The sequence below is a fragment of the Sturnira hondurensis genome, unplaced genomic scaffold (genome assembly GCF_014824575.4).
Source record: "Sturnira hondurensis isolate 20B ecotype Veracruz unplaced genomic scaffold, ASM1482457v3 Scaffold0010128, whole genome shotgun sequence".
NCBI lineage: Eukaryota > Metazoa > Chordata > Mammalia > Chiroptera > Phyllostomidae > Sturnira > Sturnira hondurensis.
In genome coordinates this window covers 25664953-25737041 of record NW_028082759.1, presented here as the reverse complement: position 1 = coordinate 25737041, position 72089 = coordinate 25664953, and the positions used below count along the sequence as shown (strand labels likewise).

The 72089-nt window shown below is 45.6% G+C and overlaps 1 protein-coding gene and 1 non-coding gene across 3 annotated transcripts; one reads left to right on the top strand and one right to left on the bottom strand.

The window, feature by feature from the left end:
- Window positions 1-29346: 29346 nt before the first annotated feature.
- ANKRD50 (ankyrin repeat domain 50) lies at window positions 29347-61712 on the bottom strand. Of its 2 annotated transcripts, none has more exons than XM_037058573.1 (5): window positions 61460-61712; window positions 59087-60041; window positions 42139-42368; window positions 33692-37242; window positions 29347-32329 (listed from the first exon to the last, which is right to left on the bottom strand). In XM_037058573.1, exons 2-4 carry the CDS (start codon window positions 59632-59634, stop codon window positions 33695-33697), a joined length of 4326 nt encoding a protein of 1441 aa, XP_036914468.1. In that variant the 5' UTR covers window positions 59635-60041; window positions 61460-61712; the 3' UTR covers window positions 29347-32329; window positions 33692-33694. The 2 variants fall into 2 exon arrangements, with proteins under 2 accessions (XP_036914468.1, XP_036914469.1); XM_037058574.1 differs by lacking the exon at window positions 61460-61712 and adding an exon at window positions 61085-61408.
- Window positions 61713-66089: 4377 nt separating this feature from the next.
- On the top strand, window positions 66090-66232 carry LOC118995632 (U4 spliceosomal RNA). Its single transcript, XR_005068327.1, has one exon. It is a non-coding gene; the product is annotated as a U4 spliceosomal RNA (small nuclear RNA).
- The last annotated feature ends 5857 nt before the right edge of the window (window positions 66233-72089 follow it).

Genomic DNA, 72089 nt, shown 5'->3' with positions numbered 1-72089 from the left:
GAAGCCAATGCTTTTCTCTGTAGCAGCAGCCTTCTCGCTGCACAGGACACTGAGAGAGATGCCTTATCGCTGCAGTTAAGGCGTCCAGGGTTGAAAGTTTGCATACACGAGCCTTGTCACTCCTTCGCTCACTTGCTGCTACCCAAACCCCACTTTGTTTGGGCACCTCAGGAGGGAGCCCTCCTACCCGGCCCACCCTCCAAAGTGTCTTTAGCCTCTCATTTCTTTACAAATGTATTGTTTCTTTGTGATTCATCATTGTAAAACCCTGGCTGATTCATCACTGCAGGGAACATGATTTATAATATTCTGCAAGCACGTATTAAATTGGTTTTTCTTTTGTCAGCCTGGTGCTAACTCAATTTTATTAGTCTAGCCATAGGAACTCAAGAAGGGGAGAAGAGGAGGATCCTCCCCCCCCCCAACACTTTCCACAGGAAACCCATTTTAAATATAAAGTATAAAGATGTTGGAATAAAAGAATATAAAAATATGTACTTAAAGAAGGCAAGAGTAGCATATAGCAGACTAATTAGGGAAAAATACAAAATTCTTTTTTTTTTTAAAGATTTTATTTATTTATTTACCTTTAGAGGGGAAGGGGAGAGGGAGAGAAACATCAATGTATGGTTGCCTTTTGTGCATCCCCTGCTGGGAGTTGGCCTGCAGGGAACCGGCCTGCAACCCAGGCATGTGCCCTGACTAGGAATCGAACCGAGATCCTCTGGTTCGCAGGCCTGTGCTCAATCCACTGAGCTACACCAGCCAGGGCCTGAAAAATACAAAATTCTTAACTTAGAAATAGTCTTTACAAAATTCAATACCCATTAATGGTAAATACTCAGAAAATAAGTATGTGTATATGTATTATATATATCATGTAATTCTCAAAACTCAATAAGAACCAATATAATAAATGGCAAGAGGTCTGGCTACATGCCCCCCAAAAGACACATGGATAAAAATAATTTCACTAGTGCCCTGGCTGGTGTAGCTCAGTGGATTGAGCACAGGCCTGCAAACCACAGGATTGAGGTTCGATTCCCAGTCAGGGCACATGCCTGGGTTGCAGGCCAGTTCCTGGTTCCCAGCAGAGGACACACGAGAGGCAACCATACATTGATGTTTCTCTCTCTCTCTCCTTCCCTTCCCCTCTAAGATAAATAAATAAAATCTTTAAAAAATAATAATTTCACTAGTTATTAGAGCAATAAAATGCTAAAATCACTAAGAGATAGCACTATAAACCTGTAGAAATGGCTAACAGTTTTTGAAGGAGGGTTAATGCCACGTGCTCACCAGCATTCAGGGCAAATGGAAGCGTCATAGGATGCTGATAGAACATGAAATGGGACAGCCACTTTAGAAAACAGGTCCACAATACCTTGTAAACACACGGACACTATGTGGGGGCTAAAAACAGAATACTACTTTCCTTCCCACCTCCTACATTCTTCTAGTTGGACTAGTAATCAAATTAACAAAGACAGATTCACAGGAGAAAATCCAATTTTAACGCACACCAATGGGGAATGCACATAAGCATGAAGACAGTGAGGCAGCATTGGGTATATATACAAGGTCTGTCCAGAGGGTACCCAGCCGTGTACTATGAAAAGTACTGACTTTTACTCAAGAAGATACAAGATGCAAGAAACATAGTACAAGGGATGATAATGCCTGAGTCCCTTCGAAGTAGGCACGTTGGGACCTCACACAGTTCTCCTATTTGCCATCAGCTGTCCAATCATATTTTCATGAATCTCATCAACAGTCTCAAATATCTTCCCCCTCAAAGGTGAATTTAGTTTGGGAAGAGCCAGAAGCTGCAGGGCATCCTGTAGAGGGGCTGAGTCACCTGGGTGACTTGATGTTTTGCCAAAAAACTCTGCATGAGACATGATGCCTGAGCAGGCACGTTGCCATGATGAAGCTGCTGATCACCAGTTGCTTATAGCTGCGGCCTTCTGAGTCCCCTGAATAGTTTTTGCAGAGGAATGTTCAAGTTTAATGCAAAATTTGATGCAGATTCATTGCTGTACTCAGTCCTTTTGAATGCAACAGCTGCACAGTACACATACCTGATAGAATATACTGTCTGCACTGACTACTACCGTGAAGTCGTCATTGTTCATGCATGTGCATGCCAGTCCACTCTCCTTGGCTGCCAGGTTACATCGATGTCACACAAACCATTCTCGTTATATCAACAGTGGTTGAACTGTTCCCAGATAGACCTGATATGTGTCATTTTGGAGAAAGGAAATAAGAGGGGAACAGTCCTCTCTTAGAGTTCAAAAGTGAGAATGGTGATTGGTAGGTAATTGAGGAAGAGTGGAATACCCATGGTAGGCAAACTTGTGCTAGGCAGCCCAGAAACAGTGGGACACCACAGCTGGTCCAGCCCCATCCCCAGCCCCCACTGAGAGCCCTCTCCTCCACTGTACTCAGTTCAGACCAGGCTAAGGTGACATCCTGATGTCCTTCCTGAAGCAGGCCTTTGCATCTGAAACTCTCAGGCAGAAAGGGGGGAGGGCCAAAGGGCCTCTTCTTTCCGAGTCCTTTGTTTCTTAATAACCCGCTTCAAATCAGTAGCCTAAAAGGCTCGGTTGTTAGAGTGGCCGGGCTTTGGTTCCCTGTACGTGACACAGCCCAGCAGTCCCATTCCTGGGAGTCAGAATTGTGTGCTCATACCAAAGGCCGTGCATACGTGTCGGTAGCATTGTTATTTGTAATGTCCCCCAATTGGAAACAACCCATGTGGGTCTCAACAGGAAAATAAACTGTAGAACATCTAAATGACTGAGTACTACTCAATAGCAGAAAAGGCTTATGGATGTAGTTAGCAATGTGAATGTGTAGTCCATGCATTTCCCTAAGTGAAAAAGTCCAGATGCAAACGGCTACATGATAAAATGCAATTGTGCCATATAGCATTCTGAAAAAGGTAAAACTGCAAGAGCGAAATCTGTATCATTTTTTGCTGAGGAATGTGTGTGCAGAGGCGGGTGCAGGCAGCAGGACAACAAAGAGGAGTAGGAGAATTTGGGGGGAGGCGGCGGGGGGTGAAAGTCTTTCAAATCATCTTGATTCTGCTGAGGGAGGTTCCATAAAGTATACATATGCCAGACTTGCACATATACACTAGGAGTGGGAAACTTTACCGTATGTAAATTATACCTTCATTTTATCATTTTAAAACTATTAGAACATGGGCATCCAAATCAGTCTATTTGCGAAGGACTATCGCAGTGCGAAGCACTCTGCTTGCATGGCTTGGCCACGAAACGCCAAGCTTTGAGGCAGCAGAGATGATGTGACATTTGTCTTGCACCCCAGCACCCAGTAGGAGGTCTGGCAAAAGCAAATTTCTCAACAAAAGTTTGTGAAGTATATAAATCAAGTGGCTTAAGGGTTTTAAAACCAAGCTAAGAGATTGACTCTATAAAATCAATATCAGAAAAAAATTAATGTTGATACCAAATATTTTTTTAAAGGCACACTACACATGGATGATAGAAGAGCCAAATTTGAGAGTCCTAGTGGTTGTTGATGTCAGATTTATTACAAATACAGAGCATTTATTTTAAGAAAATTCTGGATCCGTGACAACACTGATGCACCAACAGTGGGGGCAGGGCGGGGGGTGGGCTGCGGCTCAGGTTGGGACCCGGGAGAAGGGACCATGCACATCTTCACCTAAATCTTCGAGTCCTAGAAGGTCAAAGTAAGTCTTGTAGCTAGGAAGGAAAGAACCACCCAAACCCAGAAAGCAGAAGCTATTGTCCCGGGGAGGCGACACGACAGAGAGCTCAAGCCGACCTGGAGCCTGATGAATCGAAGGATTTGTGTGTGGATCTGCAGCAGGCCCGTGGGCCCTGTGACAGGCCTCCCGCACCGGCTGTCCCCTCCTTCACTGTGCGTGTGATGGGCAGGGCGGTGCCTGGAGCGTCAGGGCACCTGCGGTTCTCCAGCTCCTTTGCTGGCAGAGACGGGGCACGCTTCGAGTCCATTTTAGTCGGCATAAGCTCTCCACTGCCTTTCTTCAGAGCCAAAGCTGAGAATGGGGAGAAGAGGATTCTACTTGGTAGACATTCAATAAATTATCTGTTGAAAGAATACATGGATGAATGAACGAACCAATGACTGAATGGATAAATGACCAGGTCTGTAATTTGTTTGGAGTTACTGGGTGCCGAAAATAACAGAAGCTGGGAGATGCACAGTGATGCTGATTAACTAGTACAAAACAGCCATTTAGAACGCCGTTTACTAATCTCCTTCATTTACATGGATTTGCTGGTGGCAAAATTCATTAGCTTCTCTCGTTTTTAGTCTCCAAATTCTAGAGAGTTATCCCTGAGGAATTTTTCTATTATCTCATTCGCTGCATTTTAATTTTTCCAAAATGCGTTCTCCTCACACGGCTCTTTAGAAAGAAGACTCACGCCTCCTAAGAGCCCACAGGCTGTTCCAGCGTTCGAGTCTTATGACCCAGTGAAAACAATGTAATACACTTGTTTTCTTGTATTTGAGTAGAGATTGTGCCCACTGTGTACAACCAGAGTCATGCAGTACAGTTTTTAAAGTGTGGCAGTAGTTCATCCCCTTACTGATCCACCGTGAACGACTCAAACTTCTCTCCACAGGGAAGGAGATGGCGCAGCCCGCTGGGCACCTGCCCCACCGAGCGAATAAGATCTAATGAAGCAAATGAACAAATCTTTGGACTCACTAAAGTATATTATAGAAGAGGGAAGTGTAACGCATACTATTTAGGATATTTTTACCTCTAAATATGTTAAGCACTGATTAGATGTCAGTTGAATCAATTGGCATTTCTAACGGATGGCTTTTGTTACATGCAGGTATCGATATTTCTAAGTTTCAGTGTTTTGCATGATACCCCGTGCTCAAGTGCGTGTAGTGACCTGAAGAAATGAGTATTTGTGGGTTTGTACAGAGCAGGGAATCATGCTCTTTCCTCTAGGATTTGTCTCCACTGGACCTTTGACCTGTCCTCCTGAAAAGCTAGAATTTTCCAACAGTGAGAGAACCAGGGCCCATTAGTCCTTTACAAATATCTCCCACAAGACTACAAAGACTTTCATTTAGTAGTGTTTTGCAAAATTCAGGTAGTTTAGTTCCCAAAGAAAGGGAGCCTCTTTGAATCTGAGGCAAATAAACAAATTGGATCTCTGATGATCTAAAAGGCATACAGATGGCTCTCCGCTACACATCACCCTGAAATGACACGTATACTTCCACGACTTTTTCACATGTGCATCTGACACCTTGGTTAATACCATCTTCTTTTGCAAAATATGGATGGCAGCGATTTAGAAGATACACGAAGGGTTTGTGATATTTTTGTTAAATTTTCTGATGGCAAAAGATTCTGTGTCCATAATGCCTTGGGTCATGTTTTGTCACTTTCTCCTTCCTTTTATTGCCTCATATTTTCAAGTTTTTCTATTATATCAATAATCTCTTATCTTTAATGCTACAAAGATGTAAGACTTTTTTCACACTGTGTTTTGTCAGTGCTTCACTCCTAGAAAAATTAGGCATGTTCTAGCTTTACAGTGAAGTTTACATTAAAAAAGGGGAATAGGGGTATGGCCCTGGCTGCTGTGGCTCAGTGGATTGAGGGCCAGCCTGCAAACCAAAGGGTCGCTGGCTCGATTCCCAGTCAGGGCACATGCCTGGGTTTTGGGCCAGATCCCCAGTAGGGGGCACATGAGAGACAACCACACATTGATGTTTCTCTCTCCCTCTTTGTCCCTCCCTTCCCCTCACTCTAAAAATAAGTAAATAAAATCTTTATAAAATATATTTATAAAAATGAGGGCATATCCAAGGCATAGGAGACAATGGAAAAAATCCCAATGGCCAACGCGGGCACAATTTGAACAATAAAAAGTAGTATCGAATTATAATGCAGAGTATAAAGTGAACATTCATAACTGCATGTTGATATGCATACATGACTGAACAAATTAATAAATGGGGAAGAAGAGACAAATATTCAATGCAGAAAAAGTCCAAATACTCATATAGCTACTCCCCTGTAAAGGAAGTGGAACATTTCACTCCTCGAACGTGAGCTTGTGTCCCCAAACTGCCACCCAGAGCGTATGGTGTCAAGGCAGAGTGGAAAGAATGACCTCACAGTGAAAAATCCCGATAAACCTTCCTTCAACCATGTGATCGAGATCGACATTCGCAGTTAAAAACCAGGCTGATCCTGTGTCCTCGCGATCCACCACGAAGTAAACGGCCCTCCGCGGGCTTCCTCCCGAAACCCGTTATCCCGTCTAATGATGAGACGCATGCCCGGCGCATCCCAGCTGAGGAGCGCCCACCGCGTCCCTGGTCGGCACTCTTCACAGCTGCGAGGGTCCTCAAGGACCAGGGAAGCCACACATCTTACGGGGGAAACCACCGCAGCAAAAACACATCCCGGGGAGAGATGATAATTAAACATAATGTGGTGTCTTGAATGGGATCCTGGAATACGAAATTACATCAGGTAAAAACTAAGGAAATCAAAATAAACCATAGACATTTGTTAATAATAATGTATCAGTGTTGGTTCATTCATTGTAACATATACTAATATAAATGACTAATAATAAGCAAAACTGCATATGCAGAATTCTCATTTAATTCTAAACACAACTTTATGAAGCAGATAATGGGATTACACCAACTTTATGAGACTCAAGTTTAAAAAAGTTAAATTCTCAAGATTCTACAGTCAGTCGATATAAAGGCTAAAAATTGATCCAGGTGTTTTTGACAAATCTGTGCTCTTAGCTACCATGTGATCTAAGCCATTAAGCAGCTAAAGGTCTTCACAGGGACCTTGTGATCCTAAAGAATCAGAGAAGCCCCAGTGTGTACTTTCTGCCTTCAAATCTGCAGTTGATCATGAATAATAGCATCTTAATATTACACCTTTAAATGTTGTGGGGAGGAGACAAAGCACCCTTCTCCCTTCAAAATTCTTCCACCTGTCTTCTGCTGGGTATGAATTTTAAATGTGTTTATTTATATATTTATAATACACTTTATACATACATGCATACATATGTAAGTAACACACATGTAGAGAGGAAAAATTCTTATTTTGACATTCTAATTTTTCTCAAAATATTTCTCAAGGCTTATTCTTTCATTATTACAGCCTATGTTTCCAGATTATTCCACATCTTTTCATGACATACAGATACGTTATAGATATGCTTTGCTAATAGCAAACTTAATTTCCAGAAAAATATAATATTCTCTATGTGCTAGAGATGGCTAAAGATACAACCTTGCACTCTCTTTTTTAAAGCATTTTCAGGGACTTCATTAGTTAGGAGGTGGCAGACTTCCTGGTTTCTGTTTCCTTAAAAAATACTGACACTACGCAGCTCCCTTGAGTGGTCTGAAATAGTGGGACAACGGGTATCTGTTAGCACTCGCGCTGGGCCAGTGGGTTCCCTGGGAAGCAGTCAGCAGGGGCTCCACAAACCGCAGGCTAGTGCCTCCCCTTGGGTCAGGAACAGACCCTGAAAGGTCCTCCACGCCCTGCCCCCTGACTCCTGCATCTCCCATCACACTGTGTCCCTCTCCCTCTCTCAGTCTCTCATCCCTTCCCTTGTCTGCACTGGAATCTGCTTCAGTCCCCGCACGCTCAGTCTGCTCCAGGACTCCTGTCTGGGAAGTCCCCTGCGTTGTCTGCCTCACCCCACCTCACCCTCCCCTGCAGAGGTGCAGTCCGTGCGAGACCCAGGCTGTCGTAAAGTGTGCCCTATGGCGACACACCTGTGGTGTGAACGATGGATGCCATTTTGTCATTTTGGACACATTACACTGTGCTCTTGTTTTCTCTGTTACTTTCTTAGGCATAATCTCTAAGGAAGGAGGAGTCACTCTTATGCTTTTTCTGTTATGTCTTTCTTTTCTCATCATCCCAAAACACACACGCATGTACACACAGGCACACACATTTTATCTAGTAATTTTATTCGAGGAGAATGAATAAGTATGCAGGATTATCACTGTTTCCCCTACTCTACGACTGAGACTGTGTTCACCTTAATATAGAATTACATTAAGGGACTGTGGCTCATTAGGAACTGTGAGTCCCTACATTAGGTACTGTGGCTTATTTTTCTTATATTGGAAAAATAAGAGCTACTACTTTGTTGAGTTCCCAGGAAACCGGATGCTCTTGGTAAGAGTCTGCAAGACCGTAGATCTCACGTAGACGCAAACAAAGCATTTGGTTTCCTCCCTGTGGCCCCTGGTGAGAACCCTCGCCCCCTTGGTCAGGTGCTATCACCTGTTTGTGGGTTAGAGACTCCAGCCATTACGGGAGCCCAGTGCAATAAATGCCACGGAAAGTGGGTGGGGCAAGTAAGTTGTCTCTACATTCAGTGTCTAAAGTGAAAAAATTTAAAATAGCTTAAGGAGCCTTTCTGAGTCCTGGGCATTTTCAGGTGGCTAACTTCCTCAGCAACCCTCCAAGCTTTCTTCTCCGAAGGACAGAATGAGCTCTGCGGTAAACTGGGAAAGGGCCCCAAGTTCGAATAGACGGTCACAACAGGAACCGAGCTTGAATCTGTCTGCAGTCCAGGCTCGCCCCTCTGTGATCACCAGCTCCCCCAAACGGAAACAGGGAGAGATGTTCATGACTCCACTTAGATTCCGTTGCTTAAACAAGGCTGTGGCAAGATGATGAGATAAGAGTCACATACAGGTAGGCTGGCATTAAAGAAATGAATCCACAAATGTAGGGAAAAGGAAAAACAAAAAACATGCATGTCAGAAAGACCCAAACTTAGAAAAGAAGGTAAAATGGTTTTTCACATCATATCAAAAGGTGATATCATCTGTCCCTCCTTAGAAAATAAGAAAAAGAGTAAAAACAAAGAGGCTTCATTTTTTTAAAAATAAAATAAGGACAAATACTGTTTTCATCCAGATGGAAATTTGTGTGCACTCATTATAAAACAATAAATCCTATCCCAATTAATCTGACATTTGGGTCACACTCTGAATTATCAATATCTTTGGATCTAAGTCTGAATTTTCTATTTGCTTCTACCCATGTACACATATTTTACTTTTCTTTAAAAAAACCCACTGCAACGGGCTCCCCTTGTTACCACCCCCTTTCTCTAGTTTCTTCTTCGTGATATAGCCCCTCTGAGAGTTCCTTCTCCTTCTCTCTAGAATATCTTTGCCCCCTTCTTCTAAACCTCATTCTGATTGGGCCTCATTTGCTGCCCCATCCCGTGGACAGGGTTCTTTCCGGGTTCACTGGTGACCTGCGTGTCACCAAGTCCAGTGGCCAGTTCTTTGCCTTGCCTCCTCATCAGGATTTGACATGACCAATCACACTTTACACTTTCTTCACTGGCCTTCCCCACCGCATGCGCAGGCGAATTTCCTCCTTGGCATCTGTAAGTCATCTCTGTAACCTCTGAGATAAAGGGGGCTCGGTCCTCGAGTCCCTTCTCCTACCCAGCTCCCACTTCCTTCATGATCTTGTGTTTGAGGTGGCAACCGGAAATGCAACCTCTGTTATGAAGATTCACAAATGTGTCCCCCTCCCCCACGGACCCACCCCCAGTTTGTGTATCCATCACCTCATGGCCTGCCTCATAACACCTTGTATTAGGCAACCTTAGTAACTCTCCTGGTAACGTAACTCTGACCGTGAGCTCCCCTGGCTCTCAGACTTTCTATCTCCTGGATGGCACTCAACCTTGCCAAGCTCGGCCTTCTGAAGTTCCAGTCTCAGCCATCGCCCACGGCACTCAGACCTTTCCCGCATGAGTTCCAACTGCCCTGGGCTGTCTTCCTCCAGCCTCTCTCCCCAAAGGGCATCTCCTCCTTCACCATTCCCACATGTTGGCTTCAACTCTATCTCCTCTGAATAATCTCTCCCGTCTCAAATTCTAATATCACTCATTTTGTATTCTGGTTAATTTTATTGTGTATTTTACTGCCTCAGGAATAGATTATAAATAAAACAGACTTTTTATTCAGAATTTTACATAGTTTGGTATCAATATTTAGGGCATGTATACGATAATCATTATATAATATAGAGAATAGTGGATTAGAAACATTTTTGTAGGTAGGTACTTTATCAAAATACGGTCTGGAAGAAGTTTTTAGTGGAAGTTTTTAAAGTCAAATTTTGAGATAAGCATATTTTTTGTGTGTGCCACCTCATTTTTTTCAGCTTTTTAAGAAAAACAAAAAAGATAATGAAGGGTTCCAGTTAGATGGGTTAAAGTTAATCAAGATCGACGGTGGTGGAACCAAAATTCTTACAATGACACATATAAACTTGGCTAACTCCTGTCCTTTGAGGCCACATCTGCCTTCGAGTCAGTGGTTCAACAACCAGTCCATGAGAAAAATGACAGTTTTCTTTTGCCAAGCTTATTTCCATTGTAAGTTCTGATTCCTTCAGCATCTTGTCGTTTGCTGACACGTGTTTGCTGACACGTGTTTGCTGACACGTGTTTGCTGATACGTGGACCCACTCTCGTTGCACCTTGGTTTGCTGCTCCGGGTGAAGGGCTGTTTTCCCCTCTCACCCACAGAGCAGCTCCAGTAAACACAGCCCCTAACCTACAGCCTCTGACTAGCAGTGAGGTATATGAGGTTTTTTGTTTTCATTAGTTATTTTTCTGTATTGAAAAATTTTTATCATAAAATGTGGGGCTGGCAATCCATTTCTTTCAAGTCTAATTTATCCGATGGCATGTGTAATGTTAAACTCAAATTCTTTTATCAGTAGTTATGTTTTCCACTTTGTGGCATATAAGTAATTTCATCTTTACAAACAGAAATTCCAATCCTAGCTTTATTTTACATAAATACAACATACAGTTTTCCGTTTTCCTTGTCTTTCGTCGCTTTTTCCTAAATATATACATCCTTGTTATTTAAACAAATACTGGCTAAGGAAACAGTCTTGAGTTTCTCTGTACTTGATTCTGCTGTGTATTTCTTTGGTACAAAATATGCTTTACTAAGGAAGAAAAGTTTCTCTTGTTTGCATGTGAAATGAGTCTCTCCTCGAACGAATGCATAAAAATACAGATGGGGGTTTGGTTAGTGTGTGTGACAAAGTGACCTAAGCCCATGTGGCCGAGGCCAGTGGAGAGGGTGGCTCCCTGAGGGGGAGCTACTGTCTCACCTGCTGCTGCTCAGGCTGATGGTCGACCTGGATGTTCCCCAAAGCGAAACTCCCTGAGGGGGGTGGGATGTGCACGGAGCGCCAGCCTGCGGGCCTGCTGGCTTCGTGCACGGATCTGCAGACCTCAGCTTAGAGCTTCTGGTCAGGAACTCAGCGGGCGGTGCAGCCAGACCACTTTAATATCGGGGACACGCCCACCGCCTCTGCCCCGTGTCCCTCTGAAGCAGACGGCGGTCCAGGGCCCAGACCCTGAGAAAAAGAGCCCTGGACGCCAGGCTTCCTTCTGCTATTCCGGTCACCAGCAGCAATTCCATACGGCTTTCACGACTATTCTCCTCCTACTCATTACATTAAAGCATAAAATTCTGTTGCCAGTGGGGTGGGGAGTTCACCGGTGTCATGGAATACTACTTTGAAGTATTAAAAATGTGGACCCTTCATATTTTGTGCGACCCTGGGAGCCTTTGGCATTAGGGCCGCTCAGGCATGTGGCATCTATTGAACCCGCAGAGAAATATCCCCACAGAATCAAGGAGCAGCCCATCGCGGATCAAATGCTGATCTTTTTTACAAGCAGAGTCTGGCCAAAAAGACAGCTCAAGGCACAAAGATGCTAGATGACTCCAGTGAACCATTGCCGCTTGGTCCCCCTCTCTCCTCCTCCCCACCCCGAGGTGCAAGGGGACTCCAGAAGTGGGGACAAGGGACCAGAAGGCAATGCAGAAGCGAGCAGACAGTGGGGTCTGGGGTCAGCTATCTGAGCTCTTCTGAGGAAAGTCCTGGGGGGAACTTCTGTCCCCAGGGGCAGAGGGCTCCGGATATTTTGTGGGGAATGGATGAAGAGGAAAGTTTTGCCTCGTTTTTCCAGGTACAGCTGAAGAAAGGGAGGCTCCTCAGAGTAGGAGGGACTTTGGCGACCTCCAGGGAGACACCTGCACTTGCTCACTGGAGGGGTAGAGGCCTCTGTTCTCCCCAGTGGTTGAGAAGGGGCGAGGACGCACGGGAGGCCTCACCGAGTTTGTGGGTCTCAGTGCAGGCGAGACCAGCAGAGCAATCCTGTGCACCCACAAGTCCTAGCGGGACCCGGGGGGCCTCCGGATGAGATTCAAGGGTATCACAGCAGCGGGCCACATGACAAGACATGGAGACTAGACTCAGCCTGGTCACTGCAGGAGATGCCGGGGCGGAGAAAGGCAGCTACAGAACAGGTGCCGCCCTTCACTGCCGGGCGCAGTGCGAGCTCCTGGAGATGAGACACAGCCCGGGAAGGAAGCCAGTGGGTGATGTCAGGGCAGGTGAAGGGAGGCCTATGGAGTGTATTAGAGTTTATGGTAGATGCATCGGTTGGAGAAAAATTTCTTCCCTTTTCGTTAAGGATTTTATTTATTTATTTTTAGAGACGAGCAGGGAGGGAGAAAGACAGGGAGAGAGACATCAGTGTGAGAGAGAAACATTGATTAGTTGCCTCCTGTATGCACCCCAAACCAGGGACTGAACCTGCAACCCAGTCATGTGCCCTGACTGGGAATCAAACCAATGACTTTTTGTTTTGTGGGACGACAACTGGACAACCGAGCCACACTGGTGAGGGCCGGAGAAATTTTTTAAAAATCTGTTTCTGGGGCTAAAAATGAAGACTTACTATAAGAATCCAACCTCATACAGACTTGCGATCCATGTCACACGGAGACAGATGGTCAAGGCCTCCAAGTGTCCCTTTCGGGCCTGGACTGGCAGTGCTTCTAGTTCCTACGCCATTCTAGGTCTTTCTGTGAGGAAGGGTTTTGCTCCGTCATCCTTACAGTCCTTCCTCCAGCCCAGGACTGGTGTCTTCGCCACGCTGGGAGCTAGCAAACTAGGCTGTCTCCCTGGCTTCGGGGGCCACGCGGGTGCCTTCAGTAGTGCCATCCGCGCCGCTAATGCTCAAGGGCTGGGCTCCAGGATGCCGCTGTAGAGCCCTTATTTCCTAGTCTTATTTTCAGGTCTCTCTCAGGGACACTTTTCTTAGCCCTTACTCATGCCCCACTCTCTTTGGTCTGACTTCTTGTTCCGTGATAAGCAGATGGTAAATGCCACTTGGCCCTCACTTTGTCACCAGGGCTCCCTCCCATCTTTTGTCACCCTCTGCTCTCCATGCGGCATGTTGGTACAGGCTGCACCTTAATCTTCTGTCTATGTGGCTGGGGGTTCTACTTCGACTGTGTGGCGTTGCAAAGGTGACTGTAATGATAATTCTCGCCGTATACACTTTCCTGTCATGCGATTCTCCCTGTACCCATTGGGAGGTAGGGCACATCTCTGCAACACTTACATCCTGGGCCTGCTTGGCCTAGTAGAGGGTCACAGAAGTGACCCTGTTGCTCTTGTGGGGGCAGCCTTTAGCTGGCCCGGGGACATCTGTGTCTTTCCTTTCGGAGGCCAGCTGCTGCTGTGAGGAAGACTATTGCTCTGTGACTGTCCCAGCTGCCTGGAGAGGTGGCCCTGGAGGACTGAGTCTCCAAACGTGGGAGGGAGGAGACCTTGGATGTCTCCCCGTCGAACCTCCAGACGGTATGAGGGGCCCCCAGAGAGGGGCCCCCAGAGAGAACGGCCCCCACTGAGCCCAGGCAACCTGTACAACCATGAAGAGATGGAAGCTGGACTTTGACCCACTTTGTCAAAACTCGGTGTCTTTACCAATCTACATGGGCGGTGGGAGCTATATTGCCTGCTTGTCGTAGAGACATATAGAAAGCAAAGAAAGTATCCAAAAGTTCAAGCAGGTAAATCATGTTTCTCACATGAAACTATTTTTTGCATGTCTTCATAGGCATATAATTATCCTTCCTTTTACTTAAATATTCGTATCGCGTGCAGCCCGGGAACACGTAAGCACTCGCATATCTGAATTAGAGCACAGGTGTAGTAACCAGACACCCGCAGGGAGAGAGGGGTTGCATTTTCAACATCCTCAGCTTTCTACTTGTATGGCCCAACTTGGCTGATGTATCTGGAAACACAAGTAATTATGATTGATTTAAATACTCTTTAAAAATGAATTACTCCTCAGTTCTTAAAAGCTGAATTACAGAAGGAGAAATTCAGTTGTATAATCAGCAGTGTTCATAGACACCTGATTATCATTTTTGAAAGGTGAATACAATAATTATGCAATTATCAGCAATTTGACCAATTAATTTTAAAAAGAAAACATCACACAATATAATGAAGTATAAATTATAAGGAAAAAAGTTTCTATCAAATCAACTCATGCTAGAAATATTCTTATTTAGCTAAATCACCCATATATTTTTACATCAACAGATCCTAACGATAATAGACATCTGTATTGTGGGGAAAGGCACATAACATACAATTTCCTGACTTGACCGTTTCTGAGTGTGCAGCACAGTGGTGCGAGGCACGCTCACGTAGTCGTGCGGCCACTCTCCGGAAGACTTTCCTCTCAGAAAACCCACCCTCTGCACCCTCCAAACAGCAGCTCTGGCTTCTGTCCCTCCCCTCCACCCTGCCCCAGTTTTGCTGAAACCGACTGGAGCAAATATCCCTTTTGTGCTGTGTAAATGTCTCCAAGGAAGTCGGTTTTCAAAGACATGTCGTGACTTTTCCTTTCAGGAGATGTTTGTAACTAAAACTGGCTCCTTGTCATTCACCTTAGAAAGCCTTGTATCTCTCCGCACTCACACTTTCTGATGAAGGTCTGTGCACCTCATCTCGTCCTCCGTCCTCGGGGCCCAAGAGAAAGTTCAGTGGGTCTGTCTCTCATCTTCTTCCAGGCCCTGCAGAGCCGATCAGAATTTGGATTCTGATCAGAGAGGACGTACTCCAATCAGCTGGAGGTGTTGCGGGTAAAGGTGGGAGAGCATTCTCAGTTCCACGGCTTCAGGGGCTGGGGCCGCAGGGTCGGGGTGGGTTTGGGCACAGGACGCGGTTTGGTTTCATTATTGTTATTTTCAGAGTAAACAAACACGCATCTGTGAGTGGGAGGACAGGCACTGCACTGTTCCACGAGCCTGTTCTGTAAAAGTAAATCCTGTGCTGAGGCTACAACCTGGGACTTTTTGCAGCTCATTTGCGGAGCTTCAGCCTCCCTGCCCAGCCCCTGCCCTGAGTCTCAGGAGGTAAAGAGGCATTTCAGGTATTCCAGGAGAAATGTAGCTGCGCATGCTCAGAGAGTCTTTTGTGCAACTTGTTCCCACTGAGGGTAACCCCAAACTGGCCAAAAACCCTGGGACACACCTCCAGTCAGTGTTCATGCCTGCTTCCAGCAAATGTCCATGCGGATTCTAAGTGTTTGATTGCTCGATATCCACAGACAAAAGGCAAGGGCCTGAGCAGCCTTAGCAGGCCTCCCTCCCCAAGTGTGAATTCCCCAAACCCGCTCATTTGCCAGCAGCTGCAATGCTCTCATCTCCAAAGTTACACTTGCTCGGAGCCCAGCCTTTGTTTACATCAATCAAAGCACCCTGGGCAAAATGCCTGTCTCTCCCTTTAATATACTCTTCTCTCTGAGTCGACTGTGATGTGTTTGCTAGAGAGAGAGAACCTTACCAATATGAGAAAACTTATTTGGGGATTAAAACAAGGTTGTGTGATTCCAGAAATTCAGCTCTCCTCTGATCTTTTTACTCATGAGTTGAAAATGTCATTGGAACCTTCTTTGGGGGAATATGTTCTTGCATCCTGTGTTCGGTTGTGAATTGAAATGTATTATTATTTCATGGTAAGGAATACATGAGCATGTTTGGGAAAAAAGAGTGTGTTTCAACATCCCAACCATTCCTATTTTGACTGAGCTTCTTCGGGGAACTCACGCCTTTTCCTGAGGTTTTGAAACTGTTGGTGCCTAAATCTGTGTGAAGGGCAGGCCCTTCAGCTTAAGTAAGAGTAAAGAGAAGTGACAGGTAAACTGTAGGACCCCAAATAATAATGCCGTCTTTCAAAGGGCCAATAAAAGACGGAGTTAACAGAATGGAAAACACAAAGCAATGTGGCCAGTCGGGGGGCCGCAGGGAGGCTGACCTGAACAAAATGCAGACAGATTATCAGCTGCTCTCGCAACCACACAGAAAACGGGTTCAGCTGCCTGTCGCCACAGAAGCCAGACACCTGCAGCAGACAGATGCATTGCAAGAGGAAAGAGGATTTTTATTCAGGCACTGCACAGTCCGGGAGAGCGGTGGACTCCTGTCTCAAAGCCCTTCTTCTCTTTCCGCCGTGAAAACCCCCAGCCGTCCTCAGCAGGACCAAAACAAACGCCAGTGTCCAGCGTCCCTGTGCCTCGGCTGAGTGGTCTTACTCCCCTCCAGGTAGCTCGGCTTTCCTGGCTGCTGTCCATTTCAGGCTCCCTAGAGCCCGTGTGTGGAGCCTGCGTGGCTGTGAGCCATGTGACTGCCAGGGCCACAAAGTCACAGACTCTCGGGGACATGCCCTCGCACCTGTGAGTGCATTACTAGACTCCCTCCTGGGGGTCATGGGCCAGGTGGCTACTGAGGCCACAGCAGCCCTCGGAAAGAACAGGCAAGAGCACTGTGTGAGCGCAGGAGATGCGCCAGAGAGTGCGCCTTTGTTCCCCAGGATTATATTAGCTTGGGTGTGGGGTGGACCAGGGGCTTTCTCAGAATGAACCAATCAGCTCCCCAGATTTTCCTGTATTTCTGGTTGGGTCCACCCCCAACCAATCCCCTTTTCCCCCAGGTTAGACTGACAGGCCTTTTTGATCTAGAACCACCCCCTGCACCATGTTGGCCAATGGGGGAGACTCCCCGGCACTCAGACCGTTCGTTTTACAGTAACGCTAGCATTGAATTGAATTATCTTTAAGTATTTGAATGTGTTTTTTACATTTTCCCTCTTTATTGTAGCCTACTTGTTTTCTTCTTTCTAAGTGTTTGACGTTTCGTGTCCCCTGGTTATTGGCAATATACTAGAATTTATGACTACTCAACTTTGATTCTGACATTTTAATTTCCTTAAAATTTTGAAAAATTTTAAATTGAGTCTTTAGTTTTAACAATCGCCAAGGTTTAAAATGTAGATCTACACCTCATCTTATGCTTTGGAAAATATTTTTATATAATATTACGAAGAGCTAGGAGAACAGGAACAGTTATTTCTGTTTTATAAGCGATAGAGCAAGCGGCTGGGGAAGCGGCGTGACACCGAGACCAGCGCAGCGCAGGCGACATTTCCGGTCTCCCGGAAACCCAGCTCTTTTCCCAGTGCGTCTGTGGCACTCAGAACCAACTGCCAAAACCAACCTGCCGAGAGCACGCTCCCTGCAGAAACCCACGAGATGAAGTTTCTGTTTTTTCACGTGTCCTGCATGCAGTGATGTTGATACTAAAGATAATTGTGCCGGGAGAGAAGCATCCCACGTGTAGGTGGGAAACATTTCCCCATTTGGCACGTGGATCCTCAGGGGAGGGGATTTATGTTCAGGACAGCAAAGCACCATCAAACAAAAAGTTTCACAGCCAAAAGCTTTTCTAAAAGAGAGGACTTATGAAGTCAAGTCCTAGTCAGAAAAGCACACGGCCTTGGGACACGAAGTCGAAACCAGCAACGGGAGGCTGGATGGAGAAAACAAACACACCTGCCCTCTGCGTTCCAGGGGCACCTTCATGCGCCGCCTACCTCAGGGAAGCAGGGCAGGTTCTCTGGAAAGAATCTACATCAGCTGCAGACCAGGAGGTGGGGCCGTTCTAGGATAGGGGCGCAGTGTGTAAGGGAGAAACAGACTTTCGACTGGGGGGGGTGGGCGGCAGTCCTGAGTGTTCCTGCGGATGCGGGATGGTGGGGACCCCGGCTGCTTGAAGGCTCCCACATTCATTGAGAAAGGTGAGCTGTCTCTTGTTAGCTGGCCCAGCTATCAACTGGTTGCCTACTCAGAGCTGGTTAGCTTACTTACAACGTAATATGATTTCATTTAGGGCTTCTCAGAGTTTTTCTGAGGTTTTTCTTGTGACCACGTTGCCAGTAACCCTCAGGTTTCCCTAAAAAGCACTAATGATATCTTACTCTTATCTACTGATGGATTTCTGTGGAAGGATGGGAACACACGTTTTGTTGTTTTGATGAATGAAAATGTATTCCGTTGTGGATTTTTCTGGTGTTACAGTGGGTGTTTTGTTCTGTTTGTTTTGCTTTCTCTTGTTCAGTTTCGGTAAGGCCACTGAGTTCGGCTCAAGGGCCTGTTCCAAAACCAGGTTATATGTAATCGTTTACCGTGTCTTCATCTTAGCGCTTTCCTCAGCTCAAAGCTGACCAAATGCCCTTGGCAACTGTCCCTCCCGCGATGCACCTAAAGCACCTGAAGTCACGTGGACAAGCAGGTTCTCAGTTTCCCACCCTTGCCAGCAGCCTCCTGGTGGTGCTCCCGACATGGGAGTCCCCTGCATCTGAATTTCAGAAAACAGGAAGGAACCGAAGCAGCCATCATCTGGCCATTGTTTTACTTCCGCTCCTGCGTCGCCAGGTTTGAGAACCTGTTACCGTCTCCTAACTGAGAGAGAATGATTAAGAAATCATTTATGCCCAAGTCCTCCCTATGTGCAGGTTGTTTCCATTAAAATCATATAAGGTTTTTTTAAAGGATTTTCTAGGGATTGTCACCCTTAAATTCTTCCTATCATAAAGAAAACATTAATTCATGTCAGGCATTGTTTTAAATAGACGTTGTGCTTATGTTCCTTCTATAAGCTACAGAGTGACTGTTCAGCATTTTCTTTATAGATTTTGTGAATTTGGAGGTAGTATGAGTCACTCTTCACCTGTTATTTTTTACATTTTACAATCTTGGTCTGCTTGACTCTTGTCCACAGACCCTAACTTACGACCTGTTTCTCCAGCCTTCCCTCAGGTTAATATTCCATAATGACAAAACCAGAATCTGGGCTCCCTGTGGTTCCTGCCTTTGTTGACAGCGAACGGGTTGCTTACCTTCTCTAACACAATTTTCTCAGTTCATTAAATGTGGGTGGTAAAAGTTCCTACTTTCTAAGAACTAAACATGGAGCATGGTACACAGGGCACAGGGCCCGGTGTGCACTCCACGGCCCCAGGCTGGGCAGGAGGAGAGCACCCCAGCATCTGTGATTTACAAGATATTTCTCTTTTTTAAAAAAGAAAGAAACAAAGGAGGACAATCACTAAATTAACCTTTTACCAGAATTCATAGATTCCCCAGGAAAGGGTTTTCCTCCCGCTCTGGCCAGTTCACAAGCAAGGGCTGCCTGCCCTCTCTCTTCCCACCGCGCCGGTGGGCGGCTCAGCAGGGGCAGCGTGGAGCCTGGTGTTGCCCTTGGTCTGTGCTCCTGAGGCTATCGCTTTGCAAATGCTCTGATTGCCCTATGCCCATGAGTTCTCCTTTTCCTGCTGTTCTCATTTCCCAGCTCCTGAGCCGACGCTGCTGGCCCTCACATGGAGGGCCCCCCTGAGGATGGAAGCCTGCAGGGCAGCAGAGTGGATTTAATCCCATTGTTAATTTCTTCTCTAAACTCTCAGCAAGCAGAGAGCAACTCCCTATGGAAGGTGTTGCTCCTGAGGCTGAAAGAGTGGTGGAGGGTAAAACCTGGAGACTGCTGCCCCAGAGCCGTGGCTGGGTCCCATTCCTAGAACCTGGGACAGTGAGAATGCCTTCTCAGGATTCTCTCCTCAGGGTCCCCAGAATATGAATCTGTGTCTTGAGTGAAGTCTCCTTTTATTGGGAAAAATATGAAAATTTAAGATGAGCAAGAAAAAAAAATTCTCAATTCCTCATTGTAGAAAACTGATAGGTATGTTTTCGTTTTCCTCCCAGGATTCCAAAGAGTTGGAACTCTCACCAACCAGTCGATGCTTCTCTTGCACGTCAATGTTTCTCTCCCTCTGTTGCTCCTTCCCTTCCTCTCTCTTAAATAAATAAATAAATAAAGTCTTTAAAAATCACTTTTTCTCCCACCTTCTAAGTTCTTTTAGCCGGGCTAGTAATTCAAACAATATATAGCAGGATAGCAGGAGAAAATCAAATTTTAATACATGCATACAGAGAACTCCCACAAGCATGAACATTCCCGAGACAGTGAGGTAACCTTGTGTACGTACATCCTTTGGTCCAAAGGAGAAGGGGGAGGGGAGTAGGAGCCTGGGATTTCCAAGGAACTAGGCGATTTCCAAGTAGCCGAGGAAGAGCCGGACGTACCTGACAGGCACATTGCTACTAGGCAGCCCCCAAACAATGGGACACAGGGCAGTTCCAGTCACCGGGTCTCTGCTTGGAGCCTTTTTTCCCACCACACTTCATTCACGGGAGATGAAAGTGAATAAGCTACGCTTTATTTCCTCCCTGGAACAGGTCTTTCCCTGTGAGTCTCACGGGCAGGAGAGGGAGCGGGTCTCATGCTCTGAGCCTTCGGACTCTTCATAAATGGCGTAAAATCTGTATCCGAAAGGCAGTTTTAGGGTGGTAGCACTCGGTCTTCTTCAGACTGAAGAGTTAAATCAGAGCCATTCACACTGAGTTGGACCACCAGTGACTACAAAAGTTATTAATGAATGAATATAAGATATTTATTTGATTCAAGTCAATTACTTTAGAATACCATGGGCTAAATTTAGCAAGGCATGTGGAGAAAAAAGAAAAACTCAGCTAAATCTGTGCCTCCAGAGGTGTTTTACAGGTGAACCCCTCAACCTTCCCAACCTGGTAGTGAAGGTGTTAGTATCTTCAATTTGCAAAAAAAGGAAACTGAGCTTAAGAGGATGAGGTATTTGCCAAAGCGCACCATGCTAGGAAGTGGTAGAGGCTACATCTGAATTTCAGCCTGACTGCGGAAGTCCGCACCTTCCTCTTGGCCCACTGCCCAGGCGAGAAGCAGTCTCTCGTCCTTAACCAATTCGGGGGGTCATATCCAGGGCACCCAGAATGATGCTGTGATGAGTCATCTTGGCATGGTTCCAGGTAGGTTGCAGATTGGCAGGTGGGGCCTACCTACATCCAAGACAAAGATTCAATGAGCCCCCAGTGAAGAAATATTTTAAAATATTGAGCTGGGAAGTAAGTTAAAAAAAAATCAAATTACTGTGTTTTATTGGGTTTTATTTTTGGTGTGGGAACACATTCGCTTGGTAAATAAATAAGAGGTATCCAGTGGAAAAACCCACGTCCGCCCTGAACCCGGGGGCTCAGTCCCCGGCTCCTCCTCGCAGATGTAAACCGCAGTTTCATGCAGGCCCGGCGGTCAGCCTCCTTGTGCAGAAGTAACAGGGGGCACGGGTTGTTCTTCACTGGGCCTTTTTCTCACGTGGCAGAATACCCCGGAGAGCCCCTACTGTTAGTTTGTTTCATCAGTCTCCCACCCAAGGACCTGTCTTTCAGATTTCTTGCTATTTCAGGTTTTGTTTCTTTGTCCTGCTTTCATGTCTTAGTTGGGTGTCTCTCTCTCTCGGTGAGTAAACGTGTGCCTTCATCCTTGCAGGTGTGTGTAGGCTGATCTGTAAGTAACCGTGGAAGAGGGAATTCTGGGTCAAGGAGTGTGTGAGTGTGCGACGTTCTTACATAGGGAATTGCCGTTCTCAGGGGGTTGGAGCTGCTGATGCTGCCTCCTGCAGCAGGAGCGTGCTGAATTTCTCCGGACTCCCCAAAAAGAGGTGTTCAAAAAATAAAGTTTGGCGATGCTTGCCATTCTGATAGACCACGGAAGTGCCTGACCGTGCATTGCTTCCATTACCTGCTGTGGTTGGTTCCCGTTTGTGTCTGTGGAAGCTACTGTAAATACCTACCGGTTGTGTGCCTCACGGTTTTACTGAAGTCTCTACTTTCTTACTGCGGTTTTCCAGTCGGTTCACTGGGACCTTTCCAAGTACCGTGGCGGTGACAGTTCCAGCACAAGGTGATGACTTTGCCTTCTTTACAAACTCAGTCTTTTCCTTGTGTCCAACTGTTAACTCGGGAGCAAGAAGAACTAGGAATGGTGAGCGCGAATTGTCTTATTCTTGGCCAGAGTGGGATGCGCCTCAGTCTTCATTGAGCACAAAGCTGACTGTTACACCGAGAAATGGCTATTTCCTCCTATTTCCATGGTGGTTTTTTTTTATCAAGAACTATTGTAGTTCCCCAAATGTTTCTCAGCATCCATGAAGTATGTATGTTTTTCTTTTTAGGTATGTAATTTAAAAAACTACTATATTACTAGCTTTCCCAATAGCAACCCAGGCTTGAATTCCTGGAATTAACCTCATTGGAGAAGATAAAACAATTTTTAATGTGGTGCTGGGTTTTGGTCCCTGGTATTCACTGAAGACTTTTTGCATCAAAAATCCTAAGTGAGATTAATTGGTCTGATTTTTTTTATGTGACCTTTGCCACGATTCGGTATCGGTTTACACAGGCAGTCCTCACTGGGCACCGGAATGTGAAACCAGGACGACGACGACGTCCTGACACCTGGGGAGGGACGTTAGCTGGTCTAAACGTCACAGCGGCATCTTATTGTGCTAATAGTCTCACTAGATGGGGATGTGAGTCAGTTCGTGCCAGCGTCTGAGACAGTGAAACCAACCTTTACTGGCAACCAAAGGTTTCCCTTTGGTTTCCTCGTAATCCCTGTATATGATTTTAAACATAGTGGGTCCTGGCCCTTAGTACATTGTACACTAAATGCTATTGAAGGAGCTTTAGCTTGTTTCTTACATTCATCAGACTTTTTCAACATGGTTTCTACCTAACTTCACGCAAGCCCAGAGCTCATCCTGTCTTTCTTCGCTGTTGCCGTTTTCAAATCGAATCCTGCCCAGTTTTACTACAGCATCATCAGTTTGCATGTCTTTGCTACCCTGGACTCTTTGTTGGCCAAGTTCCGCTTTCAGTCATCCGTGTAAAACATCACAGGGGTTGTCCCTGGGAGCCAGGGACCCAACACAGCGGCGTGTTCGGCTGTCTGTGGGTGAAATGGGTCCCAGATACTCAGGCTGTGAAGAGACGCCGTGAGGGTCCNTAAACATGGTTTCTACCTAACTTCACGCAAGCCCAGAGCTCATCCTGTCTTTCTTCGCTGTTGCCATTTTCAAATCGAATCCTGCCCAGTTTTACTACAGCATCATCAGTTTGCATGTCTTTGCTACCCTGGACTCTTTGTTGGCCAAGTTCCGCTTTCAGTCATCCGTGTAAAACATCACAGGGGTTGTCCCTGGGAGCGAGGGACCCAACACAGCGGCGTGTTCAGCTGTCTGTGGGTGAAATGGGTCCCAGATACTCAGGCTGTGAAGAGACACCGTGAGGGTCCCTGCTCCTCGGGCACACTCTTCCGTGCACGGTGCCAGGTGGCCTGAGGGCTGGGAGTGAAGCTTTTACTTCCTGAGGTCCTCGCCATTGACCCGTCCAGTGACTGTGACTGGGCTCCCGAGGTGAGGGTCTGTCTTATGTAATCGAACTGTAATAATGAAATGCAGGCACATCAAATCCAGGTAATACGAGGACTGCATACAAAGGGTTTCCCAGTGTTTTTGCAACCTTTTTGAAGTTTCAAAAACTTTAGAATGTTCTGCTCCATGTCATGTAGTATTCCCTTATGAAACCACCTCCTCTTCCTTCTTTTTGTTTTGACATGATAGCTGTACATCCTGGATAGAAATACGATCGTTAGAATCGTAGAATGCCAAACACACTTGGAATCAAAAGTCACGCTGCGCACACACAGGCTGCCGCAGGGATGAGTCTCAAAACCGCCCCGCCGAGGACATGAGTCCGGCACAGGGGCGCCTGTGTGCTTTTATTTATCAGACNTACAAAGGGTTTCCCAGTGTTTTTGCAACCTTTTTGAAGTTTCAAAAACTTTAGAATGTTCTGCTCCATGTCATGTAGTATTCCCTTATGAAACCACCTCCTCTTCCTTCTTTTTGTTTTGACATGATAGCTGTACATCCTGGATAGAAATACGATTGTTAGATTTTAAAAAATCTTTACAGAGTCAGTAATGAAAAGTTATATTCTTCTAAGGAAATTACTCATGTCATCCAGGTTTTCCAATTTATTTGAGTACCATTAAACAGCTCTTGAGGTGTATATCAGACATAGGTTGGTTCCTTCAGGATGGCCCTTATTTTTAAAAAAGTACATTTTTGCTGCTGTCTCCCCTTGTTTTTCGTGGCCCGAGGTCTGCGGCCAGTGGGCCGCCTTCCTGGCCACACCGTGACCCCACTCCTGGCTGCTCCCCAAAGGAAAATGGAGTCCGGCGCTGACACACATAACTGAATGCACACACTCATAACAGCGTCGCGCGGGACAGTCAGCAACAGAGAACAGCTCACATGCCTCTCAGCGTGTGAGCGGACAGACCCACTGCTGGTGTTGCATGAGGGTGGGATGCCAAACACACTTAGAATCAAAAGTCACGCTGCGCACACACAGGCTGCCACAGGGATGAGTCTCAAAACCACCCCGCCGAGGACATGAGTCCGGCACAGGGGCGCCTGTGTGCTTTTATTTATCAGACATTTCTAAAAGGCAAAATGGTTCCTGTCGACAGCCAGCTGGTGGTTAATAGGAAAGGGCAGCAGAGGAAATTAGACACTGAGCTGCATGGACTGGGGAGCAGGAGCCCATCTGCTTCCCCAGAAACCTGCAGCTTCCCACCCCAGGGGCCTAACCCTCCTCCTTCCCCCTCTGGGACTGGGGCTGGGGGCACCACCGGGGTGGGGCTGGACCACAGAGGCCCATCATTCTAACTAGGGGGCGTAAACCTATCAAAAGTCCTGAAACCTTGGGAAGCTGATTGGTTCCTTTGGGAAGGCATCTGGCCCACCTCAAACCCAAACTAAGAATAATTCCAGGGGAACAAAGAAGAGCTCGCATGCTCGCTTCCTCTTCCTCTTCCTCATGACTTGCACTTGCCGAATTTGTTGCAAGGCTCTCACCTGGGAGCTCGCGACCACGTGGGGCCAGCAGCTACCAGGCCCGCAGCAGATGCCGTGGGCTGCAGAATGGCTCAGCTTCAATGTGAAGCAGAAACTCCGGACACTGGCCCTTGCTCTGGCCTTGCTGCCTGGGGGCATGATGGGACTTTTTCCAGGATGGGATGCAGGGAGGTGAGACATTGGCAGCTGGGGGCAACCTTCCACACAAATAAACAGTTTTGTCACACCAGTCTCCTGTGTGTGGTCCTTGGAAATCCGTCCTCGCAATCCCGGGCAAGAGCTTGGTTTCCACCAACAAAACTACTAAGAAATCCAGACTAGTAGTTGCCAGAGGTTGTGGTGAGAGGAGGGAATTGATTCTAAGGGGCGTGCACGGGAAACTTTGTGAGGTGACGCGGACATTGTGTATCTCAGCTGTAGTGCTGTTTATGTTTTACATACCTGTCAAAACTCATTAAACTATCCTTTAAAAATGTGAATTCTATTGTGTAAAAGTCATACCTTACTTAAAAAAAATTAGCAACACTTCTGAATAAATGATCAATATGCTGAGAAAACTATGTCTCTATTCAGCAACACCTAGAAAATGAAATAAAAATACCATTTACAACAGCATCAATAAGAAACAAATTACCTAGGAATACATTTAATGGGTGCGCCCACCTCTACACAGAAATGAGAAACATTACTGAAAATAAATTAGATCTGAACAAAGGAGAGGTACAGCAAGTTCATTGATTGGAAGACTAAATGTACGAACAAATCTTCTCTCCCAACTCCAAACTGATCTGTAGATCCAATGTAATGTCAAACCATACACCAGCAAGTTTCTCCTTTTAATGAAATTGAGAAGCCAATGTTTGAAGCTCTGCAGCGACTCAGAATGCGGAGAGGAGCGTGGGTGCCCGGAGGGGCAAGGCAGAGGCTCCGATTCCCAGACGCTGACGTCTGTGACAAAGCCACGGCGATTTAATGGGTCCGACGTTGGCTCCGTGGACAAAAACACTCACCCGCATAACAGTGCCTGGTTTATGACAAAGGCGATGCTGAAAGATGCCGATAAATAGATAATGCTGGCTGATTTGACAAGGTAAAACCACAGAAACTGGAAGAAACCAAAGGCACTGCCATCATGACCTTGGGATAGGCAAGTATTTATACAACAGGGCATAAAACAGCAGAACTACAATAAAAGATTAGATTTCACTAAATGAGAACCACTGTGAAAACGTGAAAACACACCATCGTGAGTGAGAAGATAAAGCACAGAGTCTGAGAAGCTATTTGCATGGTATCTGTTATGAAAAGGACCTGTAATACTGATTCTTTTTTCAAAAGAATTTTTTTAAAAAAACAAGAAACCGAAGGGGGGACAGGACAAATTTCTCCACAAGACAGGACATAAAAATAGACAAAAGTCTTATGTAAAAGTGTCTAATCTCATTAGTCATGTCAAAAATGCACATTCAAACCTCAGTACAAGTGTACAACCCAACAGAATTACGAAAAGAAAGAACCGAATGATATGAGGTGATGAAATGTTCCCATCTGCCTGGTGTGGATAAAGTGGATGCAGCCACCTGGGAAAACCGACGTTCCTTAGTAAAGCTAATCATGATCCCATCCTAAGACCCAGTCATTTCACGCATATTATTGAAAATAAATGTATACTATGGGCACCAAAAATATGTCCAAAAATGTTGCCTGTAAGATAAAGAGCTGAAAACTGGAAACAATCCCAATGTTCACTAATAGCAACATAGGCTTTTTAATGTATTCACACTGTGGAATTCTGTACAATTTTGAAAGAACAATACTATACAGTAATGGAAAAGGGCAAATCACTGTTACACAGTGTGGGTGAATTTCATCAACTGAAGGTAAAGAAGCCAGCACAAAAGCGACATATTGCTTGATTCCATTCATACGAAGTTTAAAATAGCCAGTGTTAACCTGTGGTGATCAAAGCCAGCACAGGGGGTTTCGATGTTGGGGGTGGTATCTGGGAGGGGCAAGGGAGGTTTCTGACTGTGGTTATGGCCTGCATCCAGAGTGCATCTGGAGCAGGGTGGGGGGTAAACGGGTATGGTCAATTTATAAAAACTTACTGGACAGCAGCTTAGGATTTCTGTGCTTTCCTGTGCGTGTTCTAGTTCACCATACGGTTACAAGCAAAGCAGGAATAGCGGATGCTCGTTAAAAGTGCGGCATCAGTTCTTTGGGGACAAACCATTGTATCAGTTTTCACACATGGAGATCAAGAATAGGTGAAAGCTGTGAATACATAGGGGGCTTCTAAAGGTTACAAATATTTCTTTTTTGTAGCTAATTTTTGCCAGTGTGGTAAATAAAGACAATGTGTATTTAAGAGCAGAAACCTATCCTGGCTATTGCAAACAATACTGCAGTGAATTACTGGCTTGCATTTCCTTGGATATATGGCCAGAAGTGAAATCGCTAGGCCGTAAAACAGTTCCATTTTAATTTTTTGAGGAGCCTCCATACTGTTTTCCACAGTGGCTGCACCAGTCTGCACTCCCACTAACAGTGCACCAGGGTCCCTGTCTCCACATCCTCTCCACCACTTATTGACGATGGCCATTCCAACAGGTGAGCGTCATTGTGCGTTAACTCGTATTTCTCTGATGATTGGTGACCCCGAGCGTGTTTTCATGTCTACGGGCTCTCTGTACATCCTCTGCCTATTTTTTACTTGTTTTTTTTTGGGGGGGGGCTGTTTTTGGGGGTTTTTTGGTGTTGAGTTGTACAAGTGTCCATCAATAGACAAGTGGATAGAAGTTGTGGTCCATGTATACAATGGAATACTACTTGGCTATGAGAAAAATGAAATCTTACCCTTTGGGACCTGAAGGTTATTATGCTGAGTGAAATAAGTCAGAGAAAGACAAATGCCACATGATTCCACTTATATGTGGAATCTGAAGAACAAAATAAAGTAGCAAACAAAATGGAAATGGATTCGTAGACACAGAGAACAGAGAAGGGGGAGGGGCTGCAGGGCTGGGCGAAAAAGATGAAGGGACTGAGAAGTACAAAGCTACCAATTTAGTCACAAAAAGTCACAGGAATGTCAAGTGCAGCAGGGGAGATGCAGTCGATAATACCGTAATAACTGTGAATGGTGTCTGCTGTGTACCTGAAATGCCAGGCAAATCACTTCCTAAAACATGAGTGTCTAACCACTGTGCTGTCCACCTGCAACTAATTCAAAAGAATACTGAATGCAAATTGTAACTGAAAATAAAACTGAAAAAAAAGGGTAGAAACCTGAACACACAGTAAATTCCAAATGACTCCATTTCAATTTCGATAAACTTTTCTTATAGTAAGATAGGCCAAGCAAAGGCCATCTTTTAAAAATAAGATTAGTGCATGTATTTGCATAATGACTGAAATTTTCCCAGAAATTCAGGAATCCAAGCCTTCAGTGTGTATCTCACTGTTATTAGTTGGCAGCCTCCCAACTTCTAGGGCAAAGGAGCGAAAACATGAATCACTGCCAAGTTCTCGTAGCGTCTTCCTTTGGACCACCAGCTAGAAAATCCCGTGTTTATTTAGTCAAACAGCCTGTTTTGAAATTCTTCTATGTAAATAATCCATTTGTGTTTAAACATCATTAAAAACTTTTAGAATAAGGTTTCTATTCATGCAATAGATTTATAAAAAATATAAGGTCATTATTGCAGAACTCTGTAATGATAAAATCACCTCACAGAAAATACTGTGATGGCCTTTATTGAAACCTCTCTTTAGAGGAACAGAAAACACACACACACACGAAGAAGTGACTCACGTTTACTGAGTGAACAGTACACAGAAAGTTACTTGAAAAATGAATGACCCCGTTGCAATAAAGCTCCAAAGTCAGAAATGCTCGATGGACTCAGCATTCTGACGCCAGGGAGCACCGTGCACACTGCGTACGAGGGCCCCGCAGTGTCAAAGGCACGGCACCCACACGGCGAGACGCAGTGTGCTGTGTGAGTCAGGAAAAGCACACACGCTCAGGAAGGGGCTTTCAGAAGGTTTACAGGCCAGATCTTTTTTCCTCCCTTCCTTTGGAAAGTTTTCTCTCTTTTTTTTTTTGTAAAATGGTTCCAAATTCATGTGCTCAGTACTTATTTAAAATAAGTTAATATGGAACACCATTAGTTGTTTTACTCTAAGCATGGCATGCATGTTCTGTTGGTTCAAGAACAAAATTAAAACAAGATATCCTCTGTAAAGCAAATATATTTATTATGCACTTTCATATACATAGGGATTTTTGCTTAATATAATACAAGGAATAAAATAAAACTTTTACAATGTGAAGTTCAATGTACATTTTAGTCTATTTACATACCCCAGACCAGTGGAAAAGTAAAACAGAAGCACTTGTTGACATCTACCTTTGCTGAGATATGTAAATGAATGGGGGACACGAAGCAGAACAAACATCTGCATAGCCAGACAATGCTGAGAAGTGTGCACTCCTGCGTTTTCAGGAGGAGTTCTTCCAGGTGAAGGTTCTCGTAGGCGTGGGACGAGGGTGAGAGACAGGCCGCCGCTGCACGGTGCAGACCGCACTGAGCTCTGGGCGGACTTCCCTACGGGCACTGAGACTTTTATTCTTCACCACTGTACTTCCCATCGCTCCCGGTTTGTCAGCTCACGACTTTGAGGGACAGACAGAGACGGAAGATGACAAACACGTTAAAAGCACCTGGCATCACAGGCATGTAGTGGCGTCAGGTGATTTACAAAATTTAACCAGGTGAATCTTTAAAACAGCTTTTTAGGAGTTACATTTGGAGGACTACTTTTACTCTCCTTAATGGATTAAAAGCCATTTTCAATCATGGTATTAAATCCCCCACAGAAAGAAATCAGCAAAGTAGGGCATCTTGCTTCCCTACCAGTCTTAGCCTAACTAAAAGCCACTTTTGGTTCTATTCCAACACATGATATAAAAACACTCAGAGGAATACTTACTTTTGAAAGTCTCATTTTTCCAGCAGGTTCTCTTCCTACCAACTGTTTCAAGTCTTTATCATGTGAGTATGAAAACATGTAGCTATTTGAAAACCAGAAATCCCTTCTGTAATGAGGCATTTCTTTGCCCTTTGGCCACAAGGTGCATTTTTGTAAAAACAAACAATAAAATTAAATAAATACAATTCCAATAACTCAAGGTTAGTAGAAAAACTGGCAGCTCTCGGGGCTCTCTAACAAAACTACACCTGGTAAGAAATCAGAGGGTCGCCTTCTGCAGCAATGGGAACGGACTGTAGCTGAGGCGTGAGCAAGGGGGGCTCTCCTAACAGTATGTGTTCCTATGTATGAAAAGAATCACGAACACTTTTAAGGCTACTTTGCAAGAGTCCTATTAAGTGTATTAGTATATGTCCCATAGGGACAAAAATTCAATACTTGAAACATTCACATTCGAGTTCTCCGTATCGCCATGTCACCTTAATAACAACTGAACTTATTACTGCACCTCCTACTCCTGACTCTGATTTGGTGACATAAACAAGATGAGTTTGGCCGACTTTAAACAACAAAAGCAAAACAAAAAGCCTTACGGAAGATCCAAGTGAGACAATGACCACAACCAAGGTCAGGCTTCTGCTTCTGTGACCAGCGCGTCTCGTGCAGAGCCTTCATGCAGGATGACGTTGCTGACCTCAGTTACCTACGACATTTTCTAAAGGTTCTCTTCGCCTAGTAGCAATGGTTTTGTGCTGAATCTCCACATTCTCTTTCCTCATTCCTCCTTCCAACCAACACTATACGGGAAGAATAGAATTTCTGGATTTTGTAACATTTTCAGGACTCCTAAAAAGATCAAACATACGCCCCTGGCTTTTAAATACATTTGGGCCTTTCCAGACACATGCGCGCCCACTGAAACTGGCTCACACGCTCCTCGGAGCCAATCGGCTTGGTTTTCTGTGGTCACGGACCTCACCCTTGACCCTGGCAGTCATCCCAGAGGCAGTTGTCCGAGGAAGGAAACAGGAAAGAGTATGTGGACAAAGCTTAGTGTTTATCAAATACCCCTAAACCCCACGGATGTGCTATGACCCACAGGTTAGTGGTGTCACCTGTGAAGGACAGTGCTTACCGCACTCATCGAGAACGTCCATCCCACTAACCACTGGGATCCACTCAACTGATTTTCAGTGGGGACTTCTTTTCAACATGCAGTGATTTGCAAAATAGAAGCAACTAAGAGAGAAGCCAGCATTAAAACGCACACTGGTAAATCAGAGCGTATTCAATTCGACGGAAGAGATGAGGCCGCCGATGAATTGTTCGCGGATCAATAATCCACCCTCTGAGACCTCTGGACCGCCCTCTCCACACGCACCCCCGAGGCCTGGCTCAGTCCCCGGGGAGTTCCCGGCCTCGGGGGCGACTGACCGACTGACCGTCTGTCTCCTCGGAGGTGGAATGACGAGTGAGTGGAGGGCGAGCTTGCACCCTGGTGAGTGAAACAACTTCGCTCTGCCCTGTCTTTTTTCCTTTTTCCTGTCTGACACTGTCCGAGATCAGGAGGATTGTACTGGGAAATCCAAATTCCAACTACTTAGTGCGGCTCCCTAAAAGACTAGAAATTGTTTTTAAATCTGTGAAGAAACCATTTTCTTCACCTCAATGTGGCATTAAACAGAAACTCATTTTGACCGATGCTGAAGGTGTAGCAAGTATAAATAGTTGCAGGCTTTATTTTATTGAGTGACATTTTTAAAGATACAAGAAACAAGCCATACACTACAGCAATGCGGATGTGACGGAAACAGTAGGCTTAAGACTTGTTGGCCACAAAAAGAAAAAATAAATACAAGGAACACTGCCTTTCCATATATATTTGATCATGGCACATGCACATTTATCAAATCTTAACTTAAAATACTTAAAGTTTTTTCAGCTTTCATCAGGGAACCGCAGTATACGTCTGCATTTTAAAAAGTGCTTATTCTTGCGGAGTGAATGAATACAAAGCACACGAAACGGAGTTTCTGAGCACGAGAGGGTCACACTGAGAGCGCGGCCCACTCGTCAGGCACAGGCAGCACTGGAGGGGCCGGGCCACGCCCCGCGGGCCGCACACTCCCCGCTTCCTTCCCGCAGGCAGCAGGCGCAGGGTTCTCATCCGGGCGCCGAGGAGCCGCCCCAATCAGCATGTCTTCCGGTTCAGTTTCACAGGATGGGGAGCTAATGAAGGAGTTAAAGATATATACATATATGTGTATATATATATGAATTTCCTCATTGCACTCACTGTGTAACTACTACAGTTTTAAGGCCACACATAAGAACATACATACTTACTGTGTAAAGCACGAAGTCGACATCAGAGATTCATTCTTTAACTTAAAAGGCACTTTTAAAGGGTCCACAAAATGCTAGCCTAACTCACGTGTTCTGCTATTTAGTACAGTTTTACTCGCCTTTACGAAAGATGCCATGAGTCGGGAGTGACAGCATAGAACAAAATGTTTTTAAAGTAAATCACATTGGAGAGTGAGCTAACAACTACACACATAGTATTTTTGAATGGGAGTTGGCCACACTGAGGGCATCTGTTAGCAAAAGGTACAAGAAATAATTTATGCTAACACGCTGCCTAAAATAGGTCTCCAAAGACAGAAAAAGCGTTAAGAAAGAGCTTTCCGTTTGCCAGAAGAGTACAATTTTATTACAGGATAAAAATGATTCAGAAAAGTGGGATAAACACACTTGAAGTCAAGAAAGATTCGTAATGAAATATTTATCGCCAATATCAGAAATGTGCTTCTAAAAAGAGTATAGATAATATAAAATTCTGTATCTATTTTCTCACTAACTTCCCCTATATAATTAGTGAAACATCCACTGAGGTGTTATTTAATAAATATGACTTTATCTTTGAGGTTTTAACATTTAATTCTTATGTCTAAATATAATGGCCCCTAAAAACTCTCTTGCCAATATGTACATTCATCACCTTTCCATACTTATGCTTGGTGGGGCAAAGTTTACTTAGAAGACCCTTAAGAATCTGTCTTACAAAAATTACCTTTTTCTGATTAAGTCTTTGACTTCTAGGGTGAAAAGTTAGGAAATTAACATGTACTATCATCTACTCAGCACCACATACACTATTTTATTCAAACCAATAAGTATTACAGAAATAGCTCCTCCCTCTGTTATCATCAAAGAACTTTTAAGAGGGAAATGACTATATAGAAGGAATTCTTACTCTGAGACCCATAAATAGGATATTCGTTCATTCATTCATTCACTCAACACATTTTTACTGAGAAACTACTATAGGACCAAGCAGTATCCCAAGTACGTGGAGCGAACAAAACAGATAAAAATCCCTACCCTCATGAAGATTCCATTTAAGTTGGATGGGGGCAAATAATAAACACAATAAATAAAACATATAAAGTATGTGAAATAATCAGTACTCTGGACAACAAAAGCAGAATAGGGGAACAGGGAAAAGGGCGTGCTCCAGGTGGGAGAGGTCAAATTCCTAAGAAGCAACCGGCCTTCTGGCGCTTACTCTTTGTGTTGACCAAACGTTACCTGTTATAATGGTGTTTCCTTTTTATAGTTGAAGCTAGGGTCAGAACCATCGATCTGAAGCTTCAGGGCTTGTTTAAGGCTTAATTCCGTCTCTGAGGAAGGGTACCCTTCCAACACTTCCTGATGCCCTCTGTCTGGTATGGTTCGTGGGACCGAAACCCTGCCAAGAAACACCTGGTTGCTCTGGAGGTGGTAATTTGGGTTTGTCATTATTCCATTTCTCTTCTTCTGTTCCCCGCTGTGCTGGTGGATGAGAAATGGCTGCGGGGATCGCCCAATGTCCTGCTGAGCGGATGGCATCGCGATCTTGCACGGAGGTTCTGCCGGCGTCTGCTTGGGGGGCGCACTGGGCCCGGACTTGGCTGCAGGCCCTCTTGCATCCAACTGAGTCATTTCATATTCTAAGACCTTTGGCTGTGAAGAACTAGTGTGTTTAGCTTTTTTCCCAGCTGACCCAGACTTGCTGGAGTTTTCTGATTTCCCCCCCTTACTGGCTTTAGTCGACTTCGAACTGGGTTTTACTTGACTCCATTCAAATTCACTACTTGGGGAGCGGTGGCCCTGCCCCAGGGACTGTGTCGTGGAAGACGGGGACACGACCGACTGTCGACTTCTACTGCGGGGGAGAGAGTGCTGCTGGATCTGCTCGGTGAACGACAGGCTGTGGAAGCTGTCGATCGGCACAGTCTGAGCCGTCGCCGTGGACGAGGTCGTTCTCAGAGAGGAGTTTTTTGAACTTTTCAGGGAATTATTGGACAGCGAGGACTTCTGCCGATCAACCGTAGAGTCTGGGGATTCCGAAGGAGAACTGAACGCATGCGCTGGCCCATTCGGTAAACCTCGCAGTGGAGGCTGCACGTCCCCCCCGCCAGTACTGCCAGAGCTGTTTGATTTGATCGTTAGCGACTGCGTTTTTGAAGACACTGACTGTAGAGGCTTTTGCTCCATCGTGTGAACAGGAGATGGGGAACAGCCGTTCAAACTAGATGCACCGTATTTTTCTAATAATTTAATGATCTGAGAGTGTCCATTTTTGGCTGCAACACGCATAGCAGTGCGTCCAAACTGATCCGCGTGGTTTGGGTCAGCGCCGTGCTCTAGGAGAACCTGCACGACGTCAATGTGCCCTTCCTGGGCCGCGATGCAGAGTGCGGTCGCGCCCTGGTTACAGGTGTGGTCCACCGCGGCCCCGCGCTCTATCAGCAGCTGCACCACTTTCACGTGGCCCTGCCAGGCCGCGGACTGCAGAGCAGACCGCTGCTCGTTGTCCGCAGCGTTGACGTCGGCGTGGTAGGTGAGCAGCACCTGCACCATCTCCAGGTGGCCCTGCCAGCAGGAAACGTGCAGGGCCGTCCTTCCTTCGGCATCGCTGGTTTCTACATTCGCACCATTTTCTAAAAAATACTCAGCCATTGTCAGCTGGTTTTCTAAGGCCAAAATATAAAGGGTAGGCCTACCATCAGCATCTTTGTAGTTAACGTCAGCCCCGTGGCTAAAGAGCAACTCGACAATGTCCCTGTGTCCTTCTAGGGCGGCCACCCGCAGTGCATTTCTGCCGTCATAGCCTCTCTGATCGACGTTGGACTTGTTCTCCAGCAACATCTGAACGCAGTCATAGTGACCCTCTTGCGCTGCTAATATGAAAGGTATTCGCCCATCATTATCAATCTCATTCGTTCTAGCACCTTGTTCGATAAGTGCTTCACATATTAATCTGTGCCCTTCAAACGCTGCCATGTGCAAAGGTGTCCACCCAGCGTCATCTCTGTGGTTTTCATCCAGCCCTCTGTCCAGCAGAGTGCGCACCACCTCCACGTTCCCTTGGGCTGAGGCTATGCTCAGGACCGTCCTACCCTCGCTATCGATGCTGTCCACGGCCGCACCCCAAAACAAGAGTGTGTTCACCACCGAGGCGTGGCCCATGGAAGCTGCAGCCAAGAGGGGCGTACGGCCGTTGTTGTCGGTGTGGTCCACATCTGCGCCCCCCTCCAGAAGCAAGTCAACCACGTCGACGTGTCCTTCGTAGGCGGCCACCAGCAGGGGAGTCATGCCATCCTTGTCACAGTGATCCACTTCGGCACCTCGATCGATCAGAAGGCTGACGACTGAAGCGTGCCCCTTGCTGGCAGGCACGCAGAGTGCAGCCACGGAGAGTGCAGTCCTGCCGTCCACGTCCTCGTGGTTCACCTCCGCCCCGTGGTCCAGAAGGTGCTCCACGATCTCTCTGTGTCCCATGTACGCCGCTGCGATCAGGGCGGTCCTGCCCTCGTTGTCAGCCTTGTTGACCTCAGCGCCGTGCTGCAGCAGGTTCAGCACAATGTCCTCGTGTCCGCCCCAGGCGGCCGCCCTCAAGGCCGTCCGGCTGTCGGCGTCTGCACAGTCCACCTTGACGCCGGCGTAAAGTAGCGCGGAGACCACCTCAGTGTGACCGCCCCAGGCGGCGGACCTCAACGCCGTCCAGCCGTCCTGATCGGTGTGGTTGATGTTCGCGCCACAGCCGATCAGACAATTCACCACCTTGGTGTGTCCTTGCCTCGCTGCGAGGGTGAGCGGTGTGTGTCCGTGAGCATCTTCGATCTCTAAGTCTGCTCCCCTGGAGACCAGCAGGTTCACCACGTCGAGGTTGCCACTGTACGCAGCATTAGCCAGCAACGTCCTTCCGCTGGAGTCGCACTGGTTAACCGAGGCGCCGTTGTCGAGCAGGGTCCGGATGGAGTCCTCCCGTTCCAGGGCCTGACGGACTATGCACGAGGCGCGGTCGTCCTCGCTGTTCACGTGCGCGCCCGCTTTCACCAGCAGCTGCAGCACTTCCGGCTCCTTGGGCACCGAGGTGGACAGGGAGTCTCTGACCGGTGCGCCGTTCCATACCATCCACAGCGCTAGCTCGGCCGGCTCCAGCTGCAGGTTTGAATTAATCAAGTGCAATGCAAACTCCTGGGCCTCCAGTGGCGTTAAGTCCTTGGCTTGGCAGGTGTAGCTCATAGCCAACATCCTGTGTCCTTCTGCCGCGTTACACAAATACTTCTGAGTGCAGTGCTTCACGTCCAGAAGCCACTCTGCAAAGCTATAGTGAAACAGTATTTTAGTGTTTCCCAGTCCGTCAACCAGGAGTTTGGAGAGGACGTCTAACTTGCGTTGGAAGTCTTCCAGGGTTAGGGACATGTTTTTGGTCCACACGGCGTGGTATAATTCCGTTATGGTCAAAGGCCGGCAGGCGGCCAGGATCACGTTCAGAACGGGCTGCACCTTTGCAAACTGCTTCCTCACAAAGAGCCTCTGACACAGCCAGAGGTACAGCCCGTTGAGAGTGCCCGGGATGTCGCGGATCTCTCGCAACATGATGAAGTTTTCCACGACCCCGTCCAGAACTCGCTCCAGGTAGAGAAAGCACCCACTGCTTTTGATGTGCAGCTGGTTCAGCATCTCCGCGGTCTCCTTGGTGAGGTGCTGCCGCAGAGCTTCCTCTTGGTCCAGACGGTGAAGAATGTACTGCTGGACATCCTTAACAATGTAGGCCTTCCGAAGGTCGTCCAGGCTGATTTTTCGGAAACCTGAGGAGACAAAGAGGAGATGTCATCATCCTTTGAAAACGATGCTAGAAGTTGCCGTACACTCAGAGAGAACGCCTTTAATGTGCCATCCACTAATAAGCAAAAAAGTCAGTAATACATCAACCAGCACTAACAAATCGATACCTGTTAGTATATGAATCAGTTTTACTTTCCTTTTATTAAAACACAAGGACGGCAGATAAACAATATCGTTCTCCAGCCCAAAACGGAGCTCACTTCGGTGGCTCTGTGCTGCTCTCCGCTTCGGGGGCAAGCACTCGACAGTTTTACACACAGGTCCAAACAAACACGTTAACATTTTCGGAGCTCTCAACTGATTAGGAGAAAAAGTTTCAAGAAACACAACAAATAAGATTTGTTTGTTTTTACAGCTGATAGTTTTCATATGAAAAATTTATGTATTTCCATCTCCATAACCAAATGTATACTAGCTTTAATGAGGGGACCGAATATTCAGATCCAATTAGAATATTAATATCCTATTAGAATATTACCTGTCACAGCCTTTGAATAACATTATTTTACATGCTATCAAATTAAAATAACTAAATGTCAGACTGTCAAAAAATAGCCCGAACCTTAAGATGCGAATTAGTTAGATTATGCTGACAAAACTTGTAAAAATAAAGCAATTTAATATAATCCAAACATGAAAACATACTAGTTAAAGCTATTTGAAACTCACTTTTAAGTTCTTCAAAGTGAACTGTAATTTCACTTTCTAAAGGGAAGAGGTGTCCTGATTTATAGGGATACATTTATTAGGCAGGTGTGTTTTCATCTTACAGAAGAAAAAACTATTGAGTGAATGAACTCCCTTAAGAGACATTATTAAAGAAAGTCAGCAAAGATTAGTGATGGTCAATTAATACTGAGTGAAATACTCTTACCCAACTCAGTCAAACAAATACACATGTACCCAGGGTCCAGCACAAAAATGCCCCCTTTTTATTACAAAATCATAAGCATGAAATTCTGTAACACGACAATATCATACTCTCGCACACCATATGACACTTCAGGTGAAATGTTCAAATTAAGACTATAAATGATCACACCCACATTGTTACCCTACCAGCCACACTCACTTCTGCCGGATCCGGTACATCAGCCACTGTGTGCCGGGTACTCTGGGATGATGAGACCTCCACCTGGTGAGGACCCACTGGTGGGGAGTATGTGACCAGACACGCACTACGGAGGCCAGGCTCAACACCACTATAGAGCTGGGGTCAAACTGGGGGCAAGGCTTCTCTGAAGGGCCTGTGAGCCAGTCGGGGCCAGAGCCGCCAAGGGCCTGGACCACCGCAGCAGCACTGAGAAGTACAACACGGGTTTGGGGGTTGTTAGCGAGAGCTGGAGGGCACAGAGCGCCAAGCTGGAGAAGGAGGGAGGGACAGGGGCGGCCGAAGCTGACAGTAACCTCTGGCTTCATGGAACGGGATGGAGAAGGACCCCTGAAGAATGGGGGGCCTGGGGAGGAAGCTGACACATTCAGTTTTGTGATGCTAAGCTTGGAGCACTTACATGAAATGGGTAAATTTACTGAAGATACAACCTACCAGAATGATAGATAAAGAAATAACGAATTCGCACAGCTCTGAATCTATACAAAAGTGGAATCTGTAACTATACATACACATGCATGCAACTGATTATTAATTAATTATACAGATAACAGATGATTTTCAACAGAATTAATTCCAAAAGATAAGTTTGGAAATCATTCAAATCATCAAATTAATGATTTGGAATGATTAAAAGACATTCTTGACCTAAGGGAAGTTTAAAACATTCATAAAAATTTATATCACTCTACATTTACCAATGACATAAGGTACAATAACTTGCCTCAAAACCTTTTTCTGTGTGTTCATCTGCTCTTGGATTTATGAAATCATTAAAACAATTTAAGTTGGGAAACACCTGGAATGTTGTTAATAAAAAACATTTTTTAAAAAAATAACTATCTTACATATTATTACAGTGTTTCAAAGTTTCCAAAATGATCTTGTAGATACTGACTGATATATTTACATGAAAGGTTATAGTACCTATTATGAATAAATATCTATTCATTTAAACCTACTTAACTAAGATATCGTGACTGAAACGTGAGATAATTAAGACAGAATCAAGGCTAAACCTCTGTAGCAACAGGTTCAGTTCCCAAGAAACAAGAGATCAATTTTTCAGTCAATAGTGTTAAGGCAGCACTTCAAGCACTTATTGCACTGGACTCCTTTTTATGTCAGGCCTGCAAGGTAAGTTTCTGCACTTTAAAAATGAAGAAGCTAAAGCTCAAAAAAGTCAGTATAATCGCCCAAAGTAGCAGGGCTGGCAAACCACTGACCAAGGATTCTGACTGTTTTGACTTAGAAGTTTGCTCTTTTCATTAAGATAGGAATGGGTGGGGGAAGTTGTGGGGGATGAGGGCTGGCGGGCTGGGCCACAAGACTGATTCTAAATGAAAGGAGAGAAAATTTCAGAAAGTACAGACACGAAATGCTTGCAATTAAAAGAACAAAAAGCTTCCAAATCTAAATATGCTTAGTTACATGAATTTAGATAGACTCAGTGTTCATCATTCATGATAGTTATCTGTTCCTTAATATGGAACTAAGAATATTTATTAATCAACAGTTTGAATATCTTGAGTTAAAGTTGCTAAAAATAATTGCTTTTTTTGGAGTGCAAGTTCTGCCCATTCTACATGTAATCCCTTTCTCATGAACAGGCACCATTTAATATACTGCTTTCAGAGCACTTTAAAATGTTTTTATAAGGCTGAAAAATGTTCAAAAGTTTTAGGGGAAGATAGGTGATTCACTAAAATGTTCGACCACTTTTGTATTCTTCCTGAAAACACTTATCAGGACGCGTGACCCCTCCATGCCGGACGGAGACAGCAGAGGCAGAGTGCCAGACCCCGGGCCAGTCTGTACAAACCGATGCTCACTGCGTTCCCTCCTGCCCTGAAGACTCCGTGGGGCGAGAGTGCGGGAAAACTTAGGGGCACAAGAGTAGGAAAGTCGAGTGAATTCTGGTGAACTGACGGACTAACGAGTTACGTATCCACTGAAACAGACACTAAGAACAACACCGCGGCACTGAAAGATCTACAAATGTTAAATTGACAACACAGAAGTGAATGACATCGAGCGTGATCTCAACTGGGGGATAACACACACAGAACTCAATCCAGAGTGTCTGAGAGTGATTATTACTGTATCTCTGAATGATGTGCTATTTGAGTATGCTGTCGTTTAAAACACTGTCCATATATACAGCATGCATTACTTTTGAATCAGGTAAAAATATGTATAAAAATCTTCACAAATCTTTGAGGTGTAATTTTTTATACATAAAATGCTTTCAAATGGGCTCCTGTCCTTTCAGTCCCCAAACAAGTGTCGGCAGCTGGCAGCCTATGACAGAGCCTTCATGTGTGGTCAGAATCCTGCTCAGCACCGAAGGGGTTGTTTGTGAGACTGATCTGACGCCGTTGACAAGAACACTGTTTGTTGGTGTATACAGTCTGTACCTGAGGATGGGCAGGCTCTTTACAAATGTTAAATGCTCTTTACAAATGTTACATATCTGTTAGATGCAGATATGAGTAGATGAAACTGACTTAGACACAGTAAAAACCTTAATGTCACTGCCCTATGGCTTACGCACCTGACAACTTTAAGTTTGAATGCATAGATTGCAACTCAAAACCTACATATTTAAACTTAAAACATTAGCAAAAAGCAGGAAGAGATGTGCAGGGCATATATAAGAACAACTGAAAAAATCTAAGACAAAAGCTGAATAAATGGAAAAATAAGCCATGTTCATAGATGGAACAAAAGCATATATTTTTTTTTATCGCCACCCAAGGACATTTTTTTCAGTGCTTTGAGAAAGAGAAGGGACAGAGGAAGATCGACAGACAAACATCGAATGGTTCTACATACGCCCCAACCAGGGCTTGAACCCGCAACCCACGTACATGCCTGACTGAGAATTGAACCCTGGACCCTTTGGTCCACAGGACGACACTCCAACTAACTGAGCCACATTGGCCAGACCTAACATACTAGTATGTTTATGTTCAATTTTATGAAGAAAAAGTGTACAAATTAATTAGGTTTTGCCACACTGCAAAGTGCACAGACCTACTTAAAACTGACATGGCTACTTAGCGAATGACTTAATTGTATTTCCTCCAGTTACACTGTAAATCCTATGAGTGGTCCTTGTTTATACTCCTTTTATTTTATGAAGCACAGAGAATGCGTTACATAATCGAACAGGAGTAATCACAGCTCTGCTGTGTTAGTAACAAAAGTAAAACAGTTCAGTCAAAAAAAAACCCCGATCATGTACTTTTACACACTATTTACATACGTTGTTCTTTCACACATCAGGAAAGGGTTTTAGAAAGGACCTATCTCAAGAGGTGTCCCGAGAGGCTGCACACTGGCCCTCCTGCCCCGCCCGGAAAGCCACCTCGCCGACTGCCCCTGGTCATTTAAAAAGCGTACTCACACTCTCGGGATGCTCCGCCGTCTAGAGCAAACACCAGAGGCCGGTGGTGATGTAACTGCACAGTAAACGCACGCCCCCAGATACACTGCGGCTACCGGGCATGAAACACCCCCGACATTTACGAAGGAAGGTAGGAAAACAATCTTGGAAAGGGTGATGTTGAAGGATCTGAAAACATTTCCTGGCTTATTTTCAATACAACTTTTAAAAAGTACTGTTGAGAACAGCTGACGAAGCAACCCCCGATTTTCCACCGCACACTCCCCTCTAAGAAAGAACCACGCAGACCAGTTCAGCGACGAGCGCCACTCGAGGATGGCAATAAGGGGTCGTGCTTACCGGTAAACATTTTAGTAACAGCCTTACTCTGCTTTCGGGCGGAGCAGAGAAGCAACAGCCACGGCGGGAAGAACTCGTGGTGACCAGCTAAGAGCTCCGCCACGGTCCCAGACAGGCTGGCGGACGTCTGCTCCCCTTCGGTGACTTTACAGCCTTCGTCAACAGAGTCCACGAGCAGATAGAGGCTTTGCTGGGGCGGCTTCATCCCTAGCAGAGGGAGCAGGACACACCTGGAAGGCACATCCGCACAAGCAGTGTGAGTGGCGTGGGCTCTGATGCAGACCTTTATTACTCAAACAGGAGTCTTACCTGTTATGAACATGCTTTAAAGGCGAATTCGGGTTTTAGCATAACAGCACTGTATAGATTCCGATTCCTTACTTTAAGGAGAAAGCCCCCACTTTACTTTTATCTGAAACAGTGCGTGCTGCCAATAACATTTTCCACAATCAAGCGTGTGAGTGTGTGTGTGTGTTCAGTAATTCAGCACGCGTAAGGAAGAGCAGTGGAAATGTGAGGAAATAGTACTTCAATTTTCTCTAACCTTCTGAATTGACCCAGAGCTTGACTGTTTATAGCAAAGCCAGAATGTGTTGCAAAGGTGGGGAGCAAATTTGGGGACCACTTTAATAATAAGGAAAATAGCAAAGATTCTAGAGAAGTCAGAAGCGTTTTATCACGGTCTCTCTTACCAAACGACTGCACTGTATGCGGCTTGTCACACAGATTTTATTTGGACAGACTCTGCAAAGCGAAGCTGCAGGCTAGGTCCCATTAGATGTATTTTCACATTCCGGTGCGGAGAATAAATTACTGGGTATCATCCCACTGAGTCTCTTTCCTATTCATATAATTTATATTGCAGCTGAACACAACATTTCCATAACTCAAGTGGTGCTCATGCATTTTCAACACTTACTCCTCACGTGCCACCTGCGGAGCAAGGCGCTGAAATAGAACGATGGCACTGAGGAGGACGCCACCCACTGGTTGGGACCATGTCCGGGCAACCCGGCCACCACCCTGCTCTTCACACTCAGTCCCACGGCTCCCAGAGCCGCTCCAGCAGCGTGTCCGGTCAACACTTCTTCATAAAAGTCCCTCAGACCCATCCCACCTGCGACATGATCACCCCAGGCCCGCGACTTCAGATCTCTTTCATCTCGCGGCACATGTGCACCAATGACCACAATTCTGCAGCACACCAAAAAGCCTTTTTTTGCCAAGGTGACAAAGTAATGGGTGTAATTTTGACTCGCTCACACTGGACAGCTGCTGTTGTGCTGGCTGCTGTCATTTTCTATCTGACAGTCTGAGGGAAGAGGTCAGCACCCCGACCAAACAGTCGGGAGTTGCATGTCTTCAACATTCCTGCCACCCGCTGGGTGTACTTCGCTGCCTGAGTCCAAACTACCATCACCTCTGTCACCTGGGCCCCAGTAAGAGGCACATGCCTCCCCTCGCTCCCCAGCCCCGGAGTGCCCACTGCAGCCAGACAACCTTCTCAAAATGTCCCTCCAGCCACAGCGGCCTTCTTTCAATGACTCTAATTAGACACAATTATACAAGGGCCTTTTCATTTAGTTTCCTCTGCCTGGTATCGCTTCCCTTCTCTAGTAATTAACTCATTAGGGAAATGCAAATGAAAACCACAGGGAGACAGCACCAGACACCTCACAGAACTGCTGAAATAAACGAAAGCCCTGAAAACACCAAGGGCTGTCACTGACGTGGCACAGTGACACAGCCACGCCCAAACAGCCAGTTGGGAAGTTTGGCGGTTCCTTAAAAAGTTGAACGCACACCTACCCCAGGGCCCAGCGACCCTTTCGAGGCAACGACCTAAGCGAGGTGAGACTTCCGGCAACACAACAGCCCGAAGGGGAAGGTGTACAGGAACTTCATTCATTACCTGCAATACACCGGCAGTCAAAACCACTGATCCCATCTACTGGGCGGCGCTATATTCGTTCAAGCTGCTCCGTTTCTAGAAGTTGGTCGCAAACCAAAATTCTCAAGTACTGAACACTCCAAATCGGACACCGAGATACTGATCTGAAAATGACCGAACTGCCTCAGTTATGTTAGAGCAGCTTGGCTCTCTGGTGCTAGGGGATTAGTGAGCAGGATGCAGTGCCTCTGTATTCTGTGTCAAATATGTATACAATGTGTATTACCTTATTTTCCTTTGGAAACCAAATATTTAAAATATAAAAGTGGGAAATACACAGTCACCCTCACGTTCCCTGAGGGCTTACAAGGATGAGGCCCGAGGCTGAGGAGTCCCTGTGGACTGACTCCCCTGCCTGTTCCTCACAACAGCCCTGCACCGCAGACGCTCAGCATCTCCCTGCGGCGGATGAAGGAACCAAACAAAGGACAGCAGCCTGACAGTGAAACGAGCCCTAAGTGGCAGAGGTGGGGACAGAGTTTGGTGTTTCCAAGTTCCTCTTCTTTTTTATGCTAAACTGCTTCTGAAAATATCAGAAAGTTATGTGAAACCCTGAGGTCCAATTTAAACAAGAAAGTTCTTAGAACAACCTAACTAAATTAGCAAGTGGCTAACTTTTTAGCATTTAATTACCTGAAAATGTTTTCATGGAAAAAAAACAAAAGTAGCACATTTTCGGACTATAAGATGCACCCCCTAAATTTGGGAGGAAAATGGGGGTGCATCTTATAGTCTGAATGTACCTTTACATTTACATTGGTGAAATATTATGTTATTTATGTTACTAAATATTTTACTTTTTTTGCTTCAAAAATTTTTTTCCTATTTTCCTCTAAACCCTAGGTGTGTCTTATGGTCCGAAAAATAGGGTATGTATTTTAAGATCTTCTAACTGAATCTTCTACTCTTCAAATTTGACTTTCCTGAGAGTATTAAACATTCGTGTTTGTTTGGTAAAATTCTAAAACTCACTTGCCTTGCCCTGGCCGGTGGCTCGGTTAGTTGGAGCATTGTCCTGTGTACCCAAAAGGATGAGGGTTTGATTCCCGGTCAGGACACATAGCTAGATGGTGGGTTTGATCCTGGGTTAGGGTGCATACAGGATTCTCTTTCTCCCCCTTTCCCTTCCCCCTACCCCTCCCTCTTTCTCCCTCTCCCCTCCTCTAAAATCAATAAACATATCCTCAGGTGAGGATTAAAAAAAAGTCACTTGTCTCAATACCAAAATCCCAGAAAATTAGTAGATGGTAGGTGTACCTAATAGTTTTGCTATAGTGATTGCATGATTACCGCCAAGGGTCACTGACGGCTCCTGACTCCGCTCTGCTGGGACCTGTAGCTGGTTCTCTCCGGCACACCACCCCACCTTCTCAGGACGTGAGGACTGCTCCCACGGGTGTTCCGCTTTCCTCCCTCCCCCCACTGCACCATGCCAGACACAGCAGAAGTGCGAGTGCTCGTTGACCAGAAAAGTTCTGACCAAAAAGTTAATGCTTTTCAGTGTAAGTATCTGTTTTTCTCTTCACTATCGCCTCCCTGGATATTTAAGGAACTTTGAGAATTAAATTGTATGTAATATTACCAGATTACCCATGTTGAAATTCTGGAGCCTGAAATCTCACTACTATCTGGTGAAATTTAACAACAAAACAACCACAATCTAACTGCTATGTGAGTTTGTCTTGGATTCCACATCTAAGTGAGATAATAATGGTATTTTTCTTTCTCTGTATCACTTACTTCACTTGTCTAAATACTCTCTAAGCTCACACACGTCACAAATGGCCAGGTTACCGCCCACCCCCCCCTTTTAAAAGATTTTATTTCTTTTTAAACAGAGGGGAAGGGAGGGAGAAAGGAAGGGAGAGAAGCATCACTGTGTGGTTGCCTCTCACACGCCCCCTACTGGGAACCTGGCCTGCAACCCAGGCATGTGCCCTGACTAGGAATTGAACCAGCAACCCTTTGGTTTGCAGGTTGGCACTCAGTCCACTGAGCCACACCAGCCAGGACTGGATTACCTTCTTTTTATGGCTGAATAGTATTCCATTTCTATATATACCACGATTTCTTTATCCATCCACCTGCCATGGACATAGGTTGTTTCCCTACTTTCCTTTCTTAGGAACAAAATTATCCATCCACTAAATTAAGGCACACAGTACAGAGGGTAAAAAAATGCAAGTGTAATTACTATCTCCAATCAGTTCAAAATTGAATAATATGTATTTGTTCATTTTTTAAAATTTAGTAAGTAAAACATAATTAAAAACAGGTTAGAAGTTTGGCCAATATGCAGGGTAAAATTTCTCTCTGAACTTTTGACCAACATGTTGTAGTGACTTCATGCCTTTATGAACTATTTCCTCTTGTTAAAATACAGCTGGGAAATATGGAATAAGAAAACAAAAAGAAAAATATAACCAGTCAAAAATAGAATAAACATTTCAAAGTATAAGAAACAGGAAAGTAGCAGAATGCTAAAAATGAATCTAAACTCTCGTTTGCCGAGAAAGCACACAGCAGGAGCAGCCTGGGGACCCGCCTGTGGAAGAGAAGGGGCCAGCCCCAGCCCTCGAACGGCAGAACTCACACTCTGGGTGTGAGAGGAGGGCCCGGAGGGGCTGGAGCGCTGGCCGTCACCTAGTGAACGGAGCAGAGAAAAAGCAGCCCTGGCTCCCAGAGGATCAGGGCCTGTGGGGAGCAGCGGGGTGGACCCCAAGCCAGCCCCAGTGGAGAAAGGGCCGTGCTGGACAGATCATAGCTTAGGGACCAAATTTACAAAATCGCCACGACCCCCTTGGAGTGGGGCCTCACACCTTCACCATCAGCCCTCACTGAGACCACAAGGAGGGGGAGCGGAGAAGGGGTTGGAATGGTGGTGGGAGGGGACCGAAGGGGAGAGTGAGACAATACTGCAGGCTCCTCGCGCCCGGAGCCAGGCAGCAAACCCGCTGTCAGAATGTGCTCACGTCCGACCGTGATTCGACAGTGATTCATAAAACTGCCAAAGGATTGGAAGGAAGCGTATTTGTGTGGCACAGGCAAAAATGAAATTCATTCAAAAATTATTTAACAAGCAAATAAAACAGCAAAGAACTAGGAAAATCTTCCTCACTGGGACTCCCACTGGCAGGCAAAATGGAGTGGGTGGCAGCAGCTGGGGAACTAGGCCAAGGGAGACCGGCCAGCATGGAGTCTCCCACAGTCTACGTGTTAGAGACAAAATTCTGCCAATGGGAGAGTGCTTGCCTTAAACACAAAGCCCACCTCCCTCAAGAAGATCTGTTAGAATGTGAAGCTATCAAGGACCGGGAATAAAGAGTTAAATATAACTGTCTGTGGCGGAAGAAACGAATCATCAACAGTCTTCAGAACTCTCAGTCAGAAGCTTGGAAGAACCCACCAAAACACGGGTGATAAGCCAGTGGTCTCAGCCCGACTGCAAAGGAGCCACTGGCCCAGCTGAGCCCGGCCCGCCCCAACCGGGGGGCAGGGAGGGGGGGACCTTGTCTGGTGAAAGACCAGACCGCATCTGGAACGCCACAATCGGTGACACCATCTGACACGTGGTCAAAAGTTACTGGACAGAAAAACGGGGGAAATATAGCTACAACACTTCTCGCTGCCTGCACCTCCTCACCCAAGTTCAAGCACAAGCCTCTCCCCTCACTGCTGCACCACCAGCTCCTGACCTCCTGGCTTCTACCCTCAGCACCATGGGCCTCCACACGGTACACGCTCAGGCCGAATGATGTCACTTGTGTTTCAAAGACCTAATGGCTTCCACTCTTCTCAAAGTAAAAATGAAGACGAGTGTCCTGACCACAGCTGCCAAGTCTACGCACTGCATGGCCCCACACTACTTCTCCTCTGTCTCCTGCTGTGCGCCCCCCGGGGCCCACCGTTCCAGCCACCAGGCTCCCCTGGCTTCCTGGGACAGTGCTAATCCAGCCCCCCAATCAGGGCTGGAATGCAGTTGTTGGAAATGCCCTGCGAAGACCCCAACCTCCACTGTACAGATGGCAGCCCCGGTCCCCAGCCACCTAGCAGCTCACTCCCATCCTCTGTACTGGGTGCATTTGCACACTCACTGCCTGGCAAGTGATGGGCTGCACACTGTCTTCCTGATTTCCCCTTTTTCTACCAACCGCCCACATCAGCCCTCAAATTTGAACACACACGGATATTTGCCATTTTTATTTCCTAACATACCCCACTATTAAGAATGGCATCTGGTACATTCCTGGTACCCAGTGTTTATTTGGTAAATCAGTGAATGGACGGATGAACCAAAGTAGAATACACAACTCAGAAATACATACATACGTGTGTGTGTGTGTGTCTTCCTGTGTTGGCGTTACAGATTAACAGTGGAAGGTGAGCCTGCCACTCAACACATGTTGCTGGATCAGGCAGAAGACACGTTTTAAAATACTAAGACCCAAAAGGCCACCCATAAAGGATATCATACAGAAAAGGACGGATACATTTGACTGTGTTCATTTTTACACTTCAAAAATTTCCACAAAATGGCATGCCACAGGATCAAAGACATTTAAAATAATAAGATGCCATTTCACATTGACCTCACAAAACAAGCACCCTGACAAGAGAGCATGCGCGGGGGACCCAAGCAGGTCACGAACACCCGAGGCAAAAGGCTGCAACAAGACAAGGCGCCGCGGTTGGGGGGGGTGGCTGGCGCCGCGCGGAGTTGAAGACGGATGTCCACCCTGCCACCCACGTCGCATCCGTGAGTGGGAACTTGGAATCGGTTTTCACGGCTCCTGGAGCGAAACCCTGGGGGCGCCCAAGCATGCTCTCAGCAGCGCGGCTGCCAGGTCGGGCAGCTGACGTCGTGAACGGTGTCTACACGGCAGCAGCGAAGGGAGCACAGCGCAAAGGGCGGATTATTACACTCTCTCCAGTGGTCGACGGGAGCCGTGCAGACCCGCGGGGAACAGCGCAGGGAAACTCGGGAACAGCGCCCGCCACGCCCCCTCCTGCGGACCGCGCTGTGCAGAGGGCGCTGTGCAGAGTGCGCTGTGCAGAGCGCATGGGGGTGCCCCCTCCGCACCCCTGCAGGGCCATTAAAAAGCCAGGTGGTACTTGCTTTTCACCCTCCTTCTCTCTCACGAATACAGTGGAGTTCCCCAGAGGCCGCGTGCAGAACAGGTTGAGAATCCAGCTGTCCTTTATTAAGCCTAACAGAAAGATTTGCCAGAAAAAAAAGTAAAATAATGCCGCTCCATTTTTTTTGGGGGGGGGGGTCTTGGACAACATATTTATTCTTTGATTAAAGTTTTATGTTAATATATAATAATACGTATTATTGTTAAGTTTATTAATACGTATTTTTAAATTTACCTGCTAAAATTTCACATAAGCCAACACCCATAGATATAACCCACATCAACAAAAGGTCTTTGCGGCTGAATGGGACCGAGAGCAAAGCGGCTGGAGAAGGGCTGTACAGACTCACCAGCATGCACAGCTGGAGCGGGTCACAGAGGGTGTGAGAATCACACGTCTGCCCAGGCGGGCGAACCGCGCGGACTTGCAAACCACACAGACAGGACTTCGCCAGAGGGTCTCCCATGGGGTGTGAGGAGATCAGACTTAGGAAGAGAGACCCAGTAGGCTTCCAGCATAGATTACTTTTCCTTAAAACAAAATAGAAAATCCAGCCTGAAAGCAAACGTGGCAAAATGGGTACATGCGCGCTTTTTACTCTCCTGTATAACTGAAGCGCGCTGGGGGAAGGAACAGCTCCTACGACCAGGTCTCCCCTTTTGGTGCTGTCAGAGTTTCCCTTTTGATTCCTGTGAAGCCCATGGGTTTGCAAGCTGCTTCTCTCTGTAAAGAAGCAATTTCACTGAGACTTAAGCTACAAAAGTTTTTTCTCCTTTCTAAGTGAATGTGAATTTTAAATGATAAAATGCCAATTATCAACGTGACAAATCATAACATTTTTAAGTTAAAATATAGTTCATTAACTCAAGAAATAGTTATCTGCTCTCCACTGGATTCTAAACTCCAGAGATACACAAGACAGGGAAGTCCCCTGCTCATTCCAGTAGGCGAGCAGGAAGTCAAATCAAACAAATACAGAAAATAATTCCAGATCCTGAAAGACAGTGAAAATTAAGGAACAGAAAAAGTGTGGTGCTATGATTTAAGAAAGTGACCAGCTGGGACGCCTTCTAAAGACTCAGTGGGCAGAAGCAGCCCTCTGAGGAGGTGACAGTAAAGCTGGTACGCACACCTAAGTGATACCGGAGTGAGTGGCTGGCCAGAACCTGACCCATTTCAGGATCCAGTAAGGGAAGTGTGGAGACCCTGAGCAGGGGCAGAGCAGGGGGAGTAACAGGGTAACAGGGTCTGGTACTCTACCAGCTCTTGGAGGAGGACAACAGCAACACGCCGGTCCAGAGGCCACCGCAGGAGTCTGGGTGGAGACCATGCAAGTAGCAGCCAAAGGCTGGAGGAAAGTGGAGGCGTCAGTTTTATCTTGGGTCAGAGCAAAAAGAGCTGATGGGTGAGGGGGGGGATGAAATCGAGGGATCAGTGAGGCACCTAGACTTTTGTGATGGAAATTAATGAGTTCCTATTAAAACATCATATCCTTAGCTTTTGTATTGTTAACCATCTTCACATTATTGGTATATCACAAACCACCCCCAACCCAGTGGCTTAGCTTAAAATAACAATCACTGCTGCTTCTCATGTGTCTGTTTGCTGATCCACTCCAGGCGTGGACAAGGAGGCGGGCTAGGACTGGTCCGCTCGGTTCCGGCCCCTCCTCCTACAGCCGGCAAGCCAGCCAGAGCACGTCCTCCTCGAAGGGATGGCCACACCAGGAGGCCAGGCCCGCCTCCGTTTAGACCTCATCTGCTAACATCCGGCTGGTCCAAGAAAAGCTTCCGGCTGAGCCAAAAGCAGAGGCGGAGCAGTGCCACACCCGACACCCGCCAGCCGAAGGACCCCAAACGCCAAAAGGCGAAGAGCAACAACTCGAGGAGGGAGGAGCAAAAGCGCGTGGGTCCACGCACTGCAGTTTCTTGTATTCAAATCATGAGTCGGAGCTGTAAAAGGCCGCGGTCTCTGGAAGGATCCAAATTGCTTCTCAAGGTAAGCACAGGTAAGATAATTAGTTCTCTTAATTAGTGTTATTTTATTAAGCAATTACATGAACTTTATTTCGCTATACACATGTATAGTAGAGAAAAATGACAGGAAGATCTCTGGGACTGGACAAGGTGAAGGAGAAGCTGGTGTGCAGTGTGACACAGTTAGACACGGTGTGGTCACAGGGTAGAGATGGGCCACCCATCAGAACACACGTCAAGGTATTTACTTATTTTACTCCATGAAATCAAATTAATTAAAATTTTTAGAAAGCAAAATTGCTAAAAACAAAGGGCTAAAAACCAAAAATAAAAAATCTGCAATATATACAACAAATAAAAGGCTAAATCCTTATTATGTATATGAAGTTCTTACTAAACAGTAAGGAAATAAGAATATTCTTATTAGTCACATCTCCTATCAACTTTAACACTTTCTCATATGCTTAAAAATATTTCTTGAAAGAATAAATGAGCTTAATGTGCTCAGATGAAGTTTGGAAACATGATACATACATTAGCTGGAGCAGAATCAAATTATCAAGAGCTTTTAAAGCCAGGCAGAGAGAAACTTGAACTTGCGTAGATTATCGCAGGCTCAGAAGAACGACCTAAAGAAAGCACCGTTCTACTCCAGTTAACTGGCCAACTGTGACCAAAGCGAATGAGAATAAAGAGGGGCTACAATTAAGTAGGCCAACTAGGAGTAGATGACTAAAAATGCTAGATTAGAGTAAAAGAATTCAAGAAGCATTCCAAGAAAAAGATTAAACATCTCAGAACAGGAAACGGAGAGAATCTAGCCTAGGACAATGCCCCTCAAACTTCAGCGGGCACAGGATACACGCGGGGATCTCAGGTGCAGACTGAGAGCCAGTAAATCTGAGATTCTGCATTTCTAATGACCTCCCAGGTGTTCTTAAGATCACACCTTTAAGTAGAAAGGGTCTAAGAAAGTGGAATAATTATGGAACAACTTAATTATTTTCTCAGACTTCCAGGTAATGACCAAGCTTCCTATTACAGCTTTTTGAGCGCCCAGTGTCCCTGCTTCTTAGAGTTTCTCAAAGCTGCACTTTTCCATTTATTTTTGTATTATCTGTCTGATGCACTCCCCTCCCGCTTGGTTCAGCGCACTGTCTGGCTAACCCCTTTAGCCCCATCACTCAGCACACCTACCTGGCACAGAGCAGGCACTGAACGCTTATCTGAGCAATGAGTGAGTCCGTGGACAGAAATGCTGCAAGAGATGCTGGTTTGAGCACTGGGAGGTACATGAGGAAAAAGACATATATTGATCAGAGTGAAGATAGAGGCTGTTGATGCCAATTTGGTTGCTATGGTATCCATATAAATAAACATAATGTTTTCGAGTAAGTATTGACAGAAGAGCTATGTAAGCTTGGTTAGACAAATACCCAGGCACAATCTAGAGGAACAGCTACCAAGAAATACAGTTGGGTAGGGCATTCTGAAAGTGCAAATGATGAAAAATAGTTCTGAAATGTATCACTTAAGGGTAAGACACATTGAGCAGTGAGTTCAGAGGATGCCACACCTCATCAGCTTTCAGTGACTGTGTAGAGAGAGAAGTGAGACCTTAATAAGGGAGGAAGGAGAAAGGTAACAGGGAAGAAGCACTCACACACACAAACTCCAGATAATACGAAGCACACTGAGGGGGAGGTACAGGCTTGCTATAAAAGTACAGGCTTGCTTTTTTCAGAGGAATAGGAAACATGTTCATGTTATTTTTAATTTTAAAAAATTAAAAAAACATTTATTGATGTGAGAGAGAAGGAGAAGAGAGACAGAGATGCGGACTTGTTCCCCCTGCTTATGTATCATTGGCTGATTCATGAATGTGCTCTGAGCTGGGATCAAACCTGCAACCTTGGTGTATCAAGATGACGCTGTAACCAACTGAGCTACCAGGCCACGGCACATGTTCACGTTTGAATTACCTGTGGGAGCCATGGTGATACAGAGGTCTGTCCAGAAAGTATCCAGCCACAGCGATGGAAAAGACACGCATTTATTGAAGAAGATACAAGAAACATTGCACACAGGACAATGACACCTCAGTTCCCTTCAAAGTAAACAACTTGGGACCCAACACAGCTCTCCCAGCATCTCTTCCACAGCTCAAAACACTGCAAAATCCTTTGCTGGAATCGGCATCAGCCATCCCCTTGTCTTTTCCTGAATCTCCTGGATGGTCTGAAATCTCTTCCCTTTCAAAGGTGATTTTAGTTTGGGGAAAAGCCAGAAGTTGCAGGATACTATATCTGGGCTGTAGTGGTGCTGGGTCACCTGGGTGATTTGATGTTTTGCCAAAAAACTCTGCCCAAGACAGGATGCATCAGCGGACACATTGTCGTGATGAAGCTGCTGGTCACCAGTGTGGCCATTTTTGTCCCATTGCATCTTTCAAGCAATAAAGAACATTAAGGTAGTACTTACTCCTCGTTGTTTGGCCTGGAGGGGCGTACTCACGATGGGCAGTGTCTTCCCAGCCAAAAACCACAGTTAACACGGTCTTGACCTTCCTGCATTGTCTTCAGGCATGGAGAACCAGGCCCCCTCTACTGGGACGACTGGGCCTTCACTTCTGGGTCCTAGGCGTAGACCCGAGATACATCTCTAGTCATGACCTTCTTGAGGAAATCTGGCTCATGGGTAGCAGTTTGGATCAAGTCATCAGCAACTGCAGCACAATGTGCCTTCTGCTCCGGCAGCAGAAGCTGCAGAACATATTTTGTCACGACATGTTTCATGCCAAGGTCCTGCATCAGAAATCTCAGACACAGCAGTTTTGGGAATCCCCAGGTCAGCTTCTGGTTCTCACACTGTCCATCGCTGACCTTTGCTGACTGCAGCCCGGACACGTTCAACATTCTCAGGTGCTCTGCTTATTGTAGGCCTTTCAGAACGTGGATCACTTTCAACAGATTCTCCACCCTCTTTGAAGCATTTACACTTTTACTTGTGCTGCACTCATTGTATTGTCCCCCAAAGCCTTTTGAATCACCTGAATAGTTTCCGCAGAAGAACGTTCAAGCTTAACGCAAAACCTGCTGCAGGTTCTTTGCTCTATTTACTCACTCATTTTGAATGTAACAACCACACAGTACACGTGCTCACTCAACAGCATCTACCACCCCACGGACTAGTACAGTGACGTCATCACTGTTCACACATGCACATTCCAGTCCACCCTCCTTGGCTGCCAGGTTATACCTATTCTCGTTTATATTAACGATGGCTGGACTTTTCCTGGACAGACCAGGAAACAAATGAAATGGTCTCGGGACAGAACAGAGTGTGTGTGGGGTGGGGAGGGGCTGGGTCAAATCAGGAGCATCGGTCTGTCTAAAGATAGCAGCTGACTCAGCGCAACCGGTGTACTGCCTCAAAGGAATGAGAATCAAACACTGTCACAAGTTTTTTTCCCCAACAAAAAACCCAGTAATTTGGGTGTGTGTGTACAATGTCCTGAACTGGGTAGAAAACATATTGAACCTGTGGGGCACCACTTTACTCTCTCGGACTAAAAAAAAAGTCCGAGTTATCGGGAAGTACGTGAATGGAAGCGCAGCCAGGCCGCACTAAGAATGCGGCTAACATCAGGCAGTGTACACGCGGACCCGCGCATGGTGCTGTCACTGCGCTGAAGGCGTTCAAGGTTAAGGCCAGTTCCGCAAAGACAAGTACTACCAGGCACCAAAGGAAGCAGCAGTCAGACACGAAGTGTAACAGAGAGAGCCCATCTGGAGTAGAAAGAAGAGACTCCCTTTCACTTCAGGAAGTGAAAGTAGGAGAGGCTGAATGAATGGAAAGCCTTTAATGGCTAAAAGTTGGAAGCAACAGACATTTTAGTGAAAAGTAACTATCTCAGACTAAAGGCAATGTAGAAGTTTGATTATAAAAATAATATTATTTTATTTTATTCAAAACCTGACCAGTAAAGACACATTTATAAAATCTTTTCATCTGAAAATATTTAGGAATGGACAGTAGTCAGTAACAGTTATCTTACGTAGTATTAGTTATACAAGGCAGATAATGGAAAGGGAACAGTTTGCCTTGAAATTACCCACAACTGTGGGTAAGAAGGAAGCACACGTCCCGGTCCCATTCTGCTCTTGGTCCCTTTGCTGAGTTTGCCAAAGACACGTGGAGCCAGCTGAGACAGAAGACGGACGTCTGGCCACTTATAACTGTCTGGTCCTGCACCATATACATACGTGCTGAAGAGCAGACAGTGGGCTGATTAACTAATAATCACTGCACCAGTGTGGTCTGCATCTGAAACTGACCTAAGTGATCTAACATTTCTATTTCCTTTCATATGCAAGAGCTTCTGCTGTCCTTCAATTGGATTCAAACATCTTCTAGAGAGTTAAGTAGCATTATTCAGTCTTTCAGTTGAGAATCATTCAGCAATTACTATCCTATATGAGAAGTGCTGTTCAAAGCACAATTGTGAATATAAAAAATTAATCACTCATGAATAATGTCATGAAGAAGCATATGCCTAGCGGAGAAGAAAACAGAAGACATGTGCATAAATAACTATAAAAGAAGCTAAAATCTATCGAGATACATGTGAGGAGCAATAAATGTTCAAGAAGAAGATCAGTAGGAGATTCCATTATTTAAGGGTTCCCATTGGACATCAAAAACAAATGTCAGAGTCCAGACTTCCAGTTTCCAACCCCAATGAGCCACTGTGGCCTTCACCATGTGCACATTTCTGCTAACTCTCAAAGTTTAGAACCATGTGTCCTTAATTCTTCTCCATTTTATCCCATTTACACTTCATTTGTGGTAACCCTGAAGCTGTTTAATGAACTCCTATAAACATCACACAGAACACAATCTTTTTAGTCAACATGGGAAAACTGGCATCATGCATAGAAAACTCACACCTGGTCTTGCAGATTGTCAAACAGAGAAGTTAGGGACGACCGGCTCCAGAAACAAAGGTTTTTATTGGCATCAATCTACATCTCCTCTGGGTTCAAGGACCATGACAGTGGGGACAGTAGGTCGGAAAGGAGTTTCTGGCTGGATGACATACCCATCTTCAGTTGTGCTTCTAAACCTGGCACAGGACCCCAAACCACCACCGCACCCCCAATTCCCTAACTCAGCTGCCTTGATCTTATCATTATAATCACCTACTTTGATCTCCATCTCCCCCAAAATATTAACTCCTGGAAAACAATGATCTTCTGCCCACTGCCCACCTGTTGAGCTCCTCCAACTCTGGCTGAATAAAATACATTCCAATTAAAACTCTCAAAAGGACCTACTTAACAAATCAGTCACGGTCACTAATAGGACCTACAATGAAACCTTGACTATCTGTCCGAAAATGCCGTAGACTATGCAAAAAATGTTTCTTTTTCACTTTGAATTGAGTTCTCACCTGTACACTTGGATGTGGTTAGACCATAGCTTCAGAGTCACAGAGGAAGTAAATATCTAATGAATTATCAGAAACAGCAGTTCCAATACCAAGATTACCTCATTTACTTGATGATTAATTACTTTAATGATAAAAAATAAGTGACCCAGGCTTCGGCGGGCGGTCAGGTAGAGCGCCCAGTGGCCCAAGGAGCAGCAGTGGGTTCTCTCTACCAAAACGCAGCAGCAGTTTCCCACTGGGGCAGACGCCCTGCGTCCGTCAGGTAACTGGTAACGGCGTGACCTTCACACACGCCTCCAGCTGCTGTTTATTTCGCTCATTAGTTAATAACTGAAATTCACACGGGAACAAAAAAGAGGGGACTGACTAAGTAAGGGCTCTTACTGTAGAGAAAGATCTGCTCAGGATGAGAGCATATCAAAAATACAGTTATCAGACATGATGTCGAATATTTAAAAGTAGTAGAATTTTAATATGAATTCCAGTAAAATTAAGTGCATAGTTAGTTATACTTTTTGAAACTGGTTTTCTAAGGTGTCAATAAATACAAATAGCTTATGAAATGATTTATAAGAAATGAAAACTCAGCTCTTCAACTAGTAACAGTACCTTCAGAAAAAGCATCAAGTCCACAAAACCGAGGTGTTTGTTTGTGTACAGAGACTTGACGCCTCTTTGAAAGTAAAGTTTTGGGCTGGGGGCAACACCTGATTCCATACAGTGACTGCACGTTCAACACTGTCCACCACACCTGGCCTCTCAAATCTGTGGCGCGGGCATCAGCTAGCAGATTTCCTCACTGAGTTAAGAATGATGTAATAGTTTCAACCCAGATTTTCTTGCTAACAGCAAAAGATAACAGATTTGCCCTGTGTTTTATCAGCTGGCACTTACACATTTTGAAGGTCTACGGGATTATCACATCTCTCAAAGACACTACCTTTTGCTGACTTTAATAAACCTTGCACCTGTCTGAATTCTCTACCACTAGTCACAGCGACCATTCCAGACTGCCACTCCTCACAGGTAATCTGAAAACCACACTCGGGCCACAGCTCTGACACACCCCAGGTCTCCACAAACTTCAAAGCCCCCCCTCTTCTGCTCAAGTCCTCCAAAGAAGGTCTGTGATTACACACCTGTGTACATACATGTGTCTTTCAAACCTCAGCTCTAGCCTGAGGACAAGCTAGATTTACTAGCCTGTAATCTTGGACAAGTTACTTCACCTCGTGTGATTCGGTTTCCTCGTCTATAAAATGGGGCCAACAATACCTGCGTCACAGGGTTATTATGAAGATCTGATGATGTAATATTAGCATAGCTCTTAGAACAGTGGTTCACACACTGTGTGCTACTGTTACTGGTAGTTTCAACATCCCACCAAAATTCATAGATTTCATACCAGTAGATCTGAGGACATCCAAAGAACAAAATCACTTTCCCGGTGATTCACATCCTGCTCAGATGACTCCTAGAGACCCTCACACAGACATACACCCACAGTCGCCTTCACTGCGGATGCCCCTGTGTCTTTGGGGAACCACGCTAAGAACTACTTACCTTGTGGGGGACAAAAGTGCATGACTAAGTGACTAAAGCAGCAGCGAGGCAACAGCAATTACGAAACAATTTGCTTCCTTCTTTTACAATGAGCAGAGGGGTAACATACAAAAAATTATTTTCAAGGACTCAGTTTTTAAGAACACATTTTGATTCTGGAATCACTCTGAAAAAAACTCATGTCACTTCTTAGAGCACTCCTTTTACTATGGAAAAATGCGTAATTGAGATCAGGAAAAAAATCTGTATCACTTGGTAAAAGTACTAAAATGACGCCTAATTTTCACTATTTTGTAAATACACACACATCAACATATCACTGAAATATCCATTTACTTGAAAGGTGAATAAATAGCAAAGCACATTAGCAAACTTTTTTCAGATTCTCAATGGCCAGTGGTCTCTTTCAAAGAGACTTTCCTTATTTAAAGGAGTAACTCTACAAACAGAAATAGCAGATTCTATGATGAGAGTTCCTCCAAATTCAGGACCAGTAAATCTGTCCTTCTTAAAAATGTAGCCTACACTCCGGGCAGCTAAATGTTCTTCTCTACCACAGAACAGGTATCCCGTACCAATCACAGGTAATACCTGTGGCATAACTGGCATAAATTTGAAAATAATTTGTTTCTCACAGTGCTTTAAATGCTATTATAAAAGACACACTTTTAATCCATAACCTGTGCAAACTGAGCTCAAATTTTGTTTGTTCAATATTCAAATAGACTGGTTTATTCACAACCACACGTTATCCCCCAAATTTACATCAGTAGTGCAAGTACCCCACAACATTTTAAAAAACTAAAAAAATCTAAAAACCATTTTCACTTTTGCATAGAAACTAGAATGCCACGACATTCTTACTGTTACCTTTTAAATGCTTCAGCAGGGTTCCTCTCACATTCCCCTGGCTGCAAGAGGCTTTGGACGGCAGGGTCCCTCAGCTTGTCCTCATATCCTGGGAGGAGTCCACTGTGGCAGATCTGGGCGACTAGGCCTCTAACAAACCCTCCAACACACAGTGTGTCCGAGTCCTGGGCTTTGCAGAAATGAAAGGCCAGGGCCTGGCGATGCAAGCCTCTCTGCAAGCTTGTAGGTGAACTTGGCCACAGGAGCTCAGTGCACAGGGCAGTCTTGCCGCTGCCAGGCCCTCCCACCAACAGCACCCCCCAGGCAGCTCCTTTCCCAGAGACAACGCCGCCGGTGTTACTCCCAGAATTCGCTGAGAGGGGCGGCGTGCTGACGGCACTGTTGCAGCCGTTAGTCTTCTCCTGGAGGCAGTGCTGAAGCTTGTGGAAAACCCACTCCCTACAGTAAAACTGCTTCCCCTGCAGTAAACTCGTCTGAGCCATTTTGCAGACTTTCTCTTCCCAAGGATTAGTCATAACAGGCTTCGTATCTTCAACCTTTGCTAACATCGGGACACATCAACACAGGTCCTTGCATCCGCTAGGACGTAACCTGCACACGAAGAAGTTCACTTGGAAGGACAGAGGAGCCAGTTACAAGTAAAATTCAACAGCCACAGGGTCCATTTGTTGATAGGATGTCCATGACTTTATCTGGTTCTTTATTCTTGACTATCAGCAGAGAATGTACCAGTTTAATTGTTGAAGTGGTAGAAAATCGGCTGGTTCCCAAGCTCAGCAGCAGTTTTTCTCTATCTTGATGGGTCACGCAGCTCCATGGCTAACAACCAGAGTTTACGTGATTGTGGGTCTTTCAAGTACGCAGATGAGACGATACATCTGGAAAACTAAAGAGAAAACCCACTCTTTCACTTCATACAAAATGCTTCTCCAGATTCCAAGTGTTAATTCTGTATCTGAAAATCAGATCAGAGAAAGTGTCCATTATAGTCAATGTCTCCAGAGAGATCCCCTGTGTACAGTCAGTAGGTAGCTCTGTATTTCTTGGGGGAAAGACAACCACGAACACTACCAGACCTGCCACTTTCAGGCATATGGACCACAGCCAGGGAGACAACTGTGTGGCAACAACGACAGCCCAGTGTTAGCACCTCTGCATGCAGAGCATTCATAAAATGCATTTTTCAAGACAGATTCTTAATGAACCTTTTCACAGTTTCCTCTTTATAAGACATCCTGGTAATCAACAATCTCCACCAGTAACTGAAATAAAATATCTTAGTGCAAAAATATACATTTAAAGTTCACTTATCAAAGGATACAACTTACCAGTTAATCTCAAAAGTCATTTTTTGCACTTTCAAAAATTTGAACAATTACCCTGAAATCCTGATCACGTTTTCCTTTCTGTATTTTTCTTCTTCCATGGTTGTAATTCCCATACATCTACATTTCCACCAAGTTACCCTAGATATTCCAAACCTCACTGTTGAAGAGGGAAAAAAGGCGATGTGCACACACAGTAACATCCTTAAGCCTAGCCAAAGAGATCTTTCCACTAGCTTGGTAGAAGGGCGCCAGCTAAGGAAGCTCTGTTAACCCGCCCAGTCCAGCCAGTCAAGGACTCTGTTTACTTGACTAGCCACACTTCTTTGTTGATAGTTTGCAACATCTAGGAGGTGACTGCCATGGCGGAGGCTGGATGGCAACGGGTTAAAAAAAAAGAGGGGAGGAGGGGGATGATCTCACACGAATGATAAATCCAAACACAGAACAACGTGAATCCTTCCTTGCTCTGCGCTAGAGGTGAAGGTTTCGGATGGGGGTGAGGAGTGCAACCTCCTGCGCCGGGAGGAACGGCTGCCGGGGAGAATTCCCTCCGAGGCAGGAGGGGCCAGGAGCCAACGGCCCCGGCGCTGGGGGTGTCTGCCTACAGTTCCGGCCGCTGGTTTCAGCTGACAGACAAAAGGAATTCCGGGATCCCCAACGACAGAACCACCTTCGTTTAACCGGCCGCGAAGAGCCACAGGGGGGCCACCGTGGATGGGCTGAGGACGGAGGTGCAGCCACCCTCCGAGGTCTTCCCTCGCAGACGCTGGGACAGCCCGCCCCGCCCCGACACTGGGGTGTGTCTTTCGAAGGGGGAGGGGTGCCCGACGTCCTTGCCAATCCCTGCTGAGGGGTCGCCTCCGGATCCGGGTCCGGCTCTGCCTCTGCGCCCGCACCCTGCGCACGGATTCCCGCCCCCTCCCGGCCCGCGGCGGAGCGAGGGGATTGGCGGCGACCAGGGTCCTAGCCTAGAAAGTGCACGGGTGGGTCAGGTCCGCGCCCCGGCGGTAGTTCCGAGCTCCCACCGCGGCCGCCCCTCGGTTACCTCGGCCGCAGCAGCCGCGGCCGCCGCGCTCAGCCTCCGACACTTGCTCCGCTGAGACGCCGCGGTCGCCAGCGCTCCCGGGGTTCCAGCAGCAGCTGCCTGGTCCGCCCTGCCCGGGGGGCTCCCAGCTCCTGATCCGCCGCTTGACCCCGGGAACTACCCGTTCCAACTGCGCCGGCAGCCAGGGTCGCGCTTCCCCCAGCCCCCACCGACCAACTGCCGCCGCTGCCGCCGCCGCCGCCAGGGCAATGACTGTCTCAAGCAGCCCCAGACCGGCCAGCTCCGCCCCGCCCGAGGCTCAGGCCCCGCCCCCTCCCGACCCGCAGCCTTTCTTCGCCACAAGCCCCGCCCCCGCCCCGCCCCGCTCCCAACGTGCGGGCCCGTAGAGGCCCGTAGCCGCCCGTGCCGGGGCGTGTGCGGCTGCCTGGGACCCGCTGCTCGCGCCGCGGGGAGACCTTTCTTGGAGCGGCCTTGGAGCTCCGCCTTCTCGGGGCGGTCGGTGGGGAAGGGGGCGGGGGCTGCGTTCTCACGTCCCCGTGCTCACGCGAGTCGCTGCTCCCACCCACCCCGTCACCGCTCGGCCCTGAGCTTTCCTTTGTCTTCCAGGCCCGAGGGACTCTCTGGCTTTGGGGGCCATATCCGCTCGTAGGAGGAGCAGCTGGGCTGGGAGAGTTGGCCCCTTCCTATCCCTTAGCCCCCTAGCCCCAAAGAGCCACTTCAGACCCATCCTTGTCCTTAGTCTTGCGGGTTCCCTTTCGATCCATTAAATTCCTGTGATTTTTCCCCCCTTTCTCAGGATGAGTCTAAGAGCAGGAAGGAAAAGACTGGGAAGAATGTTGCAAAAATAAAAATAGGGGTATAGGGCTGCGTTCCTATCGCCAATGGAAAGGACCCGGCCTCCCCCATGGAGGTTGAAAGCAGTCTTTGTGTCTCGGGCTCCTGCCCTTAGGGATAGTTTGATGATTTCCAGGGGCCACTATAGGGGAGAAAGTCCATGGTGGTGGTCAGAATGTGGAGTCAGACTGCCCTTGAGGGCCTGGCCACAGGCAGGAACTGTTGAATTAGGGAGGCCAGTTGTTCGTACTTGCGTAGACCTGGATCATTCAGATTTCAGATTTCTGCTGGGAAAATAAAGTACTTCCTGTCAACTGAGAGAGTAGCATATGCACTATCTTTATTATTTGATTATTTATGCTAAAACCGTGAGTTGTCCATCTCCCATTGGTTTGAGTGTGTTTATTTTGAAATTTATGTTTATTTCCCAAGTACTAAGCCAATTTCCATCTGGTTTCAGGAATTTCAAAATATAGGTATCACACTCAACTAGAAAAACAGATAATGAAGTGGAGGGTGCAGCGCTTTCCCCCTTCTCTTTATTCCCATCCTGCCCGTGGCATTTGAGGCTGGTTGATCCTAGTATTTAACTTTAATTCATTTACTGTGAATTCTGAGGTCCTTTTTCAAAGGAAGAAAAAAAAAGATGGAAGAGTATAAATTATCTGGAATTAGAGCAAGGAAATTGATTTTTAAAAATCTACAAATTTGTAAAATCTACAAAATTGCTTAAGCAATTTTAATTACCAAGTGGATTGTTTATAAACCTAGCTTGCACGCAGCTTCATGGTTACTGACTCCCTCAGGTTCTTGGTTGTAAAACTATGTTTAGAGAAAAATATTAAACAAGAAATATATCCATTGTATTATTATTTCCATTAAACAATTTGCTCATATGATAATCAAAATAAGTTCTGCCCAGTAGAGAGAGTTTACAGAAACTTTTGGTTTAGTGGGTGTATTTTTTTTATGGCAACTAACCATTGTGGAATCCTGTTAACTGCAGTGATCGCTAATAATTGATAGTTGTAATTGATCTTCAGACTCATTTAGAGCTTTTTTTTGTTTGTTTTGCTTAAAAGTTTATTTCACATTTTATTTCTATGGCTTTGGCTTTCCCTAGTTCCTTACCTATAAGGTGGAATCACAGTTGGGACATTAGGAAGTTAGGTTTGGGGCAGAGTCACCACAGCTGAGAAGCCTTGCACTGCCCACCTGCAGGCAACCATTTCAATGGACTGGTGCACTGCCCAGGCTAGAGTGTATCCGGTTAGTGGGCATAGTTTCCCCCAGGGTGTTTGAGCACATGTAACAAAGCTCGCTCCCAATGTTTGATACATTAGGGCTTGTCTCTCCTAGGCAACAAAATGCCCAGGTGGCACGTGTCCTGAGGCATTCCCTGCTGCCTTTCGGACATGGGTAGAGTGTAGCAAACGCAAGCCTCGTATGGGTCTGGGCCTATATGCATGAAACTGTATATTTTGGCTTTTTCAAATATAACAAAAATTTATATATAATTTTCATACAATAAAAATTCAGAAATCACAAAAATATTGTAAAATAATACAATTTTTTTGAAAATTAGTATTACCACCTTTTGACTTAGTAGTAGAAGAAAAATATCATTAAAATGTTGACAATAGTCTTTTGTAGTACATTTGCCAAAAAGGCTCTGTAGTAAAGAGCACACATTTGAAAGTTACATTCGTTTTCCACCTCTAAATCAGCTTTTTGGGGTATTAGACTTTGGGTGTGCCAGTTATCTGTTGCTATATATTATACACCATAACTTACAGCTTGGTGGCTTAACACAACCCTTGTTTCTTATTCCTCCCAATTGTGTGGATTGTCCGGGTGGTTCTGGGTGGTCTCCCCACAGCTCGTGCACTCAAGTTCAGCTGGCTTCACTCCCTGTCTGGGTCACCAGCTGGGCTGGTGGCAAAGACTGAGGTGTACGTGCCTTCTCCCAAGGCTTCTTCCCAGCAAGTGGGCTCGGAGCTCCATGAGAACCAAATAGCCCCTGGAGGCCTTACTCTGGAACTCACCCTGTGTCACTGAGGCCAGTGCACCAGGACCAGCCAGACTCAGGGGGTGAAATATACTCCCCCATCGGCATCGGAGGGAATGAGGTGCAAGGTATTACGGTCCTGTCCTTCAAGTACCACAAATTGAAACCTTTGAGAATTTGACACATAATTTAAACTCTCCACCAGAAAGAAAAAGAAAAGCAAGCTCATACAAAGTTTGTGTTATTATAAAGGAATAACGCCCTCCTATGTGACAGGACTCCAGATTAAGGGACCCTGATTTACACAGCTTCCCTGAAATTCAATGAGCCACTTAACATGAATAAATAGAAATACAGTCCAGATAGGTATAAATATATATAATATATCCATCTACACTGACACTTTTCTCAGCATTAGGCGCTGTATTTATCAACATTTACATTTTTATTCAACATAACAGGATTTTAAAGAGTTAAGGCTCAGAAAATTTGAGTATCATAGTTAAACAGAGATCAATGATTTGTTTGACTTTGAATGAAATATTAGTTTATAAATTAATTCATAAGAAGACAATATTCTCTTTTCTAGTTTTATAAAAAGAAGTTCTGGTTTTAATCAACATGTCACTCTATCTTTGGTTAAATTCTTTTAGTTTAAGGAGGTTAAAAAACTTCTTGTCTTCTTTAGTCATTGGTGGAAAAAGAACTTTTTCTTCAAAGAAGAAAGTGAAGAAGAGTTTTTGCTTATTATGGGTAGTTACTAATAAACTAACTAGTAAATTAACTAGTGTTTATTGAACTGTACATCAACATGAACATTTTTCAGAAGTACTTTCACACAATAACTGGCACCTGTAATACTTCTCAAAATATATTTCTTATTTAATATATCTTTGTGATGTGAACAAATATTATAATACATGGTAGTTTAATTTGGCTAAATTCCAATGAAAATGAATGAAGACCATTTTATTTTATTACTTGTATTTGTGTACAAACATTTACTATTTGCTTCCTGAAGAATGCCAAAATGTCACCTAAGTAGGTGCCTGGCACTTGGGCCCACAATCTGTCACTGATTAGATAAAAGCAAGACTTTCAGATCTGCACACAGGTTGCACAAAGGAAAGCCTCACCGGTTCCCTGAAACCGGAGAAAATGAGGCCCTGCTATTTGATAGTAAGAGCCAGAGGCTGGAGAGAGGAACAGACCCTAAGCCAGGTACGCTCTCAGATCAAGGCGACATGATGCTTGAAAAGTTCACTGTAGGGAGGTTTTAGCAGAGTCGAAGTCCACAAATCACCCACCAAATTGACATGAAAAATCCCAGTTTGATGCATTTAAAACCTTTTTGTTTTTGTTTTTTTCTTAAGAGAGATGGGAAGGGAGGGAGAATGAGAGGGAAAGAAACTCCAATGTGTGAGACAAACACTGATTGGCTGCCTTCTGTCTTGGCCCTGGCTGGGGACAGAACCTGCAACCCCGGCATGGGCCGGGACTGGAATGGAACCAGTGACCCTCTGTTTGCAGGATGGACGACGCCCAGCCAACTCAGCCACACTGTCTGGGGCCCAGTTTGAAGGATTTGATGCCTGTTGCTGACTTTGAAGAGGGAGTGGGCCATAAGCACAGGATGGAGAGAGGCAATGAAGAGGTCGGTGCAACCCTAGGCCAACTGCCCACAACAGTTGGGGAGCTTAGTCCTGTCACTGCAGAGAACTAAACTCTGCCAGTAACAGGAATGAGCCTGGAAGAGGACCTTGAGTGCCAAATGAAAACACTGTCAGTAGCTTTGGGCTGTGGCAATGTCATAGCCAGTGAGGTTTATTCGAGACGTGATTATTGCTACTTGAAAACACTGTCAGTAGACACATTGGTTTCAGCCGTGAATACATTGAATCCACTTGAACCTGCCCGTACCCCTGATGTGCAGAAACTGTGAAATAATGACCGGGCATTGTTTTAAACTCCCGTGTTTGTGATCTCTTATTTTGTAGCAGGTAGAAAACTAACACAGATTTTGGTACCGAGGGAGTTAGTGTATAAGATACCCCCAAATGTGGAAGGGTCTGGAATCAGGTAGTGATGGGAGGCTGTTAGAATTTTGAGGAGCTTGATAGAAACAGTTGCTTTTGCTTTGCAAAGACTGTTGGTACAAAGGACACTCCCAACGCTGCTGGCAAGGGCCCAGCAGGAAGTGAGAAAGATGTCCCTGGAAAACAGAGGAAGAGAGACTCGCTCGGTCTCTGTGGGAAGTTGAGGAAAATGGTTTCCCGCTGTAGGACTTGTAAAGGAACTTGGATAGCGAGTGGAGAAGGTTCCTAAGCAAAGTGTGGAAAGTGAGACCTGTTTCCTTCTTTCCACGCATAATAAAACGTGAGAAGAGAGAAAGAAATTGGAGAAGGAACTGTAACTCAAAAGGGAACTGGGACTGGATGGTTTGGGACAGTCTCACCCTGCTGTGATGGCAAAAGACGCTGAAATGAAAAGATTGCGTCCGAAGGTGTGGCACACATTGACAGCTGTGGGTTGGCTGTGCCGCCCTCGACAGCCACCCTGGGGAGAGGAGAGTAGGAAGCCTGCAGTCACAGGCAACTCCAGGTGTGCCTCATAGGTCCCAGTTGAAGCGGGTGGCCTCAAAAAGCTTACTGGCCGCATCCTTCCGCCACCTCAACTAAAGTCCAAAATAGAAAAGAAATTATTTTTAAAAAAAATCCGAGCCTTTTGTCCACTTAAATCCGCCCAAAGCCACAAGGTGCTTGGTAGTAACTTTCAGCAGGAGCACGGCCAGCCGGGACAGCGAGGGACACAGAGCTTGTGGCCTAAAAGGAGACTCAGAGCACCCCCCTCCCCCTAGTCTCCACCGGGGAGCCTGGCTGAGAACACCTGGAAGCTACAGAGAGGATGCGCCTTTCCTGGGAAAGGGTTACCTGCATTCTCGAAGTCACCGCTTCCTACAGCTCTCTGGTACAATTATAGCTCCGGAGGGGCAGGGGCCTGCATGCAGCTTATTGTGCTGCCCACCCCCACCCATTGCTGTGACTCGGCTTGTTACTCCTCAGCGAGGATGTTGAATAAACAAATAGATGCACCATGACTAATACAGACAACCACATAACTACTTTGATTAAAAAAACCCACCTCCTTTAATATAGCTGGAACACGGCATTTTCATTTTAATTCAAGAGAACGTATCTTCCCATCACACATAAACCTGCTCTTCCTCCTGGGCTGGCTCCTACCGTCTGGCTCCGTGATCCACTTGGTTGCCCAAGACAGTAACCTAGGAATCTCCCTACACGTCTTCCTTTTCTTTCCACTTCATACCAAACTCTGTTTTTACTCCTGACTACCTTTTATGTCCGCATTTCCCCTTCTCATCCTTACTACGTAGTTCAGCTTCTCATCTCGCCTGGTCTTCCTACTTCAGTCTCAACATTGTCACACATCCCATCTCCCACATTTCTGCAAAAGCGATCTGCCGAAAACCAAACGCTGATATCATGCTTCTCTGTTAATGTTTTTATCGCCCCCCCCCCCCCAATGTATGCATGAGTGTCTTTGTATAGCTCTTTGTGACAGGGCACCTAACTCACAGTTCCAATCATCTCTTGGCTTTTTCCCAGGTATACTTTGGACACCCTAAATTACTTGAGCTCTTGATATTTCCATGACTTGGGAAGCATTCTCTGTAGGATACTTCGTCTCACGTCTTCAGTTCACCAGAAAGACTCCCACCTGAACTTCAGCCTGAAGTTGCTTTGTCAAACCTCTCCGGATTCCTCCGGCAGCGTTAGCTGTGCCTCCTCCTGTGCCGACACGATAGGCTACGCCTGTTCTATCATAGCGGTGCCATTGGGACTGGTTTCGATACTAGACTCCTTCGGGCCAGAGGCCTTTTAAAAATATGTGTGCCTTCGAATCCAGTGGGATGTGTTTCATAGTCATTCAATAGGCACGTGATAAAACCTTGTGAAAAAGAATAGTGAGTGGGTGGGGGAGGATGGAGGGGGGTGATGGAGACAATGGTACTTGTACAACAATAAAAAATAAAAATAAATAAAAAAGAATAACTAGAAAAAGAAGAATTGAGGGATAAATTAATATGAATTCTAGAAAATGACCCTCTTTGGTCTTTAAATTTTAAGTCATATATTCCATTGTCAAATAATCTCTTAGGGTGTAAAAAGCATTGTCTTTGTTCACTGCGAAAGAATAGTCATGAAAACAATTATAACATAAATCGACAATGATAAACCGCACATTTTAATTTTCTTTAGTTAAAAAAAGTAACTAACACTACACTATAATACTACACTATGCCTAAATTTACAGTTTCATGAAATTTTAAAAACCACAGCATTCTGTAGTTTCTCTACCTGACACCTTAAAACATAGTTATGTTCATTTTCAAGGATGAGGACACATAGGTTGGCTTTTGTCAATGAAGGTTACCATCATTTTTCTCATCCCGATGCCCTTAAAATCTGCATCTGTTAAAGGGAAAGGAGGAAGGAGCATCTGTCCCTGGGGTGACAGGCAAACATCATGTCCTTAACAAACAACGTATCAGGGTAGTGAGAAGTGTTGTGCTTCCATAAAATGTCAGTGTATTTCGCAACGCCACAGTGGAACCCGGCACTCATCTGTCTGTGGCTCCCACCGTGCGGACAAGAGATGCTCCTAAGTAGGCAGGGAGCACGAATGAACGCCACAAACCTAACTCTCATCAAGCAATAAGCCTCACTTCTCCACAATGGCGTCCACAGAGTACATGCCTGGAGAATATGCTAGCCCGTATTTGTTTAAGAAAAAAGAAGAAAAGATCATTTCTCAATAAGACTTGAGAAGATGAATCACCCAGATGCAGCTTCCTTTTCACAGACTCGCGATGTGAGGGAGATGGGAAAATGTGCCTGATGAGCCATCGGAGTTATTGGCGTGATGTGTATTTCTCATTTCAAAGTTCCCTGTAGCTTGCAGATGCATTAAATTAAATCAGTGGGTGAGAGAAACCAAACAATGAAAGCTGCTCTCACAGGAAAGGCGTCCTGTAAGAGGACGTGTGGAAGGCCCAGTTTGCTTTCCGTTAAAACGGCCTCTAAAAACATTGTAGCTAAATCCACTTTGCCTTTTCTTGAGTCCTTTGGAGGTTTTTCTGGCTGTTGTTTACTTAATAGGAAAACAAGAATTCGGTGTTCTTTTACTCCTGCACTGGAACCTTTTTCTACATAGCCAATAGACAGCATGGTTTTGTTCCCCAAAGAAATGTGTTACATGTGGTCCACGCCCTAGAAAAACGGCTCAGCTGTAAAACCCCGTGTAAGACGACGTCCTCATAAACAGCACAGCCACTCAACGACAGAGACTGATGGGTCCCATCTGGTCTTCACGGCTCTCCTTCCTCCGGGCCCAAGCAACTTCCCGGGGGCTCTGATGTCCACAACCCTATTCTAGGCCACACATATTGCTCAGCTAGTGTTGGAAACAATTTTGTTTTAGAATTCATTTCTTTACAGTCTGGATGTCTATGGCCAGAATAACATTTACACTGTTGCTGCCACTGGGCTAAAAATTGAGGGCCATGCAAGACCTCTAGGGTTATCCTGTCGTCTCTCCCTTCCCCAGCACAACGTGTCCATTCGCTTAGTGGTTTTTGGAAGCAAAAGGGGAAAATGAAACAAACGTTGGCACGGAGGCTTAGCCTCCTTGCCAACCTCCATTCCAACATCCGTGTCTTCAATCCAACACAAGGACATTCCAGTCATCTAGGTTGTTTGGGGGAAGCAGGGAAGATAATGGGGGAAATAGTTTGAGGGAGGCAGGATTGCCATCTACTTTGCCAAGAGAACAATCAGTTTATTTTTCTAATTCTTTAAAATATTTGCTTATTTATTTTTAGAGAGGGGGAAGGGAGGGAGAAAGAGAAGGAGAGAAACATCAATGTGTGTTTACTTCTCATGTGCCCCCTACTCCGCACCTGGCCCGCACCCTAGGCACGTGCCTGACTGGAATTTGAACCAGTGACCCTTTGGTTTGCAGGCCGGCATTCAGTCCACTGAGCCACCCCAGCCAGGGCAGTTTATTTTATTTTTAAAGTTTAGTAGTAAATGGCCCTGGCTGGGGTAGCTCAGTGGATTGAGCGCCAGCCTGCGAACCAAAGGATCGCAGTTCAATTCCCAGTCAGGGCACATGTCAGGGTTGCAGGCCAGTTCCCAGCAGGGGACTCACGAGAGGCAACCACACATTGATATCTCTTTCCCTCTCTCTTTACCTTCCCCTCTAACGATAAATAAATAAAATCTTTTTTTAAAAGTTTGGTAGTAAATGATCTAAATGCAGGTCTATAATCATTTTTTGTTGCAAGTTGTATTCAGATTATTCAACACAGTTTAGCATTTTATTTTCCAGATCTGTGTTATAAAACATCAGTTCCCATCTTAAACTTAGTAATACTCAGTTCCTGATTTCCAACAGCTTATTTTACTTGTTTATAAGAGATATGCGATGGAAACTTTTTCTTTTACTACCTTTTTTAGCTGACTTGAATACACAGTGAAGGCCAGGGAGGCAGAAACAGTGGCTTGTGTTTTCTTATTTTCTCTCCCTTCCACTTCACCACATGTCATTTCTCTGTTCTTAGAGGAACGTCTTCTCATAGGGGTGACCCTGTTGTATGCAGAAGCGCTGTGTTTATCTTATTGTACTTTAGAGCTTCGATGAAAATATTTCAGTTACGTCATTGTTAAAGGCCTTTCATTCTCTAGATTAGAGAAGAGAAACCCAAAGTCCTTTGAACACAACATCAAGAAAAAACTTCAAACGGATTAGTGATGGGTAGATGAATGACGCCATGTGTTTGGAAAAGGAGCGAAAGTCACAGGCCTGTTCTCACTGATTTCTCCTTTCAGTTCCTAGGCTACTACACTGCAAATGTGAACGAGCAAACTTCTGTCTCCCTGCCTTTATTTCCAGTTATTTTTAATTTCTTGATTTTTAGAGAGAGAGAGAGGAAGGGAGAGGGAGACTGGGGGCTGGGAGCGGAGAGAGAGAGATTTGTTTTTCCACTTATTGATGCTTTCGTTGGGGGCTTCTTGTATGCACCCCGACCGGGGATGGAACCCACAGCCTTGCCGTACCGGGACGAGGTTCTAACCATCTGAACTACCTGGCCAGGGCTTCAAATTCCATTTTGTTTGTAAATAAAATTAAACCGAAAATCATTATTTGAAATTATTCTCATTATGTAACAAATGGAGCATTGGTTACCATAAACACATTTTTTAAATAATTTTTATTCTTTTTTTAGATTTTATTTATTTATCTTTAGAGGGGAAGGTAAGGAGAGAGGAGAGAGACATCAATGTATGGTTGCCTCCTGTGCGTCCCCTGCTGGGAACTGGCCTGCAACCCAGGCATGTGCCCTGGCTGGGAATCGAACCTCGATCGTGTGGTTCGCAGGCCCGTGTTCAATTCACTGAGCTACACCAGCCAGGGCCATAAACACATTTTAAATGAAAACGTGAATTGGGAAGAGTCTATTAAATTAGGTCTCATAGAATATAACTTTACAGAATTTGTATTTCAACTCATAAAAAATGTAAATACCAAGTGGAAGCTTACGGTTTTAAAGCTTCAGGGCTCCTCACTCGGCACGGTCCCCTCTGAGGGTGATATGGAGTGACAGTGACTATTTCTTTGAGGAGAGCTTTTATATTGACAACATGGTTTGTACCAGGGGAAGAAGTTGTTTTTGTTTTCAACAACCCCCTATACTTTAAAATTTTC

Excerpts from the sequence above, each read along its gene's own strand:
- ANKRD50 (XM_037058573.1), bottom strand. The coding sequence starts at position 59,634 with ATGTTAGCAAAGGTTGAAGATACGAAGCCTGTTATGACTAATCCTTGG. Across the intron at positions 42,369-59,086 it reads CCTGCTGAAGCATTTAAAAG|GTGTGTCCTGCTCCCTCTGC; the intron begins GTAACAGTAAGA and ends TGTGCCTTCCAG. Across the intron at positions 37,243-42,138 it reads TGTTACTAAAATGTTTACCG|GTTTCCGAAAAATCAGCCTG; the intron begins GTAAGCACGACC and ends TTGTCTCCTCAG.